Genomic DNA, 72,089 nt, shown 5'->3' with positions numbered 1-72,089 from the left:
TTTCTGCGACTTTAATTTTTTTACTTACTATGCCAAGCAGAAACCGTCAAGTATCCTGTGGACACTGGTGCGCCTAACAGGACAGCAGAAGGAACAAAGAAGATGATGATTGAGACTGCTGAAGCTGGACGACCGGTTCAGGGGGCAAAAGGCGTTACACCATTCAATAGCCTCGAGGACTTTATTATAATCTGAGGCTTCACCCCAGATTATATGCATCGTGTGTTTCTAGGTGTTGCACAGCAGATGACACAGGACTGGCTCTCTGACGTAGGGGAGCATTACTACATTGGGTCACCGCAAACAATGGTGCCCAGAGATGAGAATTTGTGCTCCATAGAGCCGCATAGTTGTGTGCCGTGACTTCCGCGCTCAGTTTCTCGGAAGTATTGGAAAGCTTCAGAGTGGCAACAATGGCTCTTGTATTTCTCATTGCCGTGTTTGGAAGCCATGCTTCCACGGCAATATTTTGAAACAACTTGCTTTACTTGTGAAGGGTAGATATTTCCCTTCTTCTGTAGGACACAGTGTCCCTCAGCGACATATCTGTGAGCACAGCCTGTTTGGTAAAGTTCGTGGTTGACTTGCAGTTTCTCTAAGGGGGAAAAAATGGCGAATCTTGCACTAAGCACTAAGCCAAGCAAACCTTGAAACGGCGAAACTGAACGAATCGTCCAGTTTCGCTAATCTGGTTGCTACTAGGTTGTTTCTAGGCCTTAGCTAGGTGGTGAGGGTTGTTTGTAGGTTGCTTCTAGGTCGTTGCCAGGCTTTACTTTGGCTAGGTTATGCTAGGTTGTTTCTACGTTGATGCTCAGCGCAGAGATGTTCGAGTTCATCCACACACAGTCATAGACACGACACGGATGTCAAAACTCCCGAGACAGGAACTCGCGCTGATACCAAGCGTTCGCACCTCTCATATAGTCACAGACACGACATGGATGTCGACCGTGAGACAAACAGGCGCTGAAAACAAGCGTTCGCACCTCATAGATCTACGGGCACGTCGTCGTTGGCGTAGGCCTTCCATTGCTTCGGGCCATTCTTGCAGCCGCCGTTGCCTTTCCCGTTCCCTGGTGTTGGGCTAACCGTTGCCCTCTTTCTTTTTAGCGAACCAGTGGTGAGTAGTGGGATTTACCCAATTTCAGTGACACATCCCCTGTTTATGATGATGACAGTTTTCTGATAGACCGCAGAAATTTCTGTGGCACATACCCGTTCATTAGGTTGACTGTTGTCTTCTTCATTTTAGTGGACAAGTGGTGAGTAGTGGGATGTACCCAATTTCTGTGGCGCGTACCTGATAGGCCACATAGGGCAGGCCGCACAGGATGGGCCGCACAAATTACGGCTGCCTAAACAGCTTGGCTGTTAAAACATGACTTTCAATGTGCATCACATGTTGCACATTGCTCAGAGTGCTTTGCACCAGGGGCCACTTTGGGAACATTCCTGCTTTACACTTGAGTCCAATATTCGTCAACTTAAGTGGCTGGTCGCATCAGAAAAAGGTGCCCTGCTGCAGATTGTAGAGCACCTCATGATGGCCAGCAACTTAAGGAGTCTGAAGGCTTCACCTAGCCCTCGCAATGTGAAGTATTCACAAAGTTTCGCCCATCAAGTAGTAAAGGTGCTTTACTCCTCAGAAAGTCCCAAGCTGTGTCGGACCAAGCGCTTCACCTCATGCAGGATAATGTTGGCAGCGTCATTAGTGGCAGTGTTGTGGAACATGACCGAGTTATTGTATTTTCAGGTAGTAGGATTCACAGCGAGCAGTATTTAAGGCCAAACAAGAGTGACAGCACTGCATTACAAACACATTTGGGAACGTGCCTAAAATTCAAGCACGTTGTTTCTTTCATGGATTTGACAGGGAATATAAGGATTTTCGCACTTTCAAACAAATTCTTGTCCCGCCATGCATTTGGCATTGAGCACATTATGAAATCCGATGTTACTAATTCCCAACACCTATATGTCGAGCTCTTTACCAGAGTTGTCCCGTGCAACTTTATAGAGTTCAATGGAAAGTTTTTTTTTAAGAATTGAGAATTTCTTTGAAAATGCTTTCTGGTGGTTTTAGTAGCATAATAAGAGTAACTGTACTCTAACTGAACCGTGAATGCTACTTTCATCTCCTCTTTCTCTGTTCCATGTGCAAATGACCACCTCTCATAAACTGCTTGCAATTTATGTTTTTGACCAGCTGCATTGATTTTTGTCTTGAGCATGAAATATGCACGTTTTATGTAAGGTTACTCCTCATAACTTGATTTGAAGTGTTGTTTTGCTTGGAGTTCAATGTTACAGAGCGACCTGAGCCATCAAGGAACCATAGCCTTAGTGAAGGGGCCGCCTTAATTTTCACCACATGGGTCTCTTTAACGGGCATTCACAATGCACAATATCTGCATTCTTGCATTTCATGTCCATCTAACCCGCGTTCCATAGGCTCAGCAGTAGAGCGATCTCAACACTCAGCCTCTGCTGTGGCGGGAATAGCCCCGCTGTGCCATTGGATTAATTCCTGGCCACTACAGCCATATCATAGAGGAGGAAAACCGTAAAAATATCTGCACATTTTGTCGGTGCACTTTGAAGAGCACCAGGCGATCTAAATTAATCTGGAATCCAATTCTTCCAAGTGTTTCTTGTTATTACATGCTTTAAATTTTTTGAGTGTCTGCCTTGTTTTTCTGTGGGTACATATATCACTGTATATCACTGTGTTTGGAAAATTCAATTTTATTTGCTTTTAATTGCAGCTGAGCAGAGCAATTGGTGCGCCACAAGTTGTGTGCAGGTATCATGACCATACATGTTTCTGCTATGACTCGTATGTTCTGGTCATGGAATAGCAGTGTGCGTTTTCACCACATAGCGCAATGTAACTTAATGGGGTGCTATGCAGGATGGCCCGAGCTTCTCGGGAACACGAGTTTGCTCCGAGCTCGCGCTACGGCGGTCATGATAGGAAGACAGTGCGAAGCGCGCGATAGCAGCGTTGATAAAAACGGCTACAAGAATGAGCATGGCGCCACACGCATGTGCGGCATTCGCGGCGGCTTTCAAAAGAACACCGCGTGCGAAAGCCTCATCGCCGCCACTCAGTCAACATTTTATTAGTGCAGAGACGTCAGCGTGAGTGCCACGCTATCTTTTTGCTAACTGAACATCGCGCCTCCCACCGGCGTGTTCGTGGGCGTTTGTCCTCTTTTAGGCAAGTTTTTTTGTTCCACCTGCAGCGTGGAAATTTCCACTCTCGAAGGTAACAAGGGCGCACAGGCAGCACTCCCGTGCAGCTCGTTTCGCTTCTCTCGAATGTTACAGGTAAATAAATGGACAGGTGCACTGCTACTTACATTACACGTCCGAAGATTTTTCTGCAGTAACTAATCAGCAGAAGCAATGGCTCCACATACAAGTAAATACTAACATTTTTCGCCGCAAATGCCACCAGGGGCGCTTGATTCATGGCTATGAGTAGTACGTTGCGAGCGCGATGAAATTGAATGAGAGACATCGTAGCCACGTGCATAGTCAGTGCCATTAAGTTCACAGAGGAATCGTGCCGCTCGCTGGCGTTGCGGCGTCAGCACTACTCCTCGGCAAGAGCGAACGCGGTCGGCGGCCCGATCTTCGCCGCGGGCGTCGGTCAATCAAACTGATTGACGCGCGAACTAGGGTACAAACTCGTTGATTCTGAAAAGGCTCCAGTTCAACTCGTGACTGCCACAGCGCCGCTGTGGCTGCCAAGCGTTTCATGCGGTGGACGCTAAGCAGCAGCTTCTTTGCATACAAAATAAATTGGTCAGCTCGCACTACTTGTGCAAGGCTGGAGCCATTGGAGGAGCTTGTGATCACCTAGCTGCCAGCTTTTTTACGTGGCTCGTCTCAGTCTGCTTCGGAGTGAAGACCACGTTCGGGCTCACTGTTGACGGTATTAATTAGCTAGGTCTTATTGAACATGACCTTGAATAGTTATGTACTAATTGGTAATGTTTTAATCAACACAACAATATTTACCCGCGTTTAGTTAACAATGCCTTAATTAGTATGTCCCTAATCAATATGGTCATAATTAGCTCTGTCTTAGCTTTCCACGGCTTCATTAGCATCGTCTTAGTAAGATGTGGCTTAATTAGCTTGGTCTTATCATGGCTTGGCTTAATTAGATCGGTCATAGCATGTCCTGACTTCTAGGTATACCGCCCAGAGACCGCACGTGCTCCGGGAGCGAGCAGACGATTAATAAGAGGACGAAAAGGGAGCGCGCCGGCCGATCGACGCGCTAAAACGTACAGGCCGACCATGATGGTTACACACGTGGCCCCGGCGATTAGCTCCGGCCGCGGTGTTGTAAGGCGCTCGGCCGGAGCTGATTTCAGAGGCCGCGGTGCTCATTATTCTAAAGGATACTTAGTGCATGCGTTAAACGCTTGAAAAGGAATTTAAACAGCCCATAACCTCTAAAAAAAAGTCACAGTTTCGCCGCAACGGCGAAGCAATGAATGCGTTAGCAACAAATTGGAATGTAACACGAAGAACGGAAAGCAGCTCGAAATTTCCAGCGCGTCGCTCAAGCGAAAAGGACGCACAAAAAGAACACACACAGGACGAGCGCGAACTATCATGCGTGACAGCTCGACACTTGAAGCGCACTGCTCAAGCATAAAGCAGGACGCACGAAACGAATGAACAGGCACACACAGGACAAGCGCGAACTAACTGTCACAATTGTTGCTTATTTCTGTTTGAACAGCGCGCTCCTTTCGCAAACGCGGCCGCTGCACCGAGCGAAGCGACCTTCGTACGCCCTGTGACTTCAGCGCGGACATTGTGGGGAAAGCACAAGACATACAACCCCCCGCTCCAAACCCCCCCGCCCGCCCCCTTCTTTCCTCGAGATAAGTGCACGATGGCGACCACGCCCTGTAGGGCGAAGAGGAACGGCGTTCCGCGGCAGCTACTACCGCGCGAGCAGACAGCGGAAGCGCAAGGTTCTCCCTGCGCAAATATCGCGCTCCTCGCGCCATCTCTCTGGTAATGAAGAAGCGCTTATAAGCGTTTGCCGTCTCCGAGTACTGCGGTAAAGGGTGTGTATAAAACGCTCGCCGTTAGCCACCTTAAAGGGATACTGAACAAAAATTTGAAAAAGCTACGAAAACACTTACATTCGACTCGGACGACACGACTGTTCCTGTACGCAGCGTTTATTTCACGTAATTTCGAGCAGTTGGCCGTATTTTTAGTGGATTGTGAGAGCGCGGCGGCTGCATGCCACTGCGCTTGTCGGCGGACGTGACGTCGAGTGCTCCAGCAAGAGGGGGGCAACCGGCACGCTCTCTCCTGCCCTGCCACTTCCCTTTCTCCACCTCTCCTCTCAAGAACCGAGGGTGGCTGGTGTGGCGCTGAGCCTTGTCCTCTTTTCCCCACATAGGAAACAAAATAGCGCTTATTCCTCAAAAACCGCCACAACTATCGAGAGTGTCGCGAGAGCGCAAAGATGCAAGGTGCGAGTGACAGTGGTCCCACGAGCGGTCATTGCGACTCCGAGTTCGACAGGCCTCCAAAACGGATGCGCCAAATACAACCATATGCGTGTGACCGTTCTGCTGTGTCAAGCGACAGCAAGAACGACGAGCCAGACGAGCCGTCATAGCCCAACGTGGGTCGGTAGCCGGGACCAGCAATTTACACAGTAACTCATAATCACTATCCTCGAAGTGTTCGGAGCACAAAAAGTCACGCGTTGAAGGCACCCACGTTGGCTGCGATGGGCGCGCAGCGCAAATCCATATCTTTCGAAGCTTCGGCTCTGTTGGAAAGGTATGACAGGGCACACCCTAGCGCAGAACAGCGTTGAGGCATTCTGCGTTGTGTCAGGTGCTTCACCGTTCACATTACGTAGCAGCACACAACACAGACGGCAAATTCGTAGACATGGGCGCAAGCTCCGCTTGAGAAAACAAATATACGGCCGAGAGCGCGGCAATGGCGTCGTTGGCTGCCGGTTGAGAACACGCACGGAGAACACCTTCCCGACCGTGAAAACACGTTTTGAGAGACGCGCGGCGGAGGGTGGCGGCTTGCGATGTCGATTGGTGAGCGATTTTGCTGCGAGCACGGTTGGCGAGTCACTATCCGCAGAGTTTCGCGTCACTTCCTCTCTAGTTCGCGTCGCGGCCGCTAGACGCGCCAATTCGCGAAAAATGCAATAAATTCATTATTTTCTGCTAGTCTCTGGCTGAAATGAAGGTTGTTTCAACAAATTTCAGCACCCAATCTTTCAATTGAGTCATTTATCTCGGCGGCGAAAATTTTATTCAGTATCCCTTTAAGTATCTGCCTTTGGTAGCCTAGTGGTTAGCGCCTCGCGCTGCGGTCTGAGAGGTCGCTGGTTCGATTCCGCGCTTCGGAAGCTTTTTTCGGAATTATTTTTCTTTGCGACTTATATATATATATATATATATATATATATATATATATATATATATATATATATATATATATACGCAGCACGACGGCAGCGACGGCGACGGCAAACACCAGGCGAGACTGTCCATATAATTGCTATCGCAATAATATCGTTAGTAAACGTTTCTGACACTTTTATTGCAAGGGTGCACTTCTGCACTCAGTGGAACGACAAATGAAAGATGCCTCTGGTTTGAAGACACCACCCAACTTTGTCGACCGGCCTTCACGTGACGGCGTGTTCCATCGTAACCAATGGAACGCAGCGCGCGCTGAGGGATGGATTTGACCTTTTCGTACTGTTAGCTCGTTCAAAATGGGGTGTCGCCAGAGCTTGGGAAGATTCCGAGTTTCGCCAAACTCGGGCTATCCTCCGTAGCAACCCTGTTGTGGTTATTTTCAAATGTATGTTAAAAAAATTGGCCGCGTATCTGCGTGCTTCGCTGCAAATGTCGTCTAAAGACGATAGAAGAGGCGCTGCGTGAGATATGGACGCCATCTGGCAATACGTCGGGACACATGAGTGCTGTGTTGCGGGCTGGTAGTTCCGACGCAGCGGCAGGCGAAGACCGGCGGTGACCAACGCGACCGGTGGGGACGCCGGCTAGCCCGAACACGCCGTTTGGCGCGATGCGCCGAAGGAGAAGAAACGTCCGCACTCAACGAGTACTCTCCACAAACTCTCTTACTTACACGTCGCCTGGGTAAAACAGGAATGCCAGAGTGGCGCCCCCCGACATTCGTACAATGCAATACTGAACGGAAACCGAAACACAACATGAGCTTGTGCAGAGGGCACGGAGGAAGACAAGTTTCGGCGCAGTCGCATTTTCAGCGCACCTAAAGAAACTAGGGTTGTAACATTGTAGGGCGAGTAGGGCCAGAAGGACCGTCACGACGAAAACCTGCCTCCTCAGTCGTATTCGCCTGGAACGTTGGTGTGGCTTCGCGTTCCCTCCTCCGCTCCTGGCCTTTCCACAAAGCTACTGCCTAAGTACGAAGGCCCCTACCGCGTCCTACGTCAAGCATTCCGAGTTAACTATATGATTGAGCCTGTTCAATCATCTACGGACCGCCGTCGTCGCGGCCGCGAGACTGTTCACGTGGATCGACTGAAGCCGCATTATGACCCACCAGTTGTACCTGTTCCTTAGGTCGCCAGGATGGCTCCTTTTCCGCGGGGGAGTGATTTGTAACATCGTAGGGCGCAGACAAGAACGCCTGCGAAAGAAGAAGACGAAGACGGTTGTTGTTGGCGCTCGCGCTTGCTCGGCTTGGACCGCTGATCGCTTCAGCTGTGGCAGTCTTTTAATAAACGCGTTACTGTCTCAACGTTAAACGCATACCATCAAGGTCTTTAAAATTGCGTATCTATGTATTTTCTATTAAAGGTACACACCACCTAATACTTACGTAATGATGTTACGCCTCAGACATGCGTAATATTTACTTTTTGATCGACAACGTTCACAAGTATGAACAGCCGTACCAGTTCAAGATGGGTGGGCGGTAAGCAAGTGGTTCAACTTTGGCCGGTTGGCTGAATCGGGTGACGTGCCGACAAACAGAAAGACAGACAGAAAAACAGACCAAAATTTCTGCGTTTAAGTTCCCCAAGAAAGACTATCGTCTTTTAAAAGTAGTTCTTATTGCGATAGCAATTATGTGGACAGCCTCGGGTGGTTTTTGCCGCCGCCGTCATGCACCGTATATATATATAAGTCCCAAAGAACAATAATTCATAAAAATGCGTCCGAAGCGCGGAATCGAACCAGCGACATCTCTCTCCGCAGCGCGTGGGGCTAAACACTACGCCACAAAGCGCAGATCCTTCAGGTCGCTAACGGCGAGTGTTATATACACACCCTTTACCGCTGGCAGGACTCCGAGACGGCAGGCGCTTATAAGCGTTTCTTCATTACCAGCGACATGGAGCGAGGAGCGCAACGGGCGCATTTAAATGTCGTCAGCCAGCTCGCTCGCTCGCTTCTTCTAATACTTGCGCAGGGAGAACCTTGCCCTTCGGCTGTCTGCTCGTGCGATAGTTGCTGCCGGGGGGCAGATGTTTTTGCAGCGTAGCAGCGCGTCCATCACGGGTCGCTTTTCTTGCTATCGCATTCATTGTTTCGCCTTTGCGGCGAAACTGTGACTATTTCTTAGTTCCAAGCTGCCAAAAATCACTTTTTTTTCTCTCCAGCCGTTCACAAACCTCTATACAGCAGATGCTTCTGAAGGTCACTAGTAATAATATAATTGGAAGGGTTTAACATGCCAAAACCACAATGTGATTATGAGACGCACCATAGTTGAGGGCTTCGGACATTTCGACCACCTGGTGTTCTTTAATGGGCACTTAAATAAAGCCACGTGGGCCTCTACATGGCATTTATTAGATGCGAAGTATCTTATGGCGAAGTTCAATCCGGTGGTGGTGGTGTTGTGCGGCGTGACCACCCTTACTGCGCATGCGCATACCCTCTCCCCTCCCCCTCTCCACATTCCCTCTCCCCTCCCCTCTCCACTTTCTCTCTCCCCTCCCCCTCTCCACTTCCCCTCTCCCCTACCCCTTTCCACTCTTCCTCTGAAACACGGGCTAGACATGCCGAAATTCTCTCGCGCAACGCCGCGATGAGCACCAGCGCATGCACGTCCCCTCCCCCTCTCTCTCCTCTCCTATGCTGCCCCCCTCTCGCACGCCTGCCGACCGCGTTGCCACTCGCCCTGTGAGAATTAACAGCCAGGTTAGAGGGAAGACAAGACGCGCGTAGCGTTCCTCTTCGCGTTCCACGACGCGAGGTCGGTAGCATGCCCAAAGAACGCCAACGGAACGCGATCGTGCAAGTGCTCCGGCTTCGCATCGCCTCAGCTTTAGCCCAGCTTTAGCCTGGCCTCTGGATGTAAAGATTTCGTATAAAAATGGAGACTGCATGCCCTGATGTAGAGGGTACTAGATAGGGGTAGTGGGGTGAGGGCGAGCTCTCCGGTGAGGCCAATTGCATCGAAGACGGAAGATGGCGCCACTGCGACTTTCACCTGGGCGCCGCAAGCGCGCTGGGCCGGCCGCCTACCAACCTATTGATGCGCCTGCGCTCTTATCCAGTCTTTGAAGTGATTCCGCGTACTTTTTAACAATTCAGTCTGCAAAAACTGCTTATTGCATTTAAAAACAAGCAGGTACATTTTATTTACAACAGGATACATCGGCAACAAATGCACGTGAGCGAGTTGAAGGGTCATGAATTTCCGCACAATTTTCATCTCAGTAGTCCTGCTCAGTTTAAGGTGCTTGGCCCTCTGACGCTTAGTGCTCTCAGCACTGTTCAGGCCTTTAACCAAAAAAGTGCAGGCGCGTAATAACATTAAAAGAAGCAACTTTGAGTCTAATTTCCTCACTGTGAATTGTGGCGAAAATGTTTGAGGCCCGTGTACTCAGATTTAGGTGCACGTTAAAGACCCCAGGTGGTCGAAATTTCTGAAGCCCTCCACTACGGCGTCTCTCATAATGATATCGTGGTTTTGGGACGTTAAACCCCACATATTATTATTATTCACTGTGAATTGTGAAGCCGACGGTGTTGGAAGGAAGAGAGTTCTTGCTCACAAGGGCCACAACATCGGATATGCTGTTTGTGTGAAGCTCGCTGACACTAAAACATTCTGTGAATAGGTCCTCAAGTGTAGAGATGAAAATGTAAAGCTCCTTTGATCGATATAGAAGACCGCCTGCTCTGTGAACCCTGACGGGAGCCGATTCTCTGCTGCCTCACTTGGATTTACAAGAAGGTCCCTGCATGATGAACAGCCAAACTTCAAAACACATTTTCTGGCTACATAACCTGCCATGTAGTAGACCAGTCGTGAGTCACTCTTTTCCACAACTAAAGACAAGTGTTGACTGCAAGGAGCTGGGGTTGAAACCAAACATTTCTGTGCATCATACAACTTGCCTTGCACGAGCAGGTCATCGATTTTCTTTGGTGTGTCCTGTCGTGCGTATTAAGCAGTGAACTGACGATGTCGGGAGTTGCATTGGCACCACTAAAACTTCTGGCAATATTGTATACAATGAAAAGCAGTTCACAGTGATCAGAAACTTGCTCTGGCGACGGGTGAGCGTTGCAGCCACTGGACTGTCGAACAATACCGAAGTGGTGCTCTATGCATGGGGTCTGTACTGAGACGCGAAATCAATATGTACTTGAATCCAAGTGATTCTGTAAGGTATTGAAGTAATGAGAGAGTGCTGGCAATGGTGACTCTCAGTCCTGTCACCGTGGAGTCACTTAGAAATCCCGTCTTTCCAGGGCTGCAGGCTTCCCATTTGCCCAGGTAATCGAGAAAGTTAACTATAGGTCTGCAACAGTGGGGGAAGCAGGCCTTCGCGATAACGCTAAGAATATTGAACGAAGAAACGGCGCTAGAACAGCACGAAGACGAGGACACAAACACGGCGCTGACTAACAACCATATTTTATTGCGTTTGCACGTCAGTATACACCGGGAAAAACACAATCAGTGTTGCCAAGCTGCGCTGACAAGCTGCGCTGACAAAACAGTCTCCACTTATCTGGATGCAAAAAGCCTCAAAGATTTCACGTTGGCGTTGCTCTACATAAGTGCCTAGAACTTCACAATCTTTAAAAACTGGTTCGCAATCACATTTCCTACAGTGATCTACCAGATGACTGCTCACGGTCCCCGATGTGTATACTGATTGTGTTTTCCCCTGTATATACTGACGTGCAAACGCAATAGAATATGGCTGTTAGTCAGCGCCGTGTTTGTGTCCTCTCGTCTTAGTCCTGTTCTAGCGCTGTTTCTTCGTTCAAAATTCAGTGTGTACCAACCAGCCCAATTCAAGACGCTAACGCGAAGACGTTCAGCAGAACATGTCGAGGCGCGCCAAACATTCCAAATGACCGCGCCCGGCATGCGCGCCGCCAGTGCCAGGTGAAAGGCACAGCAACGCCACCACGCGGCTGGTTAAAATTTCCGTACTTTGAGCTTCACTGCGCGCCATTGCCGCCAGCTCTCCCTCGCCCCACTACCCCTATCTAGTACACTCTACCCTGATGTACAGTACAAGGTTTAATATGCAAAGGGGTGGTCAAATGTTCCCAGGCAACGCTGCCATAGGATTACATGGGTAGCGGCCTGGGAACTTTTGAGCACCCCTATACATTTGAACACAGTTCTTGTGTTCAGGGTGCGGACGGGTCCTTAAGACCCTTGTATTTAAAAAGAACACATTCAAGGCCCTTGAAAGTCCTGCAATTTCTTTCTGTCCTTGAAAACCCTTGTATTTCGGCAGCAGTCTACAGATTCGGCAAACTTTCCATTTCAGCAGCAATACGCCGGCGCAATTGCACACGCCCCCTGTTTTTCAGGACTTTCACGAAAATATGAAACACTGTTAACAAAGTGATAGACAACTACTGCGGCTTAGGTGCGAGCTCCGTCCCGGTGTTGGACTCTTTCCTTCATACCTTTTCCAATCGTTGATTGCGGAGGCTCAGCATTTCTATCAATCAGTCTTGCTCTCCAGAGACTATGCAGACCAATAAGAAAGATTAGGTCATAGGGTATTGTCCTGTCCTTTGTCACATCAAGGTACCTAGTGTTTACAGGGTTGATTTCCAAGTCTTTTTTTTTTCAGTGTTCGCAGCAGAACATCCCGAAAGAAGGCTGCATCACAACAATCAATAAAACAATGATCTCCGGCTTTTCGCACAATCTGCAATTTACGTCCCAGGGAACAGAGTCCTTTAGTGCTTTGCCATGTTTTCACAGGAGGAGTACCTGCATGTGTGCATCTTAAAAAAGAAACTCTGTTCCCGCGGGGACACGCACGTGCATTTTGTTAACTCGAGTTAGTACATTAGAAAACTTACGATTTCCAAATGTAGCCCAATATAGTGGGATCGGAAAGCCTACATCAATAACACTCTTCACCAACTCCTTTCGGCTGGTGCTAAAAAAACATATTCCAGGAACAAGTCATTCAATTCCGCGGGATATATGAACGTTCTAGTGATGCTCTAGACTGGTTAACTGTGTTTGATTTGTGTTTAAATATGCCTGATTATTAATTTTTGTAATATCACTCTAAGTGCAACGGTTTCCTTCCCTGAAATAAAGAAAAAAATGACGCATGGCGTAACTGTCTGAGGCAACACGCTGCGGAGCCAGGGGTCGCAGGTTCGAATCCCCGTTCGAGCGCTTCGGAAACTTTTTCTTGTGAGTTATTAAATGCGAAGCATTTCTTAGCGAACCTCAGGCACTTTGAGCGTTTCTATCTACGTATCAATCTATCTATCTATCTATCTAGCCGCCTACGTCTGGGCGCTCTCCCGGTCGTCTCCATAGGTTGCAATATACCAAAATTTGCATAGCATAGGATGAGTGTATGACGAACACGATTCACTGGTGATGACATGAATGACGCAAAATACCTGTCGTGTACGTCATGAAACCCTTTCTCTCAGTCACGTGTGGCACATACCCGCATACCAGAGTTCATGTTATGCGGGTATGTGCACAGGTGATAACAGTCTCAATCAATGCAGTAACCGCGAACATATACATTGACATGGAAGGAAAGTAATAATAATAGTAATTGTTGAGGTTTTACGTCCCAAAATCACGATATGATTGTGGGAGACGCCGTAGTGAAGGGCTCCGGAAATTTTGACCATCTGGTATTCTTTAACGTGCACTGACATCGCACAGTACACGGGCCTCTAGCATTTCGCCTCCATCAAAATACGACTGCCGTGGCCGGAATCGAACCCGCGACCTTCGGGTCAGCAGCCGAGCACCGTAACCACCATGCCACAGCGGCCGACGAAAGGAAAGTTATGGAGCTGAAGACAGAGCACTCCTGGAAGACACTGAGCTACCACCCACACGTCCACGTAGTCCGCAACGTCGACCACGTGGATTACGCAAAAACTGGGGTAAATGCTTCCCACAATAACTCTGCAGAGAAGACCATGTCCCTCATGATTACCTGTGACTTCAGCATTGATTTATCAAAACCCATCAACGCCCATGGTTCTTAGACGGCATGAGAGACGGCTTGAATGTGGACAGGGCATCATAAGACCTCGGTGGCACGTCCAGGGCAGGAGGCAACATAGATCATTTCTTCTTAAAAGCCACCCGTGGTTTCCACCAGCTCTACTATACCTCGAACTTCACTACACTTAGACCGCTCGTAGCCGCGATCACGAACGGATCCGATAACAAGTGCTGTCCGGCTGCTGGTGCTCACTGATCACGGTGATCACGACCTTATTCAAGAACTGCCAAGAACCCCTTCCACACATGCACATGGGTTCATGAAACGTGCGTGCGTTCTCCGTCATAACGGATAAGTATAAGCATAACAACTGTAACGCAACTCTAACAACTGCAACTGTGACTTTAACGTACGTGCAGTGCTTTGTATATATTTAGGGAAACTTTTCTGAATAAAGCTTAGTTGCGAGTAGCGCCTGTCCTGTGCATCTCTGTTCCTTCATTGTCCTATTCGAATTCGCGCTATCCTGTATTGAAGGGTATAAGCACTTCATATCAGCTTACTGCGTCTGGTGTTGGTAACACCTATGTTGCGGTTGCATCGTTAAGCCCCGTAAACAACTGGTAATCAGTGGCGCACCGACGGGGGGGGTTTCGGGGGTTGTAACCCCCCCCCCTGAGGCCAATCAACCCCCCCCCCCCCCCGTAACTGCCCCGCTGTCCTTCTCACCGGTAGTCCAAGGTTCATATCCAGAGGTGTCCTGAGGTCGACTTTTCCTGACTAGCTCTAGAAATGTGTTGTATTCACTCATCTACTCCTAAATTGAGGAGTGCTCTATGGCGTGCTCTATGGCTCTGCGTTCCTAAATTTCCAGGGAAGCAGCTTTCCAATAATGATATCTGGGGTTTAACGTCCCAAAACCACGATATGATTATGAGAGACGCCGTAGTGAAGGGCTCCTGAAATTTTGAACCCCTGGGGTTATTTAACGTGCACCTAAATCTAAATACACGGGCCTCAATCATATTTTCGCCTCCATCGAAAATGCAGCTGCCGCGGCCGGGATTCGATCCCGCGACCTTCGGGTCAGCAGTCGAGCGCCATAACTTATCACTAGACCACCGTAGCGGGGCGCAGCTTTCCAAGAAAAAGTATGCTTTCACGGGTTGTCAGTCTGGCCCCTTTTTTATTTTCTTGCCCCTTTGATTACTACAATAGAGCATATGCCACGGCAAATATAAGAATGGAACACATCGAGGGACGAGCTCTCATTTCACTCCAGCCGCAACCAAAAATATTTCTCAGATACGTCTAAACGACTGTTTTTCGATCGTCAAGAGATCCTACGTCATAATTTTTCTCTCTCATATAAATTTCATTGAACGAGAATTCAATTCGCCCTTAAAACATAAGACTCTCGGCCGTGTTTGGATGTTCCCGTAGCCTGAAAATAAAACTCTGCAAAAACACCTACACAAGTCGATATCTTCGGTTTTCTTCAGACCCCCCCAAAAAGTGGAAAATATTAGTCTTAGACATTAATACGAAGAGCCGGAACATACTGCAGCGCACAACGTGAAAAAACAAAAGAAAAACAGATGATATATTCAAGAAACTCACCAAGAACAGCTACGGAAAGTCATTTATTCAGAAAGCAGTTCACTTCCAAAAACACGACGCAAGCTGATAAATCCAGCAACACCCCCCCCCCCCCTTTTCCAATCAACACCACCACAGAAATGCATCAGTCTCTACTATCCGAGTAGTGATCGAAACCATCGCTCCCAATGACCGGCCACCGAAAGAGAATATTCAAGACACCAGCTGAACCGAGAACCTGAAAGAAAGGCGGGAACCAATTTTGCAAGAGATCGCAACTCATAGCCGAAGATTCCGAGGACGCGGACCGCCGAATCAATTTTCCTGAAACAACAGTTTTCGCAGTTGAAACCAACTACAGGAAATGAATCCTGACATATGTTAACGACCCAAACAACGTGAACCGCGCTCAATGCAACCTACCCCTTGTGTACAGTACACAAAAAAAGAAAGAAAAAAAAAGAGAGAGAGAGAGAGGCATCTGCGTACCCACTTCGACGCGTCCGTCTAAAAAGCTCCCCACCCCCTTCACTGTTCAACTCATGCCTTCCGGTCAAGCCCTTGCACTGCTCTGTTCTTTTGCCGACAAGCACCGCCGCCGCCTGAAGCACCCTTCCATACCCGCCGAACAAGAACAGAAGCCCTATTCATGTGTTTTCCTTCCTCAAACTCCGAAGAGGGAACCGTATGGTTTCGGGACAATGCTCACTCAAATTTTAAAGATAAGAAGGCGTCGGCGGCATCTGATCCATCCGCCAAGCTTCGACGCACGTGTTTTCGATTTTCTTCGGGGCTGCTGGTGAATGGTATCGTCTGTCGCTTAATGGCTGCGACGGAGTTGTCGCGCATTTTTTTTTCTGAACCTCGTTGACAGCGGACGAACGAGACGTGTTAGTGCGGCGAGAAGAAAGGCCACCTCGCAAGCGGCTCGTTCATCAAAGCGACCGCGAACCCACGGAGGCTGTTTCTGAGCAAGCCTTCGAGCAACTAGTGCGTGCGTCGCCAGCCATTGTCGCAGCATCGCACGCACACAGTCATGGGCGTCCGGAGGGAGGTGCAAGGGGGGGCGGCTGCCTCGCCCTGGAATTTCGGATAATATCTTTCTATGCAGTAGCAATAAGCTGCACACGTTTGTTAGCACACAAAAGGTCCGCATATCCGTGTGAAACGGCCTTCAGGATTGCCAGCCAACTTTGCACGTTATTACATATTACTGACTAACCTTGCCGGTCAAGTCACAGTAGTGACACCTCCCCCCCCCCCCCCATGGATGCACCCCCCTGGGAAAATTTCTGCGGACACCCTTGCACACAGTGACTCTAAGCATGCTCACGGCCGGTCTGGAGGCGCGCGCCGGCCGTGGCATGCCATGCGGAGTCTCGCCGTCACAAAGATGGGAGGAGCAAGAAGCCGTGGCAGAAGAAGTAAATGTTTTTAACGACGTCTGCCAAGAAAAAAAGAACCTTGGGAAAGTGCGGAAGGTCTGTTGGGGCGGCATGTTTTCTTTTTCTCAGTAAACGTCTCTCGCCCTCTCTTTTTACCACTTCTTTTTTGCATGTACATCGGACGGAAACTACAAAGTTTGATGTGCACACATGCGTGCACGTTCAGTTTGCTTGCTAGAACTTGTTGCTGTGTTTGCTGCGTGAATCTGAAGCCCTCTCTCGAAGCGCCGGTCGAACGAGGCTATGGTCGAACACATCCTCACCTACTACCCAAAAAGGATTTCGTGTTCATATTCAAGCGAAGCAGCAACAACACCGGAATGCCCGATTACGTCCATAGAGGAACCGGTCTCAGCAGATATCGTCGTCTCATGCGTCCATTAACCAGTCAATTTTTACTAAGGATGGTTCAGCCGCCGAACCTATATGCGCCGGAGTGACCTGGGAATCTACGCTGGAAAGTCAGTAAGTGCGGCTCTAATGCAGTTTATCCGTGGGCTGAGAATTGTACTGTACGTGTGCTGCATTGAACTGTACATGCTATTTACAATCAATACTATGTAGTTTATAAGTAATATTTATGGTGCGCTTTGAAATTTATGCGGGATTGTTCGTATGGCATTTTCTTATTACACTGGTAGTGCAAATACACGGGACACAAGAAACGCACACGAAAACACACACACAGCGCTGGGTGTCTTCATGTGCCTTTCTTGCGTCCTGTTTGTATGCGCTACCTACCATAGTAATAAAGTTTTATCATTGCGCGACCGTCAGCCAGCCGACATGTCGGTTCAATTTGTAGTTTATTTTCTACGTGCATTGCTCCACTGAACGGTTTTTTGGCCTTGTCAAGTTATTTCAAGACCTTTCTGTAAAACGCTGAATAATCATCATCATAATTCATGTTATTATTATTATTATTATTATTATTATTATTATTATTATTTGGTATTTTATTTGTTGTCGCATTACTCCAGCTGAAGCAAGGAAATGTCATATTATGCAATGTGCTTGCCCCCCCCGCACTCCTGTAATCTTGTCAGAAGTTCAACCCCCCTCCCCCTGAGAGAAATCCTGAGTGCGCTAATGCTGGTAATATAACACATGTGCGGCTCTTCAAAATATGTGTGTGCGTATACCATTTGCACATTTCTCTAGCGTCATTACGTAACGTTTCGCTCAATGTGAAAAATTGCGACACAGTCACCTTCCTGCGCATGCTTCGCATAACATCGATTCCCACGGTACGTGGGATCTGCTGATTTTTTTATTTGCGGCTTTTATTTATATATACATATATCTACATATACGGGACATGACGGCGACGGCAAAAATCCTCCGAGAGTGTCCATACAATTACTGTCGCAAGAAAACGGACGCTACACCGAAAGCTGACTCCTCACTTGTCTTCTGTTGCACATACGCAGTCCTAGTGGCTACACTTTTCTGCGAAACGACATCCGTCCGCTACCCCAGTATACGGTACGCGTAGAGTGTGGTTTCGACAAGCGGTTTTTTTAAAAGAAAGTCTCACACCTGCACAGCTTTCAGCGTCATGACATATTGATGTTCGACGAGATTCAGGTACGCAAAGAACTCAAGGTGAACTCCAAGACGATGACATACGCTGGCCTTTGTGACTTTAGTGGCAATACATCAACTACCGACGAAAGCGCAGATCATGCATGGAGCTAGTGTTCGCTTTTCGTTCTTTCGGTAACCAGCACGCTCAACCTCTCACTGTGTTTGCAAGCTAAAGACCTACGAAGGGAAAATGCTAGCACAGCATGTCCTTAAGGTGATTCTGCTGCTAGAAGAAGCAGTATTTGTGGATGCGATCGTCTGCGACGGCGCTGCTACGAAGAGGGACTTGTGGAAACAGTTTTCCGTAAGTGGACGCCTGGAGCACACAAATAACTATACATCCATTCGATGAAAGGTGTAATGCTTATGTATTTTTTTATGTCCCGCGCCTGATTAAGTGTATCAGACATCGCTTATTGCATGCACAAAAAGAATTGAAAATCAATGGACAACGTGTTGAGTGGTCGCAAAACGACCATAGGCATGCGAAGGTTTCCCTTTCAGGGGGGGGGGGGGCGATGGTTCGTCGCAGCGCCCCCGCCTTCCAGTTATGTCAATGTACGCGTATGGCGCTAACACTGCGCCCCCCCCCCCGAGTCGCAGCGCCCCCTCCCTATTATGTCAGTGTGTGGGGCTGACTTTGCGCCCCCCCCCCTCTTAGGTTAATAGGGGGGCGCCCCCCCCCTGTCCCGTTCGTGCGCACGTCTATGACTATGAGATTGTATGTTGCAGACACAAAGCACCCGGGTAACTTGAGAGCTTGCCCGAAGCTGACCTTTTCTTACATGAAGCCTTCGCATACGGAAACAATGCGAGTGCTAGCTACGCAACTTTTCAGTAGAAGCGTTGCTAGCGGCCTTGCATTTTATTCGAAAAAGGTAGTATCAGGCCTCGAGAATATCAAAGGCACAATTGACTTTACATTGCGCGTGAATGGTATGTTCGATGCACTGATGCAAATTTTTCACTATGTTTTGGTGTACTATCGCAGAAATGTTACCAACCATATTGACTTTGTATGTATACCCCCCTGCAGTAATACCACTACGGCGTTTCAGGAACTATGTAAATAAATAAATAAATAAATAAATAAATAAATAAATAGATTGTAGAGAAGCATTGGAACGCTCTAATGGGTCGTCCTCTCAAGCGCCTCCTAGTGGGTCACCCTCTTCGCCTATTCTCGGAGAGCACGCCCCTCGTGCTCGTGCTCGTGAGAGTCTGCGAGTCTGCGCTCTGTCGTTGTACATCGTCGCCGTCAATCTCGCCGTCAATAAACGTCTTAACAAAATAAATAAATAAACAGCACGGAAGGCGTCAGACTCGGGTCAAAGGACCTCCGAGTTTTGGCATCAGCGCTGCATTATTGGCTCACTTCCTCGGAGACAGGGGTCAAATCGTCCAAAATCAGTGCCGACTGTTTCCTGACGGAGTTAACAGCCGAGGTGCACGTGCTTGAGCTGACGCAGTGCTTACTGAATCAGTCAGTGCGGGTATTCGTACGTGCTGACAGCAAAGTTCAAGCAAGATGTCTTGCATTAATTTTTCGTCGTATACGTCAAGTAGGGGAACAAAATGGCCACCCTTCAATGCCGACGTTTCTTCAACTCTACAGCATGTTGTGCATACACAGTTTCATGAATTTGCCAACATTTGGTAATTGTCTAATCGAATGGTCCGAGGACACATCCATGCTAACCTAAAGATTTTACGTCGGCATTCGTACATAAAAAAACCTCCCGCGGAAAGCCGACTTCAACGTTTGAAAACAAAACTGTATGGATGGGCTCATCTCGAACAATGTGGCCAAGCCTTTACAAGCCTTTGTTTTGGCTGTGCTGTGCCGACCCCGTTTGGGACTCGGGGCCTTGTATCACCGCCTTGTGAACATCGCCTTTGTATTAAACGTGACATTTTATTGGTGGAGGTGCGGGGTAATCCAGACCCCTTCCAGTAGCAGGAACGCGAGCCAGAAACCGGAGCTTACGCCAGTACACCGTGCTAGCCGGAGAATTCGGGGACTGGCCCCCGAGATTGTGCCCCGCTGTACAACTTCAACGTCGACAGGTATGGAGGACACTCCTGCTCTCACCCCTGCTGCTGCAGATGCACCTGCACCTATTTCGTGTACTTCCTTCAATAAACTGAGTTATGAGTTCGCGCCCGTTTGTCTTCTCACCTTTCGTTTTCGTCTATTGTGTGCGCGCCGAAATGTTTCCAATAATGTCCTCAAACCAACTAGCCCAGCTCTCCAGATTACTATTAAATTAAGATATAGATGTGAAGAAAGTGAAGTGGACGAAGTGATAACTTGCCACCGGCAGGGATCGAACCTGCGACCTTCGAATAACGCGTACGACGTTCTACCACTGAGCTACGACGACTGTCATCCTCCCGTCCACTTTATGGGGTAGATATGTGCTTTTAAACCTAGATGTGTTAGTCAGCGCCGATCGCAGCCATGGCGGCGAGTGTGGAACACTCTTTTTCTGCCTGTTGGCGTCACGTTGCACGTGATCTTTTTACGAGCTGGCAGCTGACCAATAATCCCTCGCCTACTACATGAAGGCATCAAGTCTGCCAGAACGATCCTAAATATGTAATCTTGCACAATGGCGTGCAAGAGCGGCCTCAGCGCCTCACCGAGTTTGGTGAAATAAAATGAGCCGCTATAGGCTGAACTCGATCGTTAGCTGCAAGATTTGTGGTGGCTTGGTGCATCCCTCTAAGTCAATTTTTTCCTTGACTGTCCACAGAGACAGTTTCAAAAAAACTCAGAGAAACGGAATGTCTACGAGCTGACAGTTGGCAACGTTGCATAATGCACACATTTTTGTTTACATGCCCAAATCACAAGGAAACAATTCTGGCTAATTTGCTTTACCATTACGTAACATTGCGAATGCGCCAGTATGCAAAAAGAAAAAATCGAAAAGCGCAGCTAGGAGAAGACCAAAACAATAAGGAAGATATATCTATTGGTTCGCAACAAAAGGCGTACGAGATGATGTGTTCATCTGCTTCAATTGAGTGTAATGTAACTGAATGTAATTAAGTAGAAGTGAATGTACAATTGAGTGTAATTCAGCTGAGTGTGATGTAACTGAGTGCAATTAGGTATCGTTTGAATATAGTGTTCATTTGTGTGCAATTACGTGTAATTCAGCACAAGTGAATGTACATAAAATTCAGCGCGATTGGGTGTAATTGCAATGTAAAATTACTCATTTGTACACTGTAACTGTCGAAAACTATTCAATTTCTTTCATTGTCTGATTGTGTTCGCAAGTTGATTGCAAATAAAACTGTTTTCCTTATATTCTGCAGACTTCCCAGGTGAAAATGTGTAACTGGGAATCCAACTGGTTTCAAATGGTGTTAACTGGGATTAAATGGTCCCAGTTGCGGGCCAACTGGCCCCACTTGGAAACCAACTGGTCCCAGTTGATTCCAGTTGCAACTGGTTCCAGTTAGCAGCTGGTCCCAGTTACAACTCAACTGGTTCCAGTTGATTCCAATTGCAACTGGTTCCAGTTAGCAGCTGGTCCCAGTTACAACTCAACTGGCCACCAACGGGAACCATGACCAGTTGAACTGGAGGCAGCTGGTCCCAGTTGGAAACCATATCCAGTTATATTGGAAGCAAATGGTCCCAATTGTACGCTACTAACGTTGGGGTTAAACATAATGGGGTTAAAACGCTAGTAGCGTTGTTTTAACCCCATTACAATAATATAAACAGTCTTATCTGACCTGATATATATTTTTTTAAATCGTGTATTATCGTCGATTATTCCGCTGCGCAAATGCGCAGCACGGTGCACTCAAACGTACGCTTGCTTCAGCATCAGTATTGCTGTGATCAGCTTTTGTCAATCTTTTTACGTCCATCGCGGGTACCCCCAGGCGAAGCGGGCCCGATTGACATCGGGGTGTTAATATTGCCGTTGTCTCACTGAGAGCATGCCTGCTCGATTGGCTTGTGTGCAGCACAGCGATTACTTCCGTACGTACGACAAAGAAAAATCGAGCAAAGCCGAGAGCTACCACTTGCGAGACTGCCGCCGACATGCTGCAGCCCTGCAGCGGCTACGATGCTGCCGACACAAACGCACGCCACACTCTCTCTGCTCTCTCCCCAACTGCCTCGACAGCCGTCACATCAGTTTCGTATCTCATACGTTCAAACAAATGAAGCAGTAAAGTAATGAAACAAAGATTGCACATAAAATAAACTGAAAAGAATTATTTCATGCCAATTCCGCACTATTTAATGGAAGGAAAGAAGCTCGATAATAAAGGCAGAAAATTTAGAAACACAGCCATACTAGTTTCGTACGCCACATGTGTACGAGGGCTAGCTGCCGAGTGGTGGAAGTGTTCTATGTGGTGGTGGTCCGTGGAAGCGGTGCTTAGTTGTGTTGTTTTTCAAAAGGAACGTGCAGTCATGGCGTGCGTAATTTAGGTTTTGTCGAATTTGTGTTCGACAGTTTCAGCTCTGGAAGTCTTTATGGGTGAACGCCGGACAAGTGTTTTTTTTCCTGTGACAACACGGATATGTGGATCCATTGTGTGCGGAATGCTGTGCAAGCCTGCGCCTTGTCGGCAATGCAGCCGTTTGAAGGTAACTATCACTTATGCTTCGAGTGCTAGTTGTTCACTATCCTAGAGAACATCTAGATATAATGCAATGCAAAGTGTTTTGAGTGTTCAGACGATGGAACGCCGCATTGTAAACAAGTTCTTTCGGCACTGCTCTGTAATATGTTTGCTTAGGGGTTTGTGCGGAGTGCATGCTAATTTTCTGCCATTTGTTTTGGAGCATCACAGAAAACGAGTGCCGTGCAATAGTATTTTGAACGGCATGCTAAATAACTATAAAGTATACTCGTGCAAATTTGTAGCTCCGTCCGCGACTTTTAAAGAGAGCGCAAAGGGGCCCGTATTTTGCACTGCAAATGGATATTCCCGAACCTGTTGCATCTGTAGGTACATACATTCGAGTGGAAACAAAGATGCTTTCGATCGCCTTACTGCCCGTAGTTCTTATGTTTTTGCCGCTGAGGTAAGCGACTTAAAAAAATCGGATTACATCCGACATGACCTCTGGAATAGTGTTCGTAGTGTGAATTTTTAGAAGGCTGGTCTGCTGTGTATATTAAATTGATATGGCTATTCTGAGACATGCATGTAACATATATGTTACCTCTTATTTTGCAGCAACGCTCTCCCATTGGTCACGGATACGTGAATCTCACGGAAAAAATTCAGGATTGCCGCCAAACACTAAAAAATTTGAGTGCTGTGTAATGTTTGTAAAATAAACATTTGATGGAGTATCCAAGGTTGTTTTTTTTTATCTTGCACTGGAGCCCCAGGAATTAAATAGCCACATCAGGTTTAATTTTTAATGGGACCAGCTTCAGACAGTAGTTCCTAATGGGACACCATTTGTAACGGGCAACTGGCTCTTATTGAGATCTCAGTAAGAGCCACTGGCCCCCGCTGGGACCCACTGCCAACTGGTCCCAATTACAACTGGAAATAACTGGGACCAGATCAAGTGGTTTATGCCAGGATTCCCAGTGGGGACCAGTTGGGGTGCCAACTGGGACCAGGTCAAGTGGTTTATGGTCAAATTCACAGTTGGGACCAGTTGCCAGTGGGTCCCAGTTGGGAATTCGGTCCCAATTGGTCCCAACTGGGAATTTGACCATAAACCAGTTGAACTGGTCCCAGTTGGGGCCAGTTGTTTCCAGTTGCAATATTTTCACCTGGGTTCTGTTCGTAGGGAGCTGGACTGCGCGCAGTTAAATTTCGTTGCAGCCAGAATATCATAAATTAACGACGTCCACAAGCCGAATTCTACATACAGTAAAGTGAAAACAAAATATTTTTTACTCTGTACACTCTCCGGTAGGAATTTTCACGCTTCCTAAAACAAAATACACGCGCGTCCCTTGCGATCGGCACAGCCGAGATTACCCGCGCTGATTAGAAAAATTTAAGCTCCATAGAGCCTAGTACACTTACTTTTGTGGGCTAAGCTGGCAGACAGCCACTACAAGCTATTCAAAACACAAACAACGTTTTAAGGCTAGAAAAATAGCTATAATAAGCGGCATTTACAGCACAGCAAAAGCTTGCGATGCGCGTCTTTCAGCCCACTAGAGTCACTGGAAAAATTTTCCAGTGACTCTACAGCCCACTAGAGTCACTGTATATGCTAGGTATATGCATATACAGTAACTCTACAGCCCACGAACGCGTCCTGACACCTGGCGAGGAGTAATTGAAACACAGGAGGTTCGGCCAGTTCGGCGACGTTGCTTAGGCATCTCTGCTTTTGGGCTACTACGGAGTTTGGCTGGTTTGGCGGTTTGAGGTTCGCGCCATCTGGTAACCCAACCACCCACCTACAGTGTTCTAGAAGTTTATAGTGCGCTCACTGAGCGGCGGAGCGTGACGCACTTCATGTCGCCGCCGACAGGCGGCGCGGCTCACAGCGTCACCTGAAACTTTCAGCGGGTTGCAGGGCGCGGATAGCGCGCGTTGTTGTTTTGCGCGCAAGAAAAGTCAATCATACGGTGCGCAACTCACGGAAGTTCTTTTGATGCAAGTTTTCTGTGTGTTGTGGAATGAGTTACTGTCGTTGTGACTGATTTACGGAGGGCGAGCGATGTTTTAAGCGGCTATTGCATAAATGAATGCTCCTCCACGCAGCCGCTGCAATAACAGGGTGTGTAGTTGGGGGCGTTCGTTTTTTTTTTTTTTTCCTGCTGATCGATACGATTTTCAATGCACTTTCGCCACTGTACCTATCATAGCGACTTCACTCCCGCCTTTCGAGCCCCACTATGCCGAATATAAACAACGCCTCATTTTAAAAAATTTTTCGGCGTATATATGATCTAGCTGGTCTGTGTAACTAATCCACTTAATGTTCTTTTTTTTTTTTTCGCGAATCAATAATGGGCGGAATCACTCGGCTTCGTAATAAATGTATCCGCACCGTACGCTTAAAAAATTTTTTATTTACAGACGTAGATCGTACAATTAAGGCTACCAAAACTGCAGTGGACTCGTATACCCAATAAAAAAAATATTTATACATAGTTAATATGAGTACATAACAAGTAACATGTATCACGTGCGTACACATTTTTATTGCACCTTGGAATTGCACCAGCGCGGATAAAACAGGACACGAAGAAACACTCGACAGTGTCACGCACTGACATACTGATTTTATGTACACAAAACACTGCCTATGTATGCGCAAATGTTTGCCATATCACAATATGAATTATCAATGCCGAAAATGTCACTCGTGGTCGAGCAATAAACAGATGTAACAAACGTGTATGAAGATCTGCTAGTCGACTACGAAAATGAAAAATAAAGGACAGCAAGAAACGCCGGCGATGTTTGCAGTCGACAGCCGACGACAACGTCGATCTACCAGGAACTGGGGCATCTCAAAGAGAGCCCAATCCCTGTGGACCTCCCCTGCTTCCTAATGAGAGCTACTTCAGCCCCCTCAACATCTCCTTTTTCTGTACGTCACTATCCAGCCCGTTTCATCCGTCAGTATAGTTCTGTGCTTAGGACTTCGGTAGCGAGACAAGCAGCCACATACCAGCGTTCTTTATTATTTTTTTAGAAGTACCCCTAACCCCCCCCCCCTTTTTTTTTACTAAAGCACGAGTATGGTTTTGTTGTCACCACCCTCGCGCGTTTTCTTGCTTTTATTGCTGTCATACTTGACTCTGCGGTCACTCCTAGCTTCGTTGGGTCCAGCTGTTTTTTGTTGGCAAACGCTGCCCCAGAAATTTATCTGCACGCACGCTGCATGCTCTATGTGCACGACCGCCGGAGGCTGTAAAAAAGCGCGTCCCTTCCTTCCAGATGCAGCGGCGGGCCGTCTTTGAGACAGTTGCGATTTGCGGATAGACACAGATGCCGATCCTTCAGAAAAACAAGCATATATAAGTGCACTAAAGCGGCGCGCGTGATGCCGACAAAGGTCCTTCAAATGAATGAATGGCGTGAACATGCGCTGCAGGGCACACACTAATGGAAGCAGCAGGTTCAGCTACTTGAGTCAGTATAAAAAAAAAAAAAGAATAAAACGCTCGAACCCCTCCCCTTCTCTTTTTTTTGTGATCTCTTCTTGTGTCATTGTGGTGGCCCTCACCCCGCCACCAACCTCGCGTTTGTTGATACCCCCGTAACTACAGCCTAACCAGCGTATCCCCCACCGACCAAGGGGACGCGCTTTACAGCCCGCGAGAGTTTTCAGGAGAAACTGGCGGCAGCGCCCCTGGCGGGCGCTCAAGCTGTCGACGCGGAGAGGACCGCGGCGGCGCGGCGCAGGGATACGGCAGTGAGCCCACTGCCCCATTCTAGTACACTGTACACCCACCCAACCCTGCAAGCGGGTGTTTTGCAAGCTTGTTGTCTCTCTGCGCGGCGATCGGTCGTGCTCACGTCTCTGAACCTGTGAGTTGTGTCACTGGTTGTGTACAATCGCGCAAGTGCGGACATTCGGAACAAGCGCTTGTTCTCCTCCAGTGCGATGTCGGACTCTGAGCAAGGCGACCAGGCGGCGAGCTCTTCCACGAGACATCCTCGGCTGGTCTATCCGTGCGACCACTCCGATGACTCCCCCGACGACATCGTAAGCTTCATCATCTTTCTTTTAAATGTGAAGCACTTCTTAGCGCACTGTGAGCGTATCTACCAAGCCGCCCACGACCTCTTAGCGCGCGCTCTGCAAGCTCAAAGGTTAGTTTTTTGCCAAATCGTCATAGCTTCTCCCCGTGTGTATTACTAGTTAAAATTGCTGGGTGAGTTCAGTATTCAGGAGTTCCTCTCGAAGGTGCGGCATTCGCACGAGCGCATATACGCAAACAGTGGTAGCACACGTGTGCCGGCCAAGAGCTGCCTGCGCACGCGAGCTAGCGATGCAGAACGTCAAATTCTGAAAGTGCGCTCAGCGTCCTAATCAGTGCCACTTTGGGCTGAGAAATCTTGCCATAATGTGCTAATCAGTGCCATAATCTGCTGAGAAATCTTGCAGCTTTTTTTTTTTTTTTTTCAGGGGAAAGCCACGGTTTAAAACTTTTACGGCTTGCCTCATTTGCACAATATCATGGCTGGCCTTCATCCCGGCTTCCTCTAATCGTGCAGGACGAAACATCCAGTGTGGGAAGCGCGTCAACGGCGGACAACACATCGCGCAGCGACACTCCCACAAACTTGGGTCGCAGGGGTCGCCGTCGCAAAAGCAAGTCGAAGCGCTGCAAGCTGGTCTACAAGTGTTCCACTTTCGTCAAGGTGAGAACTGCAGCGATGTGGAGGACGTATGCTTAACGAACGATGTGCTGAGAACTCGTGGGGAAGATGTGTCGAATGCTGTGTCAAATGCGAAAAGTTTCTTTGTCATCCTTCATGAAAAACAAGCCATCAATGTTCTGGAGAGCCATTGGCCCGTCAAATCAGAGCTCTTATTCATTTATTATTTCTGATCAACCATGCTGTGATAATCTTACTATCAGTGAAGCCTTTAATGACTATTCTGAATCAATGTTTACCTCTGATAATGGACATTTCGCACTGTTTCTTCATCATTGCCTCTGCCTAGTATGGTAATGGCTACAGCTGGTGTATGTAACCTTATACTCAAAGCAGGCCCGTAGCAAGAGGGGGGTGGGGGGGCTAGGGGCGTGACTCATTGTCAATACTATGAAAAGTACTAGTCAAGACAATATACCAGATATGTTTTAGCATGATAGTGTTCAACAGCTCGTTTCGCAGAAATTCCGGTGTTGGTGTTGCTGGTGTCAGCGTCGTTGGTTGTGAGCGAAAAATTAGTGTTGGCCATGAGCTAAAAGTTGCGAAAAATGCTAATAATAAATAAAAATGATGGCTCCAAGTCGGAATTGAAGCGAGGCCTTCTGCGTGGCAAGCAGGCTATTGCTCATGATAGTGACTATTTTATGTAACCTGCAAATTCATCGATATGGTGTGTTTGTCTGCTATGGAGGTTTTAAGTGGTGAACTGGTGCAGTTTACAAAAAGACAATTTCTGTTTTGTGTTGTGAGTTTGTAAGCTTTGACCTTTCAGTTTTCTTTTTTCGAAGACCACGAATTTCTTTGAGTCTTCCGGGATATTTTTGTGAGAACCAGCACACCTGAAATCAAAGTTATTCTTCGTAGAGTCGCTAGAATTAACCTTTCTCGTGTGAAATGTAACAAATTTTATTGAAATTGCTCGAGTGGTTGGCTCAAGCAGTGATTTCTGCATTTGACATGTAATACAGTTGTCATATCAGAGAGGATTCAGCAATTTGATGAGCCAACTTATGCACTGATCACTTGTGTACCCAGGAAGACCATGGCCAGCCTCTCTTTGGCGTCCAGTTTAACCCACACCTCAAAGGCGGCCTGTACATCTTTGCTGCAGTTGGCAGCAACAGGGTAACTACTGCACTGTGCCTTGAGCATTGTTCATGTTGTGCATTGTTTCTGTATTCATAACATTGCCTGTATTGTATCCTCTAAAATGTGTTGTTCACACCACCAGATATGTTTAAAATGTGCCAAAAGACTGTAATATTTACATACATTGTTTCAGGAGTAATGTGATGATATCGACATGGTTGTCCTATCTGTTCTTGTCTTCTTATGTAGTCATGTTTTCTTGCTCTTCAGTGCCATGATGAAACTATACAGTTATTTTAAGCAGTAACACTTCCAATTAATAAGCTTTCTTGAAGCTCTCTTCACATAATAAAGAACCGGCGAGTTCCCTTTGATGGAGCTTCGTACTAACAACTGTAGCTCTATAGTTAAGAGCAAACTTGCTTTGTGTGAGGTGCTCTTTTTTATTTTTTTTCCCCCACTGTAGTGAGCTTCTGTTCTTGGTATTCTTCATTAAGTTCTATTAAATTGTACACTCATTTTTCAGTAAAATTGCATTCAAGAAACTTTTGGGCGACTTCTAATATAATGTAATGTGATGGCAGCTTCTGGTGCCAATCCTGAAGGAAGAGCAGAGCTGGGCAACCTTCCTTGATTCTCTTTGTTTTCTCTTTCTGTCTGTTTCTTGTATCTCTTTTTGTATCTGTTTCTTTCTATTCTTTTCTTTCTCACTCTCTTTCTCTTTCTTGCTCTTTTTAAATTTCTTTCTCTCTCCGTTTTTCTGTCTTCTTATCTTTTTATGTCTTTATTCCCTGTATTTCTCTTATTTTTCTCTTCCTCTTTCTATCGCTTTCTCTCTCTCTTGTTCTCTTTTTTCTCTCTATTTCTTGTCTCTTTCTTGCTCTCTCTCTTTTTCACATGTTCGTTTCTGTTTGACACTCGCCTCTGCTCTACACGGTAGTACGGCTTGCCCAATTCCTGTGGCACATACCCACCTGAGGAGCTTTGCACGACGGAGCACAAGTTACTGATAACTTAAACAGTTCCGCTGTAAAGAGAACAAAGAGAGTGCGTGCTGGTTCATGAAGAGGGCGCGTGTTGGTTTGATTATAGTTTTTTTACGATGAAGCACACGTTACCGACAGCTTAAACAGCTTTGCTGTTAAAAAGCTCAGAATATACAAAGCATAGTTTCTGCAGACTTTTTAAGCGAGGGGATTATGTACATTGCAGAGATCGAGCTGTTCTTACAGACCTAAGAAAAAAAACAATAAAACGCAGTCACACTTTCAAACTAGTGCTAAAAGTAATGTACAAGGCAAAAGGTAATGTCCAGCTGAGGTTTTCTGACTGAAACAAACACTAAGGAGCTAGAAAATGTCTATAGAGATGATCGGATTGTTAGTTGAAAGGGAGTTCGAAGTGATTGGAACTGCAAAAATTTTAGTTAACTTCATAGATTTTAAAAGAATACTGAACAAAACTTTTACCGCGGAGATTTTCAGCCCAATGGAAAGCTTCTGTGTGGAAACTGGTTGACACAACTTTGTTTTCAGGCAGAAACTAGCGGAAAATAATCAATTTAATGTTTCTTTCACAAACTGCTGCATGTAGTGGACGTCCAGTGAACTAGTAGAGATTACCTTTAACTCACCGGAAACTGGTGTGCCAAATTGCCAGCCATCGGCCCCGTCTATCAACCGGCTTCTCTTGGTGGGCTAGCTCCGCTCCCTTTGTGATCCCTAGAACCATTACGAACAGCACTGGCAGCAAGCAGCGCTCTTGGGTGGGGCTCGTCTCAGCGCCTTTGTAGAAGGGGGAGAGTGCGATGTAAAGGAGATGTGGAGATTGCAGGACATGAAAGCGCACACCAGCTGGCCACCTCTGTTGCTGCTGTTTCCACTGCCGGCACGCTTGACATCACAACCGTTGATGCACTCACAGACCTCCAAAAATACAGCCACCTGTTCATAAATATATGTGAAATAAACACTGTTTATCGGAACAGTCGCATCTTCCGAGTCAGATATTTATGTTTTTGTCATTTTTTCATATTTTTGTTCAGTATCCCTTCAAAACTGTGTGATGGCTGCAGCTGTTCTTTGAAACTGCTTCTGTTTCCTGTCTCTAAGGTGACCCTGTACGAGTGCCTGGAGAATGGAGGCATCAAGCTGCTGCAGTCGTACTGTGATCCTGATGTATCCTTTGCCGCATTGGTCTCTTATGAAATACAATTGTGGTCCTTTCTATTACATACTCTGTCCAATGACAGCTTGCTAAGTGTCAGCAGGACGGACTGCTGGTCGAGTTGGTAAGTCAGCTTGAAACAGTGGCTCCTGAAAAGGATGGTTACACCAGAAAGAGAAACACCGGCATTGCCAACCCCAAAGGGGTCTTTTACAGGAGTGGAAACAGATACAAGTTTACAAGAAAGCATACAGCGTTTTGCTACAAGTCGAGCAAGAAATGACCAGGCACTATTTATGAAGTGACATTCAGCACAGAGACGCAAGTGCATCTATATTGTGCACATTGGAAATATAAATCAAGAAAAGAAAAACGGCAAGGCAGTACAGTTGATCACAAGTCAAAATGTGTACACTTATATTGCGCACATCAAAAGAAAAAAATGCGTGCTGTGGCGCTTTCCTGTCAGAGAAGCTAAGTCACTCTAAAACACTGATGTGGTAAAAGCACTGATGGAGAAAGCTATGACGACAGAAATTGGTAGTTCATTCCATTCTTTAATTGCCCTTGGAGAAAAACTGAACTAGAATGTATCATTTCGTGTGACTGGCGGCTGTATGTACAAACTGGACCTGTGTGTAGAGTGCTGATCTGGAAAAATGGCAAATAATTGAAATAAGTTCATTTTGACCTGGTTATGAATACATAATGAGAAATAAAAATTTTAATCAATCATCATTCCTAGTCTTTAGTTCTGAAGCGGGAAGGTTTGCACGGTTACATAGTTCAGAAGCCGAGTGCATGCGCTGATATTTTTAAAATATAAATCTGGAAGCCATCCCTTGAACTCTGTGTCCAATTTATAACGGTTAGTAGCGGTGTGGAGGTGCCATATTATCTTAGCATATTCAATTATTGGCCAGACCAGCATTTTGTACACCAGACATTTCACCTCAGGAGTTGTGTTGTATAACGTGAAATACCTATCAAGTGCCCCCCTCTCCTAATCTGAGAAATTTGAGTTTTCGCTCACTACCGAAGCCCTCCCCCCCCTCGCTTCCACTCCCACTCTGCCGACTCGTCCAATGCCTGTCGGTTCTACGACACCTTTTTGTCACCTAAAAGTTAGCTGCGCCCCTCATCTCGCCGATGTCACAGTGTGCCGCAAGACGTCTTGCGCTTTTTTGGCTACTGCAGGGAAATAAAATGACATGTGAAATAATCGAAGCTTTCGATGTCAAGAGATTCGCTTGTGTAAATGAGCGATCTGTAGCACTGACAAGTAATCCACTTTTTAGAGTGCCGCACGATTTTCTTTTTCTGAATAGAATATTTTGTGCATCTTGGTAGTATAATTTGATATTTTTGTATGCCCTTACACATGTTCACATTAGTGAGCCTGTATTTCCACATCTAACATCCTTCACAACTATAAACTGAGTTAAAGTGAATGGTTTGACGATAATTCGTCTGGTTTGGGAGGAGGCATTATGAAAACAGGAAAGCATGAGAAACGCCGACCAAAATGAAGAGGTTTCAAAACTTTACAAGAAGGCTTTACAAGTTGAGAGTCAGTGCTTGTTCTGTGTATCCTTTTCTTCGTCCCATCCATATGTGCACTGTTTTTGCCCATTAAGGAGGCTTCCATATGGAACCTGAAACTACACTCAAACCTCGATATACAAACACGGATATAACGAATTATTGGTTATAACGAAGTAAATAAAGAATAGTCTTGTCATAGATACAGTGTTACCAATAAACGTTTATAACGAATTTTCGGATATAACGAAGTCATTTTTGTGGCAGACGTGACTTTGTTATGATGTGGTTTGAGTGTAGTTAACATTTCTAAACATTTCCATTTTGGTCGGCATTCCTTGCTTTCTTTTTCTTTTTTTCTTTTTTTTTCATTATAAGCTGCGTTGCAAGTCAGTGCTAGTCATTCCTCTTGCCTCATGTGTTTGTTTAATATGTGCATGCTGCCACTTCATAATAACCTCCTACGAGCATGCTCAGCTTTCAGTATTTCACTAACATGTTGCTTTGAAGAGGAGGCCTTTTGTCCTTGACCTTTTGTAACCTCTCAGCCTGAAGAAAACTTCTACACCTGTGCCTGGTCATATGATGACATCACAGGACATCCGCTGCTCGCGGTTGCGGGTTCACGTGGCGTCATTCGCATTATCAGCCCAGCTGCCATGAAGTGCATTAAGGTTGGTTCATCATTTACACTGCATAATTGTCGCTGCAGGACGAGAAGGTGGAAGGACGTATTAAAATATGTCTTGGTCACTGCATTTACTCGCGTAATGATTGCACTTTTTATTTAAAAACTGACACAGATGTGGGTAAAGTTTTCCTGGAGATTGTGAAAATTAAAAGAGCTTGCAAATTGGTGTATTTACAATGTTTGCCATTACCATAACAAGATAAACCAAGTTTAACAATGCCTAACTGTGTAATAAAGGCACGCACTTAGAAGTAGCTAACCCAACTAAGCGCGCTCACAAACTTAGTACGGTTTGCATAAATTAGGGAAGGCATTATGCGGCCTGGCACTTATGCGGAGCTTTCCAGCCCCCCTTCCGCTTTGCGAGTGGAGAACCCTACACACACCTATATAATCGTCACTAGTGTAGCTGCTGTCTTTGGCATCGTGTTTGCTGTGCGATCACTACACGAAGGAAAAAATTACATTCCAAAAATTTAAGGGCGTGATCATTATGCGAGTAAATATACTATTTATATTTTTACTTTGACTACACTGAGAGTAAATATTGAGTTAAATTATATTGCTAAATTATTTTTTGTATATAGTTTGCGTATACCGCCATTCATGCAAGTTTCTTAGTGCATGATGTAGCATAATGCAAATGCCAATGTGTTGAAGGTTTGACTTGTGGGGAATTTGTTTTGGTTGATATCAAATCTTGCATTGTTTGCTCAAAGGTGGTATATAGCTACAACCAGGAAATGCTTAAAGGGGCCCTGCAACACTTTTTGAACATGATCAGAAAATGCTGCCGATCAGTAGTTGCGGCTCCTGCGAACATGTGAGCCAAACATTGTAGTGCAGCACACGGCGTGGAATTTCGAATTAAATTTCAATGTCAGCTAGATATTGCTCTCTTTTCTCTCGGCAAATGATGCCAAAAGCACAAAAATCACGGCTATTGGCTGATTCGAGCATCGTGAAATGCATAGTTACTGTGGCCGCCGCGGGATGCCACAATGTGCCCATATGGCACTCTATAGTGCTAGAATTACACACACTGTAGAATGTGCTTTTTACATTTTCCTGTGCTGCCCTCTGTCGTATTGGTGGGGTTTTTGTAGGGGCCGGGACAATGGCCAGAACAAAAGCCTCCGAGATCGTAAGGCGTTAGGTGACTCTTCTGCTAGGAAAAGGGCAGATGTGCCGTGGCATTGTGAAAAAGGTGATTACCCCAGCATGCTCGCAATCACACTGAAAGTAAGCTGCGCATTCCAAGAAAAAAAATAAAACAAAGTGCTCAAGGTTATGACGCGCACTGATGAATGGATGTAGCTTCTTGCTCTCTTGTCATCCCTTCCTGCATAGGTTTCCCCATGCTCGCTGGGAGAAAGGGAGAGAGAAAGCACCCAGAGTGTGTGACAAATTCCTGTAACTGCGCTTGTACTTCACACATTTTCAAAACTTTTTGCGGTGGTCGATTCATGAGGCAGTGAATTCCTTTAATGAGGTCATTTCATGTTTATGATTCACGACAAAAATTGCCAATGGAGTTGAACCCTAGAAAAATTCAGCAGATCCCACGTAGCATGGTAGTCGGTTTTATGTGAAGCATGCAGCGGGAAGGTGACTGTGATGTAAATTTGTAGCGTTAGCTACACTGGCCTAGCCGAGCCAGTTTCGCGTGGATCCTCAAGAGCCGTGCTGCGCATGCGCAAGGATCAGTGATGTCATGCACCGGAGCCGGCAGCTCCCACATACTCCGCCGCCGCCGGTGTGTGCTTCTCAGAGGAGTGACGTCGTAGCCTTGGAAGATGTATTGGCGCTGGCACGCGCGCTGCTATTCGCCTTCGCTGTGCAGTCGCCGTCTGACACTGCGCTGGAGCCGCTTGATAGCGCCTCTGACTGGCATTTGCAGCTGCGTAACGCCATGGAGAAGGAGAGTGCAAATGTTGCTCAACGGCGCAGAAGAGTGGAGAAACTTGACTCATCGGATCCCTAAGTAGTTGCCTGGCAAAATAAATATACATGTGCCACATAATACGTATAGCGTGTGTGTGTCATTGGAGCAGCAGTAAGCATGATAATCAAGCTAATCCTAGACAATCAGGAAAGCTAAGAATATAATTAGCTGAACCTTTGCTAACGCTACGTTATCCTGGCATAGCCGAACTAAGCCACTGCAACATTTTTTTTATATTGAGCGAAACGTTATGAAACGACGCTAAAAATATGTGCAAATGGCATACACACACACATATGTTGAAGAGTCGCACATGTCTTATATAACCAGTTGTTTATAGTTGCGTAACGATGCCAACAGCAACATGGATATTAACAACACCAGACGCAGTAAGCTGATATGTAGTGCTTATACTTGTCCGTTATGATGGAGAGCACATGCACGTTTCACGAACTCGTATGCATGTGTGGAAGGAGTTCTTGAGAGTTCTCAGGTAGATGGCAGCAAGCGGAATGTCTTTGTTATTGTAATTGATGTGTGCAACGCAGACCTCACCGATTGTGCTGCTTGTCTGTGTGTGTTCTGTGGCTGGTGGCCAGCGAAGTGGGATGCAGCCTATGTTGAAGTTGCACATCGCCGTGTTCTTATATGTGCCCACACCTCCGCACCTGCAATGAAGCCACTTGCTGTGGACAACACAGTAGGCTCATCGCTCCAGGTTTCAGAAAGTGCTAACACGCCAGTTTCTGTGAGCAGAACGTCCTTTTCGAGGTCGTGCACGTGTGCGAGCACAAACTGTACGTTGAGAGCGGCGAGCCTGAGGTGATTTTGTGTTTGTGGCATCGAATGAAGGTCCAAGACAATGTCTAGAGGCTTGTTGCTAGCCGGGTTATGTCGTGGACAGACTGTCTGTTGATACAGCCGGCGACATGTTGGAACCTGAAGTCAAATTTGCGTTGGTGAGGTATAAGCCGTTGAGGCTGGTAGCCCTGGAAAGTGCTACATAGACTAACTTCTGTGGTTGGCGCTTATCGTATCCGTAGACTACCTGGACTTATGTGGCCCTTTGTGACTTATATATAGTTATGGCGTTTGCTTGTGCAAGGGGAAACTGTGTCCTCTTACACGAGATATTTTTCTGGCATATATCGTGGTTATGGGAGTTCGCATTACTACGGGCGCCCATTTCAATTCCATTGAGGGGTGTGTGTGCGGTAGTGATGTGCTTTGACCTGGCTGGGGCGACAATCCCTACCGTGGAAGTTGGAAATTCAAGCCACGGTCGCTCGCACAAGGTTGCCATGTTCGTCACGCTCAATGTACCACAAGGTGCCCATGTTTCCATTAATGAGGGCGTCGCTTATGTCGATGTTGGCCGTGACGTACGGCTTGCCAATACTCAGGCAAATTGAGGCCGGCAGGCCACCCATGTCGCTTGCATTCATCTTGGCCACCTTGGTCAGGGCATCCCTGTGTATCAGCTCGTTCTTATAGCCAGTTATGTTATTGCATGCAGGATGACATAACACGTGTGCAGCGTCGAGGCAACATGCGTTATAGCGGTCGGCGTCCACATTGCTGTAGTATAGCCGTATGCCGTCAGGGCACTTAGCAGTGGCTTCTTCACGTGTCACAAAGCGGCTCTCAATCAATCTGGTATCATACTCGGTCAGCATGAGGCCATGACCTAGCCTCATAAGAAATGAAGAGAACACTGCGTCATTTTGGCGAACCACATGGACGAGTGAATGGCAGTCGAGCGTCTTCCAGGGGAGTTCTGCTTTCTGCTCCCTCACTTGCCTTGCATTTCAACGTGTACTTTCGCAGTTACTGCGTTGATTGAGACTGCGAATCACTTATGGTACATACCCGTATAACATGAACTGTGGTATACAGGTATGTGCCACACGTGACTGATAAAAAGGGTTTCATGATGTATGCGACAGGCGTTTTGCGTTATTCATGTCATGACCAGTGGATCGTGTTCATCATACACTGATCCCCTGCTATGCCAATTTCGGTATATTACAAGTTACGGAGACTACCAGGAGAGCGCCGAGACGTAGGCGGCTAGATGGATAGATAGATAGGCAGATAGATACGAGATAGAAACAGCCAAAGTGCCTGAGGTTTGCTAAGAAATGCTTCACATTGCAAACCGTTTTTATGCCAGTTACACGAAAGACCAAGGCTCTCTTTTTTGGTTACGTCATACATGACGAACTGTTCTGCCGAGTGTCAGAATATCAATACCAAGGTGTCCACATCACAGATAGTTTTAACTGGCATGGTACCTGAGCAACAGTGCAAACGATGGGACCAAGGAATAGAAGACGCATACGACGCTGTTTTTTTTACTTCCAATGAGCTTATTGGAAGAAAGAATTTGCTTTTTTAATCCAGATAACTAGCATATGCATATGCCGACTGTCAAAAACAACACTAGTAAGTACACAAAAAGTATAAAAATTTTGTCTCATACACGCACATGCGAGAAATGCCAACATTATCCCTGATTGAGCAGACCTATCTTTTTAATAGACAAGGCAACAGAAGGCTGACAAACACAGTTGATTCCTTTTCTTGAAATGTGAAAGGCTTCTGCCACTTCTCTGTGCAGGCATCTTTACGAACAAGCAGAATGCCCATATCAACAAAGAATGGTGTGCTGCCATATTGAGAGCAGTGGTAATGAATTCTGGTGCTCTAGCAGTCATTAGCATGCCTGCCTGTCTGTCCTCCATACGCGTGGCTACATGACAAAGGGTTCTGGTTTGAAGTGGGACCACCACAGAGATTATACATATCTGTGACAAGTCCTTGGCCCCTGACCTGAGGGTCGTGGGATCGAATCCCACGACCTTCGAGTCATTTCGATGGAGGTGAAATGCTCGAGGCTCGTGTATCTAGATTTAGGCGCACTTTAAAGAACACCACATGGTGAAAATTTCCGGAGCCCTCCACCGCAGTTTGGCTCATAATCGCATTGTGGTTTTGGGATGTAAAACCCCAATAATTATTAATAGTATTGTTATTATGTGAAAATTCCTGTGATAAGTCATGATAAAAAACTTTCGATGCTTTTTTATAGGCTTAGCGACGCAACACCTGAAGTAAAACTTTTAGTGTGCCGTTCAACCTGCCTAAACGAACTTCCACACAACGAATTCCTCGATATTATGAAGCTTTTTGTTCCCCACGGTTACTCCATATGCATATTCTGCGATTGTGTGTCAATGACAGAGTGTGAAAGAGCATCATATGCACGGTGTGCACATAGCCCCAGTGACAGCGCACGCTCGTGCGTGCGCGTGCAAGTGCATGTTTGTACACGCTCATGCAAAGTGCACCCTCCTGCGTGCTTGTATGACCACGTGATGTAAACAGCCAGCCGCAAGTTCAAAATGGCTTCCAAGGGGCCGGCAGTGATTCTTATCGGCCATTGGCGCAATCAAACTACCTGTGCTGCAAGACAAAATACACAGCCTTTACAACAACACTTTCCGCAAGGTCCACATTTGTCTTAAGCCTGCTGAAAAGACTGGAATTAACAGAAGGCGCAACAGCAGCGAGTCGGCGTGCCCCAGCATATCTCGCTTTCGCATAATTGAACAAATCCACCACTGCCGGCATGTCCACTTGTGTAGCTTCTGCTGGTTTATCCTCTGGAACAGCAGCTTGAAAAGTGAAAACTATTTCTCTTCCGCGTCCTGCATGCATAACTTGACTTCTGCACAAAATAATTTCTTTAGTTTCTTACCGAAATGGACGGGAGGTGGGTAAAGGTTTCGGAATCACAAAGAGTTACTAAATGCTGTAATGGTGTTTTACAGCATGCTGATTATAAACCAAAGGGTGTAAGCTTACGCTTTTCAAACTCCCATATTGCTCTTCCCTTTAAGATGGGAGGTAACTGCAATGATATGCTTTTCTTCATTTTTGAATGGGGGGAGGGGTAACATTGTGTTGATCTTTGTAGTGTGCGCAATAAACAAACCAATTCTGTAGACACCACTGCACATATATATGCAGTGTATTAACTGCTTATTGAACTTTGTATCAGCCGAAGAAAATAACAGTACTTAATGTAAGGCCCTGAACTGAACACTGTAATGCTCTTCAAGGTTTTGTCTTTGTGTTCTCTTTGGTGCAGCACTACATTGGCCATGGGAATGCCATCAACGAGCTCAAATTTCATCCCCATGACGTCAACCTTCTGTTATCAGTCAGTAAAGGTGAGTGACCTTCGTAACTGATGATGAGGCTGCACATATCACAAAAGGAAGTTTTTAGAGACAGATGCTGTTGCTGCTTCTGCAGATGGGCTTCACCTCTAATTTTAGATGAAGTGAATGTGATGCAATAGTGCAAGGGCTGTTTAAAACGCAGCAGACCCTCAGGCAATGGCGTAAATCAAGAAAAATCACAAGGGGGACACACATCTTGCCATGGCAGCCAGTTCGTCTTTATAAATGTAGGTTTTATTTTTAAAATGTTCATGGGTTCATACCTCGCATAATTGCATTGTGCTATTGAGTATTCTCGGAAACTGGTGAAATGGAAGTTCCAATTTAAAAACTGTTACATAGCTAAGAGGTATTGAACCAAGGTACATACTAGAAAATAAACAGGCGCCAGAAAAGTTGAATCAGAAATATTCTGTACAATATGGGTGATGCATACCTGCCAACTCTCCCGAATTGTCCGGGAGACTCCCGAATTTTGACCTAATCTCCCGATTGTACGAATGCTATCTCGAATCTCCTGAACAGCAGAAAACTTTTGCGTCTGTCTGTCTTGGCCCCCGTTCCACGCATACTTTGGGCAGGAAGCATTCATGTGAGTTCTTCGAGAGTGTCTGCGTTAATGCGACGTGTTGTCAACTTGAAACCTATAACAACGCCCACAACTTCAGATCGCCAACTGCCAATGACGATCGGTTGGTTCGGTGGAAGGGGAGCGTGCACGCCACGGCGGCGGCGCCGATCGAGGTGGCTGCGTGAGCGCGGAAATGTGTTGCGGGCGACCTCCGCAAGGATCGCTAGCTACCACCACTGAAAACATCTTTCATGAGCGTGGCAGGCAGGAATCTTTCTAGAGGAGGCGTTGTTTGAAGCACGACCGGGTTTGAAGGAAGTTCAAGCGCAATTTGTACGCTAGGCCTATGCCGCCTGCCTAAGCGTCAGTTGTGTTCGTTATGTAGTTAGGGGGGGGGGGGTGCGTGTTTCCCCGAGTTCAGTTGGGAGGTATATGGCGGTGTTAAAAGCAAAGAAGAAGTACTTGCATGTGTTTCTGGACTCATACACAGCTAAGCTTCCGTGCTTTGCGACTTCACGGAAAGGTGACAAGTACGGATTTTGTACCACGTGCGCCTGTGATGTAGGCATTTCGCACGGCGGCAAGGCCGACATAAAGGTGCACATCACTTCACAGAAGCAACAGAACTGCGTTCGTGCTGACGAAGGGCAGGGCAACATCGGAAGTTTCTTCCAAAAGAGCTGCGAAGACAGTGCGATCCACGCAGAATGCCTATTCACGTGATTTCTTGTAGAACACAACTTGCCACTAAGCGTTAGTGATCTCGCAGGACCGTTTTGTCGGAAAATGGAACCAGGTCCCCTCACAAGTAAAGAAGTTTGGTTCCCTCCGCTACAAAAACAAGAAGTAGAGTTTCTCATGATGAAAGAACACAGCAGCTCAAAATAAACATCCTTACCCCTGTCTGATGTCAGTCTTTAGTCTCAGTAATTTCTGATATGCAAAAAAAAAACTCCCCCCCCCCTTCCCCGTCGCAGTCTCCTGAATTTTTATGCCGCTAGGTTGCCAGGTATGGTGATGACCACCTAGGTGATCAAAATGTGCGTTCAACTAGCATAGCCCTTAAGTTTCCTAGATTTTGACATTTTCAGAGGGTCCACAAATGAGAGTGCAGTTCCTGCATGCATTGACAAACTCTGGCAACTTTGTGTGGTCTACAATGTCTTGATGAACATGTGCCAGAGACATGCAGTTCAGTTGTTCGTCCCCCATCAGAGTACGCAGCCCTGTCTTCAGTCTTCTTGGGGCACTAAGTAGCACAATCGTTGTCGAGCAATCGGACTCGTACCTCATTGTCAGTGGGTTCCACCAAATCTTTGATATAAGTAAATAACGGTAGGTGGTTGGGGACTCTTCATTTACTTTGCATTTTAACACCCAGCATAATGAACATTTTTGGCACGTCAGAAGTAACCCACAGCATTTCAAAAAGCTCATGCTTTAGAGTGCCTTTTTAAATGAAAAGGAATTTTCCCTTTTGTACTTAGTTTCTGCTCTTGGGAAGGGCTTATGAGGCACACCTTAGTTCAGGGCACCGAAGACATTGACCATCTGGTGTTCTTGAACGTGCACTGACATCGCACAATTTTGCAAGGTCTTCAGACTTCAGGGTTAATTTTACAGAGTGCGCTACACCTAACTGTCAAGGAGTGTGAGATTTGAAAGATTAAAAAAGAATATTAAAGCCAGTTCTACACCTGTGAAATCTGAGTAAACAGTGGAGCTGACAAGCAAGCGCCGCCACCTGGCGAATGCAGATTGAGTTCTTTCTTCTATCTTTCTTTATCTCTTTCTATATTGCCCTCTTTCCTCCTTTCCCTCCTCCTAGCCCTTACATTACTCTTTCCCACGACTTGCTATGCTATACTGTTCATGGTTATGCTATGGTGTACACTCTTACCTCCTCCTTTTCCTCCTTTCCTCACCCTCCGTTCCCTTTCCCACATCCTTTCTACACTATGGCATGTCTATGGCATGACTGGCCTTGGGAGAGTGCCGTTAAAGGAACCTCCCAAACTCTCATCCGGCAATGCAACTCTATACCTGGCGACAACTTTCTGTGGCAGCACAGTCAAAGCTACGTGGGCGGAGCTTCTGCACATGTGTTACTACGCCAAGTAGTCCGTTCGCGGGCGATTTCGGTTTTGGTTTCGCGAGCGCATACATGTGCGTTTCCATACGAGTATTCATGGCTCATGATGTATTTGGGAATTTATGCAGATAGTTTATTCACAGATATAGTCGAAATATATCACATGACCTGATATACTTAAGCATGCAGCACAAATACGTGGAATCGTTGCTGAGCTCTTCTGCAAATCATATTATATAACGCTAATGTGCTAGCGGTTCAAGTCCACGTGCAAAGCGAGGACCATTTAGTATTGTTTACATTTATTGTTTGGGAAAGCGATAGAATATTTTGTATTGCGAAGGAACGCAGGAATCAGCTTTATTAAAGCGGTAGGTTTTACTTTTCAACAAAAAAAGAAAAGCGACGGCCCAGCAGTAACTGCGCAATTGGAAATCTTACGCAAAGGTAACAAGCCATTTTCTGAGTTTAGGTGCACACAAGGTCGACATCGTCGTTTTCCTACATTTGGAGACGCTATAACTTTCTGGAGACGCTCGCGTTATTTTGTTAGGCGACGCGAAGGCATCGAAAGGCAGCAGATATCTTGGCCACGACCAGTCAGGAGCGGGCGTCTCACGTGTGCGATTATACAAACGGGTGAAACGCGTTCCTTACTCCCGTGGTCAAGGATGCTTTTTTTGGAAATTGAAAATCACGCTGTCAGTCGCATAATAGTCATGAACGCGTCCGTTGCCGAGGCAAAGCTGTGCATGGGTGATTTTGTCACCGTAAATCGCTCTCATTCAAAACGCCAAAACGCCTCCCGCCGTAGACGCCGACGGGCACGGTGTTAGACGCAATGTACGGTGCGACTGTATCAGTAATAGTAGGCAACCGAAATACCGACCATGTATGCAATGCATTTTATGAAATGGGCCACTTATTTTACGTACTGTTTCCAATCGCAGTTTTGCTTTCAAGCGGCTCTTCTTGCTGAAGACTTGCAGGTCGCCGTCGTCAACGTCAAGGAAGCTATCGCGATGAGAGGCCCACTTGCCATGGTGGTATCACTTGCACACTTCTTTCTCGGCGATAGTATGGGCAAATCAACAAAATAATTCACAACGCAACGCTGTCTTCGTTTCTTTCTGGTCGATGAACACAGATCACCTAACGAACACGCGCTTATGCTCACTTGCAAGCTTCGATGTGCACCTGTTGCAGCCGAGCGACGCCATCGTTGTTGAGTGGGGACGGAAAACGTGACACGGACACCAGAAAACCTGAAACTCGAAAGAGAAAAAATCGCAAATCCTTTACGGGATTATCATTCTTACTTTCAATGCAAGCAATCTTGAACGTAATACCTATTTCTTTTCTTTTTATGTTTTCTTTTATGCTACGTATTCTACAAAAGCTAGCGTTCGCAGACTACATACAGAAGGGGAGTAAAAAAGTGCGTGGTTCGGTTGCGTAGCCTTGGCTGTGCTGCCACAGAAAGTTGTCGCCAGGTATAGTGCAATTTACCATCATAATAAACCTGCATGGTATATATCGTGCACTGACCTTCCGCACATAGTCAGGCCTTTCCCATTGAAGGTATGCTGGAAAAATATCAGCAATAAACGAAGAGCAGGTTTATAAGCACACACTTTCCTAGAACGACGGACATTACGTGCGTGTCCTTTCTTTCAGACCACACACTGCGGCTGTGGAATGTGAAGACTGACCAGTGCATAGCCGTGTTTGGTGGGGTCGAGGGTCACCGGGATGAAGTCCTCAGTGCGGTGTGTGAACCTTTTCTATCTGCATTGTTTGGCTTGCCTCGTAAGTTTCTTTAGTTTCCCATCCATCCTTCAAAACCCATGGTGTCAGTGCTGTTTTAAAATAACGTTCACTGCATAGAAATCTCAAATGCCGGTATGTGCGTGTCATCATCATCACCACATGGCATCATGTGTCGCTGTTGCACCCGACATCTCACAAGCCTCGAACAATGAATCATGCATAGAATGTGCTCTGCTGCCACTCCCTGCTTCACCTTCACCCAAATAAATGCGAGGACATGCCAAGTTTCTCGGATATCCACGACAGCAGTTACTCTACTGACACTTGTAATCATATTCGTAGCGCAAAAAACCAGACGCATACACAAGTAAGGAACACAAACACAGGACGGGCGTTAGCGCCCGTCCTGATCGTGATCGTGGCCTGATCATGATTAAATGTGACCATGTAGCAGCACCTGATCTGGATCTAGCCTAATCTGGATCGACCCTGATTACAATCAAAAGTTCCCGTGTGACACCGGTATTATATCCGTGCCACATGGGCGTTTGGAAGGCCTTCCAACCAATAGTCTATTCACTTAGTGGTCAAGCACGAGCTGCTACACTGGACGTTTCGAAGGCCGTCGAGTCAACTGAACACCCCACAACTCTATAGAAACTTTGAGCAACGGAAGTGGAAACAGCACGAACGTGCGCTCTCGTTCTCAGTGTGCTTGTACTCCTGATTAGAAAAAAAGAAATTTAACCAGTATGCTTTCAAAGCAGTTATGTGAGCATTGTGAATTATTTAATGAAGTGTTTTTCCACTTGAAATGCGTGAACTGCACATATCTCGACAACAGCAACATGCTTACCTTCATTGTGCCATCTTGCCATATATCACTTGCCACAGTTTCACTGCTCAACAACTTAAGGGGAGACGTGGGTCTTGAAAAAAGTTTTTTTATTACTTAGGTTAGCTGAATGAAAGTTGGTACACTTATTCAGATTTTTCTGCAGATTCCAAATCTTCCAAGTAGATTTTTATTATCTGCATTAGAACAAAAGATATGAGATTTCTGAGAGCATATTTCTTACGGTACTTTTTGGCAACATTGCTTTGTCAAACACAAGAACAAAGTATGTGGCAAGACTGCCAGAGAGCTCATCTAGCCGATGATGCTAATTTTATTGTTTTCATCAAACTTCAAATGCAAAATAAATGCACGCAAATATGTGCGAAAAATTTTTGCTTCACACACTTTATGATTATTGAGAGTTATCATTTGGTAAACAATATTATAAGAAAATAAATAGCATCATCGGCTAGATCAGCTTTCTGGCATTCTTGCCACATACTTTGCTTTTGTGTTTGACGAAAAGAAGTTGCCAAAAATCCCCGTAAGAAATATGCTAGAAAACGTTGTAGAAACAGCATATCTTTTGTTCTAATGCAGCTATGAAAAATCTACTCACAGATTTGGAATCTGCAGAAAAAACTGAATAAGTGTATTAAATTTTATTCTGTTCACCCAATTATTAAAAACGCACTTTTCAAGACCCACGTCTCCCCTTAAAAACTAAATATGTATTCACAACTACGAATAAACAATTTATTGAAATGTTTAAACAAGAACCACTGACATATTTGTGCTTTTAAGTGAACTTATATTTTGAGCTACCATTACTGGTAGCTCGTATTTCAAGGGTAGCACGGCATAACTGCACCTAAATGTCGGTCATTTATGTTTCCGGAAATCGCAGAGTAAAACTGTCAATATTTTTGTATGTTGTCTCCATAGGAGAGCACGTAAACGATAGAAACACAGCGGCCTCCATGATTGCTGCAAGAAATCCCGGACGTTGCTGTCAACACTAGATGGTGTGTCACACGTGGTAGTAGCTCTGAACATGCTTATAAAGCACGAGCCACTGGTTTACAGGCCTACAAGCAAAGCGGGCAAGCCATTCATATGTGCGAGTGTACTTGACCAGCACTGTACAAGCGTGATTGCTAAACTTTGGTCATACATAGCAGTATACTTGGAAACACTGGGTTGAGCTCTGTGCAAGTGCTCATAAAGTGCAAATGCTCCTATTAGTGGAGATCATACTTTGCCTATCATGTGGCAATTCCTCTGTGTAGCAGGGATTTCCAATGAACAAGGAATATGGCAGTGTGCTTGACCGAGTTGGTTGGTGCATAATGCAAGGGAATGTCCTGTGGAAAGCATAAAACGGCAGGAAGGGGAAGATGGAAGCTTCCGATGAAAAAGTCCGTAAACAGTGGGTGGGTGCTCGAGCCGACGTTTCGACAAGTAGACTTGTCTTCTTCAAGGCTGGAACTTGTCGAAACGTCGGCTCGACCACCCACCCACTGTTTACAGATTTTTTCATTGCGGAAAACATGAAAGAAGAGTTGATCATTGTGCAGTGGTTAGTCTGTGATGGAAGTGTCCGCAGGTGGTCGTGGTGCAGAAATTGATGTAGTAGACCAGGAGTCTCAAACTCACTTCAGCTAGCATGCCGGCAGTCACGAAACTTAATCCCGCAAGGGCTGAGATAGTAAAGAAGGTAGGAGTGGCGGGGGCTGGGGGAGGGGGTGGGGTTGTAGTTTCTACAAAATGTCGGCTAACATTCACAGGGAAAGGCGGCGTTTCGCTTGTGTCATATATGGGTCATTTCTGAAAGAGATTTAGCCTCAGGATTCGAAGGCATATTGATACCAACATCCAGAATGACTGATCTATGGGATTTTGAAATATTGTCACATGGTCGTGACATTGTAAAAGACAGCAGTCCGCATGTTCAAGGCAAAACTCTTTATTCATGTGAACTTGTGCCAAGGAAATGAAAAGTTCAAGCACAAGCGATACACGCTGTACACTGATAGCGGCAAGCACTGTCGTTGTTCGTCAGTAATCTGATTAGCAGTAAAGCACGTTGGCATTTTATGCCTGTGGCATTGAAGATTCCAGCGTTATCGTTGGGGGCTGCATTAGTTCCAGAATAAAGTCTGCTGTTCTCGTTGCGGGCTCAGGCTTATCAGAAGATTCTAAAATAATCAGGAAGGTTCATAGACACACGGGCACAGTTTGCGCAAGGTAGTGGTTATACGTGCAACGGACTGGTTACATAAAAAAATATAAAGAAGCGCGCTTGGCAATATACAGCTTTTGTTTCATAATTATGCTTCAACACAAGGTGATCGCATGGGGTGCCTCATGAAAAAAATGCTTCAGACCAGTCATATCTTCGTAGGTCATAAACATACTCATTTAAAATTTTTTTTTAAATATGGGATGAAGACAGTCATGTGCAGGTTGGGCTAGTGAAAGGTGCATGGCCGCATGTTTGCGCTTCCTATTGTCTACAGTATGTTTGAACTGGTTCATGGTGCTAAGTAACATCATAAGGGAGGAAAAATTTTCAGAGGAAGAAGCAGGAACAGTTGGACATTGAGAAAAAGAAGAGAACTGCTGCTCTTGTAGGAGAGCTTTGATTGAAGACGTAATAACTCATGAAAGATGCCCCATATCAAGGCTCTGCTGCAGCAGGAAATTGAGTCTTTGCAACAGTAAAATCAGTGCCAATTCAAATAAACTAGCTGTTCTGTTTGTATATACACAGGAGTTATTGTGTCTTTTAATACTGTGTTTTAATTGTGAAAGAATCCATTTAGCCAAGGGAACATAATAAACCAGTACGGTCTGCAGTTTATGCATGTGCGCCGTCTTATTTTCTTTTTACTACTCGAGGACTTACTTCAAGTTTTCCAAGCAGGATTACCGATTTGGCATACATCAGCGAAAACCTTAAAAAGTCAGGGAATTTGCAAAAATCAAATTTTTAGACACCCTGAATGTGAATAGCGCAATTCGAGGACCTCTTGGCATGCATTGTCGTGGCTGTGTGTGCAACCCTATTTTCAGTAGATGCAAGATTTTAACTCACTATAACTCAACTCTTACAATGAAAATCATTGAGGCAGCCACCATATCACATGTGGGTGAGATTTTCAATAGCTGCCCCTCAGCAGCATTGTGTGAAAAAGGGCAGACCTTCCTAAATAAAAATGCCAGAGTGATACCGACATGAGAAGAATGTGTGCTCAGGTGGGATGTTGTTTTTTCTTTGTCAGGTGTCCAGTATAAATAGCTGTGCAGTTGCAGAATATGCATTTTTTTTTTAAGTCATCGCTGCATTTGTCTACAGCGTGTACCTCCTTTTGTCCCTGTTGGTATCTGCACTGTTTATGTTGAGCCAACAAGCCAAGTTGAACACTACTCAACTTCGTTTCTTGTTGGATCCCTCGCTTTTCTATAAAAGTGTTTTGGCTTGGCTGCACATCCGGTGCTTTCAGATTTTATTAGCCAAGCTGAAATTGTATACTACAAACACAGAGGACGAGTGAAGAGGGCATGCTTTGGATATTGTTTTCAGGACTTTGACCTGTTGGGCCAAAAAATAATGTCTTGCGGCATGGACCATTCCCTGAAGCTCTGGAAGCTGGACACGGAACAGTTCCACAAAGCCATCCGGGAATCTCACGTCTACTGCCCCTCGAAGTCGCAAAGGTTTTTCCACATTGTGGCTTTGTTATTGCTTTCCTACACTGCATTATTTGTGTACACTCCCCAGCACCTAACAGCCATCTTATAGGGACGAAACAGAGCAATACAGTAAAAGCTCGTTAATTCGGATTTCTAGGGACCGGAAAAAATGTCTGAATTAACCGAATGTCCGAATTATCGAATGGCCGAAATAAACACAATAAATGCACGAGTTTTTTCAACATACCTTTACTTAACAAAGTAATCGCAGATGCTTGTCTGTTTTCGAGCAGAAATTCGCGCGGACACAATTTTTCTGAGCCCTTCAAGGTGCTCAGCAGCTCGCATGATATCTGCAGTAGAGGTGTGCACGGGCTCCGGGTAGCCCGAAAGCCCGAGCCCGACCCGGCCCGCGGGCCGGGCTCGGGCGGGCCGACGTATTTTTACCTCGAGCCCGGGCCGGGCTCGGGCTACTTGGAGTTTTATCGGGCCGGGCTCGGGCCCGGCGCAAAGCCCGACTCAAGCCCGAAATATAGAGAATGAGCGGGAATTGTTTTCCAGCACGCATACCTCGCCTTTTCCACGACCGCCCGTTACCGTTTTTCTTTTCCATTGCAGTTGTTAGCGAGTGGAGTGACAGTGGTGAGAATGTAGCATTTACAAAAGATGAGCTCTCCGATTATGTCTCTATGGAATCGCCCTCCTGTCCATCTGAAGTTTTAGTCTTCTGGAAGAACAAGCAGCAGAGATATCCCAAGCTTGCCAGGCTGGCAAAAAAGACATTAGCAATTCCGGCGACGAGTGCAAGCAGCGAACGTAACTTCAGTTCGGCGGGCTACATAATGCAAAAGCGCCGCACATCGTTGAAGCCGGAATTGTTGGACTACTAGCTGTTTTTGCACGACAATTTGGAATCTGTGGAATAGAGACTGTTCGTCGTGTGTCGTTTGATCATATTTGATATGCTCAATAAAATGCCAAAATGCCGGAAAACGATGTTTTGTTTTCGCAGCGAACCTTCAAAAAGCCGGGCCGGGTCGGGTCGGGTCGGGCCCGGGATTGGGTTTTCGTACGTCGGGCCGGGCCGGGCGGGCTCGCAGCCCTTTGCCGTCGGGCTCGGGCGGGCCTTCGACAAAGTCAGCGGGCCCGGGCCGGGCTCGGGCTCCGAAATACGGCCCGTGCACAGCTCTAATCTGCAGTACCGCAAAAGTTTCACCCGTCAACCACGCTTTTCGGTTGGCACGGTAATCCACGGGAAGATTGTTGATGTTCTTAAAGCAGCGTGGCTTTTGAACCTTTCCGATAACGAGAAGCGGCAAGCGCTCTGTTCCCGTCACGTTGGGGGATAAAAGTACGGTTACTCGTTCCTTGCTTCTTGCCGCCGATTGAAGGATCCCCTTTCATCACTCTTCATCACTTCTTGTCGGGAGAGCCCGTTAATCAGAGCACGCAAAATTTCTACTTTGGTGGTGAAGTCCTTGGCCTCGTACTTGCGCCGCTTCGCCGGCGTTGCCATCGGCGGAGAGTGCGGTCGCACGAGAAGTCAGCACAAAAGCACCAGCAACGATCAAGCTAAAGGAGCCGTACTGAAACGTTCATCGATAAATCGGCGATCAACGATGCAGCACACCAACGGGAACAAAGCAACAAAACCCACACTATAGTGCCTAGAATATACTTACTAGTGTGCCGACCGCGGGCGTCGCGGTGGCACGGAGAATGATGCCTTCCACCGGCGGCCACCAGACGGCGATAGCCGTAGGGACCATGCTATGCCGAGCGGCGTCTCTAGCCGACGCGCGCGCCTGTGAGAGACGCCGACGGGCTGTCCCAATGCAGTTTTGCGCAACGGAACGTTGGTTGAGGTGCAAAGCGTAATCGAAGGAATGTGATTTCGTAGCACTAACAAGCGATCATACGCACAGTTATCATTAATACGCTGCGCGATACCGGCTGTTTCTTCGGAAAATTCTATTATATGCGACACATGACTACAAATGCTAAATTCACGGCAATTTGCAGCTAATTACCTTACATTTACTAATGATCTGTTTATTTACCTAAGAACACATATTTTACTAATTATCCATTTAATCAGCTAACGACACATGTTTTACTAATTATCTATTTAATCACCTAACGACACATATTTTACTAATTATCTATGTAATCACCTAACGATGCTCAGTGTAGCAATTATTGAAGTGCTTCTCACAAACGACAGCCGTCGGAGTTAGTCTTCGATTTGTGCTCTTTATATTATTCTCCCACTCGGCTAAACCTAATTAAATCTCTGCGTCCACAGGAGCGCTGAATAATGAGAACCGCTCGTTGTTTCAGCGGTAGCCACTCGTACAATATGGGACAAAGCAGGTGCTGTCTTTACGCCTCCATTTCTGCGACCACATCGCGGTTCTGTGAACAGAAACAAGTGCGAAGCGCGCGCACAGAAAAGAAACCTAGCAATGACATGCGGAGACGCCATAAGGTATACTGGCTCGAAAGCGACAACGCCCCACAAGTTTACAGCAACGGAATATTTCTTAACTCCGTGATCACAACCGACTACGCTTACGAACGGGCACGGGCGCTACATGAGAAAAAAAGAAAAAAAAAACGCGGCCGTGGAATGGGCATCCGAAGCGCAATTCAGCGACGCGCGTGCAACGCGCACGCTTGGCTTGATCCGCTCGGTTAGCATGGTCCCTAAGAGTGTCGCCGTCTGGTGGCGTCCAGTGGAAGGCATCACCGTCGGTGCCAGCGTCTCACATTGGAAACCCTCGGCGGTCGGCACACTAGTAAGTATATTCTAGGCACTATACCCACACGCGAAAAAAAGGCGTTTAACCAGTCTCAATCCAAGCCAAGTCGATAATTGATGTCCATGGCGATGCTGCGTTTGAGCTTCACTTTTGTTCCGAATTGTTCTTTTTTCGTTTTCGAGCCTCGCCAGCGGGCCGAAAGTCGCCGAATTATCCGATTTGCGGTCAAATCTGTCCGAAATAACGAGCGCCCAGTCTCATAGAGTGATGCATATATTTACAGGGACCAGATGACGTGTCCGAATTAACCGATTTTCCGAATTAGCGAGAGTCGAATTAACGAGCTTTTACTGTATTGCTTTCTATGACAACAAGGATAGAAAGCAGCACAAAAGTTTGACAGAACACAAGACAAAGAAGGGATGGCAACAGTGCTGCCTTGCAACTGATTTTATTTTTTGGCTGGCACCGATAGCAGAGGCTGAAAGGTGTTTGCCAGAAGGAGTGGACGTTCTCGTGAAATGTAGACAGAAGAAATGTGTTGTACTAGTTAGACAGACAGACTTTTTTGAGAGCCAACTCAGTAACCCCGCTTCCCTCAGATAAGGGAAAGGTTTCTTAGGCCCGTATTCTGAAACGTTCCTTACCTCAGACCATTTCCTTACCTTACGTGAGGAGCCCTTCATCCCTCCTTATCTTAAGGAGCTCCTTGAGGGAGCCAGCGTATTCTAAAAGGTTCCTTCAACCTTCCTTTTCTAAGGGCCGCCTCAGTAAGGTAAGGCGCGTGTTTCACAAGTCTGGGATTGAGAGTACATGTGAAATACGGACTAAACGTCCATTTTCAAGCAAGAATAAGGAATATTTTTTAGGCATAACGATGAATGATAACGTGTACACTGCTATTGTGGGAAATACTGACTAAACGTCCGTTTTCAAGCAAGAATTAAGGAACATTTTTTGTGCATAATGATGAATGCGTACACTGCTTTTTCGCGACATGGGTGCACAGCCTTTTCCATTTACTTAACCTTCGCCTGTTGCAGAAGACAAAAACAGGATGGTCGAGCAACCTTGGAGCTCATTGCGTTCATTGATACATTTCAACGGCCTGTTATGTAGGAGCGAGTAATAAAGACCGTTTAAAGTATTGAAGACATGGGTGAAATTGATTTTCATAACCGAGCAGAGTTAAGCTTGTGAAATCTCCTCGCTTTGGTGCAAATTTGACTCGAATGTACTTATGTCCAAGTAAATTACGATTTTTACATTCGAAACAAGGGCGCGTCTATCGGGTCGTGCATCGCGCCTTCGTGGATTGACCTTTTTTTTTCCTAAACGAGAAAATCTTACAGCAGCGATTCCCAGAAACCCAAGTCCTGATAGTATTTAGATATATGTGCAGTATTTCTTAGTAGTCTTACAGTGTGGTGCCTGGGAGTTGCATTCCGAGTTGTCACAAATGGTCGGAATATTTGAAGAATGTCACCCGTCGTCATAACACGTATTCCCTTCTAGGATTCTGTCAGGTTCCTTGACCTTAGGCTCGATTTCACCCGTGATCATCTTTGCCGGACATATGAGCTAGGCTCGTACAAGCTCAACTCCGCACAGTAAGCTTGTCAAAAGGTTTATTGTTGCGACTTGCTTCTACAACGCATTAAAATAGTCATGCTGCCACAAAGTAGGCGCCAGCTTTCAGGCACAGGTCACTCGCCTGTATCACGACGGATTACTAATCTCAGTGGCTGAGATAATTCACAGAAAAGGAAAGGAGGGTTTTCTGGGCACACACTGTAGCGCATGCGGCTGCACCCCTGTGTTCGCTGAGACCAACGTGATTTCTCTTACCCGGACGACCGCACCTGTCTCATTGTGGAAGCAGCCCGCATGGCATGTGAAGAATGCCATTGTTAGCCTAATCCAAACAAGAACTGCCTTTCCTGGAAGACGGCAGCATGAACGGTGGGCGATGAGGGGGCCTACCGTTTCGCATTCCTTGAGTCTGTTCTTTTTTTTCTCTATTCCTGTAAAATGCCTTGTCCTCTTCGCGCTGCGCAATCTTAACGCCAAACGTTGACAGCCGTTCGGCCGCACGCTCAAAAACACGCCTGGCAAGCAATTTTCCAACAACGATGAGGATACAATTAGAGCGAGCTTGTGCAGAAGTGCAAGGCATCGATCGAAAATACGAAATCGGACACACTGTCGCTGACAAAGTACTGCAGAGAAGCGCCCTTTCAGTGCAAGTAGCAAGGTAAGAAGGCCTGAAGGTAGCCCTAGAGCTACCTTAACTTGAGGGAGCACCAAGGAGGGCCTCAGTGAGGGAACCTTAGTAAGGATCATTTCAGAATACGTGATAAGGCGTCCTCAAGCAGTTAAGGCCCCCTCACTGAGGTAAGGAGCGTTTCAGATTACGGGCCTTAGTCTTAAAGGGAAGCTGAAGTGACTTTAGAATTTGGTAAAACTTTGTTGTTAACAAGGACCAACATTATTGTCGACAATGGTGTAATTTTTTTCGCTGTTGTGGCAGCAGGAGCTTTAAAATACACGAAAGAAAAGTTTGTCTTTCTCTACCCATGCGAACGCACCGAAAGTGTAGGCATGAAAATGAACTAACCGGAACTGCGTCATTGTCGGTGGCTTTGGCAGAGCCGTGCAGTGCTGTCGTATCTCCAACTGCGGCCTCCGAGACTAGTTCTGGCTGCGCGGGTTAGTGGAACTGATCGGAAGATCATGTTTTAACAGTGCTGATGTTGCCGACGACGCGGCACACCGAAGATGACATCACGGCGTTCGCTCAGCATCTCAAGAAGCCCTGCGACTGCAGCCGCTGTTTTTTGCCAAGAAGTGCTATTTGCGTTCACTTCTGTGAACTCTTACATTGGTTTTAGAATTCAGCAGAGATCAAACTATGATTACGCACTCCAAAGTCGTTTTATTTTTAAAGTGCTTCAGCTTCCCTTTAAAGAAAAGCTTGTTTTAGTCAAAAGTAGAGGAAGCAGTCTGACCAGCTTGCACTTTCAGAGGAGTTCCCTGGAGAAAGTAAAAGCAGAGGCCAGGAAAGACTGGGCGTGCAGACATGGACACAAGAGGGAAGTCAGTGAGAGATTTCGTCATTTGTGGTGCCTTGACTTCTCTCTTGTGTCCATGTTTGCATGCCCAGCCTTTTAACATGGATACATACCAAGTAGCTCAGCTCTCTGTTATTTGAGGCCAAGAATTTATGTAATAAAATTGTCTCTGCATGGTTTGGTTAAATCCGTTGACAAAAGCAAGCTTTTGAGGTTGCATATGTTTTTCAGTGTGAAAACTCACAATGTAGATATACCGCTAAAAGTTATTGTCTCAAAAAGTGGTACCTGGCAAAAAAAGCGTATCCTTGTTCTTGCAGAAGACATTGAACCTGTGAAATGTAGATGACCCATCTTGCCACCTATAGCACACAAAAGGAACAAGGCACAGAGGTACGACGCGGACACAGCGCTGTGTTCACGTTGTACCTCTGTGTCTTGTTCCTTTTGTGTACTGTAGGTGTTAAGACGGAATACCAACATGACCAACCAAGCTCATAATCTTTCAAGTAGATGGCCCATCTTGTGCGAAAATATGATGAAGTTGTCATGCTTTTAGAGGAATGCAATGACAAAAGCTATCTGGCATGCTGTTTCGACGTAAAGGATCTTTGCTATTCTTTGCCACATCGTGAACTCACTGTAAAATGCCGAGCAACGCCCTTCAGCAAGTCGAAATTACCAGCAAGGTGAGGGGAGGAAAGGGGGCTTTCTCGGAACGGCACCAGAATTCAAGATGGTGTCAGCAAAGTTTTCCCTCCAGAAGAAAACGGAGTACATGTGGACCTCCTCAGAAGTACTCTCGCTCTTTTTCATGGCACAGCGCATTACAGCGACAGCTCACAAGCACAAGAAATGTAGTGACAATGTGGTCAGACCGCGTGAGGCATGGCATGGAAGCATCTCCGATAATGAGCCAGCGCAACTCCTCTAAGCAACAAACACAGATCTCGGAGGCCTTACTTTTACTAGTAAATATGTTGTCATAGGCACCATCTTGAAATTCAGATCTCGAAGGGCGTGCTTTTGCTCACTGGACCCTGAAAATCAGTCATGACTCATGAGTGTCTTGCACCAAGTTTAGGGTGCGATCATTATGTGGGGAGAGAAAGAAATCACATTTTGACGACAAATTTCAGGTGAAGGTGCCTTTTTCGCAGTGCCTTTGGTTGCCTAAGAAATCCTTCGCATTTAATACCGTTTAGCGGTGGCTGCTTTTGTGTAAGGCAGATGGGCCGCTGTGCTAACCAGAGATTAATGGAGCTTAAGAGACCAGTAACCAGAAACTCACCATCTAATCTTTTTTTACATTGTCAAAAGTGTAAATGCATGCCCAAGTTTGATGGACGCGCCGGCACAAGACTGAAAGAACCATATCTAATAGCCTGGCATATCGATAGGGGTGGAAGCAAGTGCATGAGCCAGCCATTAAATAACTTACATAAGGAATAAATCAAATGCCTGAACTGTCATCTTTCACTTGGATCACCATGTGTGCTGGATTGACAGGTGCCACTACCATGCCTGCGCTTGTGCAAATGAGTTTTTGTGGTTACTTTCTTTTCTGCCACTGTGCACTCTTTCGCTTGGTAGTTGATGTTCTCTTGTTCTCTTCCCTTCTATCTGTGTTGGCACGGCCTAATTCTTTTATCATGGGTTAACTATATTAATGCCTTTCTCTTTCATTCCCTTCATAGCAGACCATTTCCTACAGTGCGGCAACACTACCCCGACTTCACCACACGTGACATCCATCGAAACTACGTTGACTGCGTCCGTTGGCTGGGAAACTTTGTACTGTCAAAGGTAAGGAAGCTCTGAGTAGTAGAAGCAGCATGATGTTCATTACCATTGTTGCCGCCACAATCAGTGTGGGAAAAGTTCAGATAATATCCATATTGTGCAGCTGATCTAACAGAATTTAAGGGGCCATGACACAGTCACCCAACCATTTGTGGTTTTCAGCAAAAAATAGAAGTATAGAGTCCATTGTACCTATACACATATGAAAAAATGCATTGTACAAGAATATTTCAGTACAAAATTAGCCGTAGAACTCGCTGGCTATAAACCCCACCATTTTTCCATGGCGTGTGTGACGTCATGGTCTGCATGGAGCGGAGGCGTCGTCTCCTATGAAAGTTTCAGCCGCTGCAAGTCGTTCAATTTCAATGCCGAGCTGAAGAAGGCTGAAATGGCTCGATTGCACCAGGGAACCAGATTGTTTGCCAGAACGCACACTCGCACGGCAAGCAGCTTGTTACGTCACGGCTCGCAAATGTGCCAGTTTTGCCCGACTCTCAGGCCGCTTGCATCTTTATAAAAACATTCAATTATGAATTAAGTGCTCAACCAAATGCGGTGAAATTTTGCCAGCTTCTTCGTGAATGCATGACCATTAACTCACATAACACGGATTATGATAGAAAATTGAGTATCGTGGCCCCTTTAACAATTATTGTGTATTAACAGGGCTCATTTCATGCCAAACAACCTGGACATTGTGCTCGACCCTCTCTGATTCTGTTTTTAAAAATTGTGGACGATCATATTCATGCACTATTTTCCCTCGTGAAGTATTTTTGCATGAAAAAAGTTTTTTCTGTCCCTCACAGTGATTTGAATGTTGCCGTAACTGTCGAAACCTAGGTTGCCAAGCAACCCTCAAAAATGCAATACTGCACGGAATCTAATGAAAGCAACTCACAGTGAAGCCAAAGAAGGTATAGGGGACATTATTTGTAGTCTTTTAGTGTAGTAATTGTGACATATATGGAAAGGAATTAAAGAGGATAAAAAAATGAAAAACTTTGCCACTGGTAGGGACCAAACCTACGGATAACACTATTGTATTTACATCAGAAACATGAGTACAAGCGTAAGCGAAAACAACTTCAGTTAGCTTGACAGTTCTAAACCGTTAAAAAAAAAAACACACACACACACATCCCGTGAAGATGAAGGCATGAGACATAACTGACTAGTCGATTCATAGACAATGAAATAAAGGTGCTTTAAAATTATTTATGCTTACGTTCACAGGTGCATAAGCACCAACACATCCACTTGGACATCTTTCTTCCATCATGTCGGCCACACTTGGAGAAGCAATACTATCGTTTTTCTTCAAGCCAAAACCTTCTTTAACTCTGTAAAACCCACTGTATCATATATGATACATTAAAAATAATGCTTCAAAAGAGGTAATAAGCCCGTCAAAGCTTCATGGAAAAGCCATTATTGCATATTTAACATGTTTTAATGAAGTTACACTGAGTTATTCATTTAATCAAATTAATTAATGAATTTTAATTAAGAGTAATTAAGTTATGATCGAAGTAAAATTTCACCCTTTTTTTTCTTAAAATGAACTCTATAAGAAGAGTAAATATGGTGAGTGTTTTTTCACAATTTTTCTGAAGGCAGAACGCCTTTTGGGCATTACAGGGTTAAAGGCACATAGGCAAAGAGTACATTGTGGGGTGCATGCATTTCCTTTCAATTATGCACCTGCAACAGAAGCGAATGGGCCACGCCATGCCATAGTGCCTAGGATATACTGACTAGTGTGCTGCGGGCGCTGATGCCTTCTAATAGCTGCTGCACTGATCGCTAAGGTGTGACCGACGCATATGTGATGCTTTTACGGCATACACCCTTTGTCGGTAACTACAGTGGAACCTCGATTATACGTCCCACGGTATTGCAACGACCCGCATTTTACAACGAATTGGTTCGGTCCTGGCATAAGCCCTGTAGAAGAAAATGTATTAAAATACTCAGTTATACGATGCAATTTTACACCGACCCTGCATCGTACGACGGCTCTCCGATACCATCCGAGAAAAAAGATCACCTTTTCTTTACTCGAATCTAACACCGTCCAAATATTCGCGGGTGCAAAATAAAAAGCTTACGTGCCTCTGGGTTGATGATTAGAAAAAAATAGAGAGAGACAAGTACAGTGTGCCTTCTTACACTCTAATATAATTACTCTCCTGGCAGTTCATTTGCTTCTGTGATCCAGTTTTCCTGGTTTTAAGATTGCTTCTGGGTACGCCTCGATCGTGTTCGTATGCAGGGCCGTTACCTAGACAAGCTCTGTCTACACGGAGCAGCTAGTCGGCAAGCTTGTCTTTGAGATATGTATATTTTCATGTTTTTGGCCCGTGGAAACTTTTCCTGATCGACATATGGCTGAAGATCTCCCTTTGTTTGCTGTATTCGGTCACAGGCCTCGAGCATGCAAAAAGGATGCAATGAAGTTTTCTTCAACGTGCAAAATAACTTTCCCTTGACATGAGTGTTCATGATAACAGCGGCAGATCACCATTTGCACTTCACAAAGGAACAAATACAAAGCTCACAGCTCAGTTGTGCACGAGAGCATTCTATGCGAAATGGCAACAAAATGTGCTCCGTCACCATTATATGATGGTGATCACACCATACTTGGAGCTCTTCTGCCGGGAGGCTGTTGCCAACGCAGTTTCAGTTTCGTTTTTTGGTTTCGACATTTTTTCACGGGCATTCGGCACAAGGTGTTTTAGTGCAAGCAAGAGTGGTGTTTCTAGTTTTGTACAGTGGTAGCTTATTATGACTAGCATAATCACTTTTGCTTCCCTTTACATCACATCATAGTCGACGTTCACATGTGTTCATTTCTCATGTCTTTAGGTGTCTGCTTTCTAAAAGAAGCATCTACGATGCAGAATATGTTTGCTGATATTCGTGATAATGCTCACTATAGTGCTCAGTTGAAATTGTAGTGCTGCATCACGTGAGCTCTTGCACAAGTGGTTTTTTCTATGCAGTCATGCGAAAACTGCATTGTGTGCTGGAAGCCTGGGCTCCTGGAGCAGTTGGACGTTCGGCACACCGACACCAATGTGACTGTGCTGCACCGTTTTGAGTACCGCGAGTGCAACATCTGGTTCATGCGCTTCTCCATGGATTTTGAGCAGAAAGTAAGTGACCTTCTGGTACTTTCCAGTTTGACGGTTCACCCCATCACATTCTTTGTGATGTTCATGTAACACTTCTTTTCTCACAGATTCTTGCACTAGGAAACCAGGTGGGCAAGACGTATGTCTGGGACATTGATGTGGATGACCCAACGACTTGCAGGTCGGTTCTGGGATTAGCTCTAGGCTGCGCATCACTTGCACTCTGCTTTACTTCCATCTCACACACTCGGGCACTGCAAGAAACTGGATGAACTTTATATTTTTTATTGGTGCACTTTCCAGAGATGGGATCACGATGCTGCAAACAACAGATATGTGCCTATAGCGTCTTTCACTTGCGGCAGGATGCACCGTAGACAGAAATGTGGTTTCATGCCGTCTTGTTACATTTCTATGAGAGCCTGACTTTCTCAACTGTGTGGAGGCACTATCACCCCGTTAAAGTCGTTCTTGCTGCATGGCACGCGCGTCCTGCGGGTTAGACGCAGTTATCTTAAACATCCGCCGAGTGTGAGGTGGCGCTGTACTTACACGGTGTAAGGTTAGCGCATTGGTGCCAGCAGTGCCGCCTGGTGGGTGGCGTGCAGGGAACAGCAGAAAGTCTCTTTCGAGTTTGGCAGTATGTGTGGACGGACGCCTCTCGCGGTTGATCCATGGGGACGATGCCTCAGCTCGTTTCCTGCAGGCCCCTCGTGGTGAGTCGGGCATCGGCGACGCCGCATTCGCGGTACCTTGTGTGCGTTATGTTTGTGCGTTGCATTGGCATTTGCATCTGGTTATTTAGTACATTACTAGTTGTGTATTATATTCAGCAGGCGAGCTCGCTGTGGTGAAGAAGCGATAAGTAAATGTAAACGTGTTCGTTCGCTCGACTGCATGACTCTCCGATGTGCTCCATGAACACGGTGCTATTCAGACCCCATAACTGTTAGTAAATACACTGAAACCTTGATGTAATGAACACGGATATAATGATATATCGGTTATAACGAAGTAAATAAAGAATATACAGTCGATCACGGATATATCGAACCGACATATATCGAATTTTTGGCTATATCGAACTCGTAAATTATCCCCTTGAAAATCCTTTGTAAAACTATAGAAATTCGCTTGTCTATATCGAACGGTATTTTTACCCGCCATCGGATATATCGAACAACGTGCGAGCTGGAAGGCGCGCTTCGGCACTCGCTGAGCCCCGCGGCCTTCGTGGCACCGCGCCTCAGCCGACACCCGAAACGCTCGAAAAACGCGAGGGCAAGAGGGCTCGGACTGTGCTTCTGCTGGGCGTGTTCTCCAACTCGTGGAACGGATTTTTTTTTTTATTTTTCTCTCTTTCTTCTACGCTCTCCGCGTTACCGTCTGCTCGGAGAGCAGTAACGAAGGAGCTGGCGGCCTCCTCCTTTCAGTCATAGCGTAGTTTAGCGCAAAAAACAGGCAACACGCTATGACTGACTACGCTATGACTGACTACGCTATGACTGACTCGTTCCAACTCGCCCAACAAGCAACGTTGCTCCTCCTTTCGCCTTTTTTTTTTTTTTTTTTTTTGCTGTTTTGTGAGTTTTGATCAGCCAACCACAGCTCGCGCCTTCCGTACATCGCTGCTGCCCTCGCAGGCAGCCCGGGCACCCGGGTAGCGACTGATCACGAGCGCTTTGTTGGTGGAGTTCACCTCCGTGAGTTATCGCATACCACCGCAATCCTCTTTTGCGTGCGTGCTCCCCTGCGAGCTCAAGAACATCAAGCTGAAGTTTCTGCTGGCCAACACGACAGCGAAGCTGCAACTGCTCGACCAAGGCATCATCAAGTCCTTCAAGGTGGGCTGAAGGTTGACCTGCTTGGTGTCATTCAAATGGTCACGGGCACCTGGCGAGACGTGAAGACAGACACAGTGGCCGGCTGCTTCCGGAAGGCAGGCTTCGTGACGGCGGAACTTGTGGAAACCAGTGAAGACGGTGTTGCGAGCCTCGCTGACGAAGCTCGCAACAGCTGCTGTCGCAGGGACCCAGGATGCCCAGGCCGACAGCTTACGTGGCGACAAAGATCGTCTGGACGAGGCGGCGGCTACACGCGCGTACTCTGCCGCTGCAGCAGCGGCAGTGTTTGGCTCGATTCGCCGTTTTTGCGGTGACATGGAGTGAACCGGGCTGTCGCACCTGGACAGCCTCAATGAGATCGAGGCCAGCGTCCTCAGCTTCATTTCGAAGACGAAGAAGCAAGCCAAGATAAGCGATTTTTTTTCGCGCAAATAAAACATTCTGTTGCATAGTGTGTGTGGAATCACTAGTTGTCATTCTTGAATGCGCCGATTGTAGGTGATCGTCCACCACTGCTAGGGTCTCGAGGCCTGTATTTTTTTATGTCGAATTTTTCACATATCGAACTAATTCGCGATCTCCTTCCAGTTCGCTATATCCGTGTTCGACTGTACTTGCAATACGTACAGTGCTACAAGTATACGTTTGTAACGAATTCTCGGATATAACGAAGTTATTTTCGTGTCAGTGTAACTTTGTTATAATAAGGTTTCAGTGTACATACCTAGTGATGCAGTAATGCTTTACAGTAATGTTGCTTGCCTCACTTGTCAAGTTAAACCCTTTGCAACTTATGTCTTTATTACCTGCTCACTTATGGTACGCCAAGTGGGTACCAGGTTGCTATTTGCCAACTGTTACACTGTACGTTACGCAGAGCAAGTCTGGCACAGTTATGTGCACCCGAGGGATACTCCCTGTCGCCGTTGCCGGCGACAGGGAGTTCATGCTTATGCACCAGGGTTGCTGACACAATACGCAAGGCCGCTGACACCACACTCTTCCCCACTAGGTGACGTAGTCCTTGAGGTGGCTCGGCTGTTGCCTGGTGCGCTGAAGGTGGCCAAACTGTTCGTATAGTAGTTCCACTGGGTGTGATACAGGTGGTGGTGGTGAATGTTCCACTGGGCTTGAGGCAGGTGATCAGGGTGACTCGGCCACTGGTTCTTCCATAGTGTCAGTACCCACGGTTGGCGAAGTTCGTTTCTCTGAATGGTCATGAGGCTCTAGAAGCAGTGGCTTTTGGCCAACAGTCGCATTAGGTGGCACAATTGGTGGTTGATCAGAGTATTCATTGCATTCTCGGCTCATGATCTGATCAAGAGGATGCTTCCAAAGATGACTGTCTATGGTGCGAACCTTGCAGAGATGTCGCACACAACACCCAGCAGCCACTTATGGCCTTCAAGGTAATTCCGAATGAACACAGGCTCTTGGTACTGAAGGTGTTGCACCTTCTGGTTGCCTTGCTGCGACAGTTTTTCTTGCTTTTCCCTCATCTCCCCCAACACATCTGGGCGCAGGTCTCTTGCCTGTTGTTGAGTGTGGAAGAACAGGTTGGCTTAGCAGGAAACGAGCCAGTTTAGTGGTCATGTCTCTACTACTCATGTGTCCTAAGACCTGTTTCGTTGTCTACACCATGCGCTCAACCTGACCAACAAAAACGGTGGGTGGTAAGATGCCACTCTGACCTGTCGGATTTAGTTGTCTCACATGAAAGCTTCAAACTCCTCTGAACAGAATGCTGTTCCATTATACGAGACCACGGCATCTGGAACACCGCGTACTGCAAAGAATGCAAACAATTTGCGGCAAGAGACATTGATGACATGGATTTCAGAGGAAGCACTTCCAACCATTTGGAGTGTGTGTCGATCACTGGAAGGAAAACAGTTCCTTGAAATGGCCCTGCAGAGTTAATGTGGATCCTGGACCATGGATTCTTCACATACTCCCATGGATGCAACCTTGCACGCGGAGGTTCTGGCCTCGTCTCTTGGCAGAGCTGACAAGCTCAGCCCTTTTGCTCATTGTCCCCATCAATTCTTAGCCACCAGTCTGTGCTTGTTGCAAAGGCTTTCATGCACCCGATACCTGGATGCGTACTGTGCGGCAACTCGAGAAAATGACTTCTTGCTTGGTTTGGAATAACCATCCTGCTGCCCCACAGAAGACAGCCACGGTACTCAGAAAGTTCGTGCTGCTGACGAACAAATGGCTTGAAGTCCTCCTGGAGTTTTCCATGAGGCCAGCCATTGACCACCCAACATTGAACTCCAACAAAGGTTGGGCCACTTTGTATGCACTGGGCAATCTTGTGGGCATTCCAAGCAATTTTTGGTGCTGACTACAGCATTCACACTTCACCCAGCTTTTCACCAGTTGAGTGTGCATCTGTTGCTGCAGGTACACTCAAACCTCATTATAACAGTCACATCTGCCACGAAAATAACTTCGTTATATCCGTAAATTCGTTATAAATGTTTACTGGTCACACTGTATCTATGGCAAGACTGTTCTTCATTTACTTCGTTATAACCGATAATTCGTTATATCGAGGTCTGAGTGTAGTCGACTAACGGCATCTGCATTTCTGAGCCCTTGCACGGGCCTTCATAGTCATACGCAGTTCATAGTCATACACAGATAGCATTAGTGACCATTGTAACATCCTTGGCGAGAAAACCTGAGACATCGGTTTTGCGTGGTGCAATAATCCCAGTAGAGGCTTATGAAGTCACTATGCAAAAATGACGGCCATAGAACTTGCCAACTTCATGCCAAAGCCTATAGCCAAGGCCTCTCGGTACTTCTGTGTATAGTTCCTCTCTACTGCTGTCGTTGTTCAAGAGCCAGAGACTATTGATATCTCGTAGCCATTATCACCAACATGACTCAACACTGCCCCAAGCCCACACGGCGAAGCATCTCAGGCCAAAAGTATTGGCCTCTGGATACTGTAATGGATAAGGACAGTTGATGCTTGCAGCAGCAGCTTAGCTTGATGAAAGGCCTCTGCTTCTCTTTTTGTCCACTCATATCTGCTGTTTTTATCAAGCAACTTGTGCAAGGGTTCTAGTGTGTGTGCAGCTCTAGTGTGTGTACGACTGGTTTCAGATATCGGGGCCAGCTGGGCGAAGACGCCGTTTTCCCGGGATTGCAGACAAAGCATGCAGGGGTTGATCCCTGCTTCCACGTTCGGTCAGGTGCTCTGGCACAACACCACGTAACCATGAGCCGGCGTCGTGGACAAGTTCTCATGTTTTACAGCTGCGGCCAATTTTTTGCGACAGTCTTTGTTAAAAAAAAAACGACAAAAACTTATTCTGCCTTTTTTGTGCCCTCCTGCATAAGTAACCGCAGCGCAGCGCGTTGGTACACTGTTTTTTCTTCTTCGCAAGACGGCAAACAGCACACACAGCAGAAACGGCAGTAGGCAGAGTGACTTTTGCCTACTGCGCGAAACTAAGTGCCCGACGACAACGCCACCGCATTTTCATGACGTAGGGGCGGTGGAATAAGTCTGTAGTCCCCATAAATTTGTGTACTGCCATCCTTCTTGACTACCAGAACTATAGGTGTGGCCCATCCAGAATGCCGGACAGGCTCAAGAATACCTTGACCGATAAGCTTATTCAGGGCGTCGTCTATCCATGGAAGTAGAGTGAAGGTACCAGGCCAGGGCTTGAAAAATCTGAGCTGTGCATTGAGTTGCATTTCCACCCTTACTGGCGGCCCTTAGCTCTTCCCCAGACCAGGTTGAAAAACCTTCAAGTTCTTTCTTAGCATGGGCTCTGGCTCACCTTGCAGTGGTGGGAAACCTGCGCCAATTGCGCCAATCTGCGCCAAATGGCAATTGCTGGTCCACGCTGCTCCAAAAGGGTCTTTTTTGCCTAATTTGTGCCATTGCTGCGCCACAATGTGGTGTTAGGAACCGAAACTAATGTTTCGTGGACAGCGCGCTTCGTGAGTGGATGTACATCGTGGTCGCCATCTTGAGCTGCTGCATTTGTTAATGGCACTAGCGTCCCAGTCGTCGTGACAGCCGACGCAATCCAATTCAATATCAGTGGCAACGGTACAGCAGCACTAGCACCCCTATAGCTACCCTAGCAGCACTGCAACCGCGCCGCAACCTTCGCTTTCTGCAAGCGATGCGCACTCCTCGATGCTGATGCTCTAGCTGTCCTGGCAGAGGACGGAGGTGCGTTTGTGTTGTCGCCTAATAAAAGCTTGCAGTATGGTTACGACAGAGCTACGCTTGCTGTACCGTGCGCGTACGTTTATCTTAATGGCGTGAGTATAGCGTGGTTTCTGTGTGCACGATCCGCAACGATCAACTCCGCAACAGCGAGCTGCTTTCGTTTCTACAAAGCGGTGCGCGTGTGAGCGCGGTCCGGCACAACGAGCAGCAACGATCGGCGGCTAAATGCGTGCAGTAGGCTTAAAGCAGCGCGACGCGACAGACATGCCCGAGAAGTTAGGTGAATATACTTATTGCGACAGGGTTGTCAGCGATACGTCATACAGGCGCGGTCGTCGGTGGTCGCCACATCACATTCGTTCTTTCCCTATGCTTGCATCGCTGCAATCGCGCGGAAGTAGGAATCATTTATCGACCGATTTCCGCACTTTCGAAAAGACACACTGTGGCGTCAGCAAGTTCAGTGGCGCCGTAAACTTTTATTGCGTAAGACGTTATCGCGGCTCGCAGTGTAAATATATATATATACATATATATGTGTGTGTGTGTGTGTGTGTGTGTGTGTGTGTGTGTGTGTGTGTGTGTGTGTGTGTGTGTGTGTGTGTTCGCGCGTGTGTGTATCGGGTTTCCCAGCTAACTTGTACCAAGGGTTAAAAAATGCATTAGAGGCAGTTGAGTGAAATCATTTACATATTGCTGACAGCCACCTTGCGCACTACAGGTGTTTTTTTATTTTGTAAAAAATTGGTAATTAGGATTATTTAACTCAATTGCTAAATGTTGACTTTAGGCAAGAAGTGGGATTTGCAAAGTTCGAGAGCGTCTTCACAAAATTCCATTGCATTATTTGCGAGAAAGGAAGTCTCACGTGTACCATTTCTTCCGAGCTGCAAATAAGTCCGACAAATACGAAAAAAAAAGAACACGTGACTAGCGCTTTCGCGCGCCGCGATTGTGCTGCTCTCAGCCGTGGTTTGAGCGAACGAAATCAGCTGCGGCCGCGACTCGCCGGCTTCGTCACAGCTAGTTGCAGCGGTAGGCCGATAAGTTGGCGGTAGTTTCTTGGCCTGTGTCAGCCAGTTGGCGCGCGTGACGGTGCAAGTTTTAGCGAGCGCGGGCCAAGCAACAACCGCCAACTTATCGGCCTGCCGCTGCAACGGAGCCGGCGAGTCGCGGCCGCAGCTGATTTCGTTCGCTCAAACCACGGCTGAGAGCAGCACAATCGCGGCGCGCGAAAGCGCTATAGTCACGCTATGGTGGCTACCACGGCTGAGAGCAGCACGATCACGGTGCGCGAGTGCGCTAGTCGCGTGGATTTTTTTTTTTTGTATTTCGCGGGCTTTCTTTGCAGCTTGGCTAATTCTAGGTAGCTTGGCTAAATTCTAGGCAAAATTTTCTTCCTCTGTGTGTTTCATGAAAAGTCCGTGCCTGCTCCAAACACAGGGTTAGCTGCTCCAAAAGCAGATTTTGCCTGCTCCAATAGCTGCTCCAAAATGCTGGAAGGCATTCCCACCACTGACCTTGTTCATTCTCAGCTGATGAACCTTCAGTTAAATCACGGGAGCCTTGAACCAGTCCCGACATTGCAAGCTCATGCCTGCTCCCTTGACCACGACAAGACGTAGCTGCTCCTCCCTGCCCTTGTAGTTTACTTGAACTGTCACCAAGCCTAACACCTTCAGTTCTTGCTGGCTACACATACGAAGTTGCAGCTCACATGGTTGAAGCTTACACTTGGACACCCGCAGTCGCTGTAGAGTCCTGTCGTTGACAGCGAACGTACAGCTCCAAAATTTTAGCGCAGCAGTGCCTCTGGCAGCAGTTGCCCTCTTTACACACCCCCATGTATTCACAGGCAGCCCTCTCACAGTTTTCTAGTGGTGAATTCCGTTGGCGGATTCGGAGTGGCCGACGAACTCTGCGCTGGAGCACTCCACTCCAGCGGAGAGCAACCGAAAGAAATCTGCCAATGGAACACAAGCGCCTTCGCCAGAGCAAATGGTAGGGGGCGCTAGCGCACATCTGCTTCGCAAGTGCCCAGCATTGCTTGCGTTTCGTGCCGTTTTTGCCTTCACGGGCGCGAACAGAGAGAACGGGCGCTGTCGGACAGCGCATTGCATCGCGCATGCGGTATGCCACGCTTTGCGCACGCGCAGGGAGCTTGCGACTTCTGGTTGAATCCGCCACTTTTCGCAGAGTAGAGAGAGCTGTTCTGTGAAGTGAATCTGGCGCCGGAGCTGCTCCAGACCTGCCAATGAAACATACAGGGAGCACTCTCAGTCCGCCAATGGAACAGACTTGCTCCGAATGGAGCAGAAAAACTGCTACCGGAAGTGCTCCGAACTTGCATAGGAATTCACCATAGGTCACTCTAGTAAGAGGAAAGCAATAACATTTTGTGTATATTTGTGTTTACAACGTTGTTCATTGTGTGCCTTTAGAAGTTCGTGGTGACTGTCCATGATCACGTCGATAGCCATTACGGTTTTGTCTCCTGAGGTTGCTGTAAACAGTAGTTTCGTTTTACTTGTGATGCCATGGGTCCTTGCATTCATAACTGTGTGGTCTCTATCCTAAAATGCGTTGTTAGCGAGTGAAGTTTCATCCACAGCAATTGTGGCAAACAATAGTTTCGTCTTGATCCGGATATTTCAGAAATGCGTGGACACCATATGTGGTCCTGTTGATAGCAACCGTGGTTTCACCTGCAGCAGATGGATCGCACAGTAATCTTTTTTGCACTCAGTGCGATGCACTTGCAATCTCAGAAGTATGGCAGTAACTCTCAAGGATGAAAGGCAGTTCTACTGCCGGTTGCATGCTGGCATGAAGTTTGGTCATTACATTGCAATTGCTGGACCATTGCCGGCTAGCTCACTGCTGAAAAAAAAAAACCATGGCTGATCCCTCTGTCATAGGAATCGGTATAACACGAAAGTAAAACGTGTCTTCACAGACGCAGTTGAGCATTTGTTGTGTATTGTTTCGCCCCATGGGCGAAGGAATGAATGCTATGGCAACAAGTTGTAATGTCACGTGAAGAACGGCAAGCAGCTCGTAACTTGCAATGCGCTTCTCAAGCAGAAAGGACGCACGGAACGAACATACACAGGATGAGCGCGAACTAACAACTGTCACAGCTCAACAGTTAAAGCGCGCTGGTCAAATACGAAGGACGCACAAAACGAATGCACAAGTATACACAGGATAAGCGCGAACTGTCACAGTTGTAACTTGTTTGTGAGCAGCGCGCTCCTTTCACAAAAGCGGCCGCTGCAGTGAGCGAAGTGACCTTCGTGCTCTCTGTAACTTCAACGCAATCTTGCGGTGAGAGTGCAAGATGTACAAGATAAGTGCGCGCGCACGAGCGACCAAGCCCTGTTGAGGCGCATGCTCATCACAACGCGTGGGGCGAGGACCTTTAAAGCGCGTCCTTCAAGCCCTTAGCACCGTCTCGCTAGTGATAACGAAAACATGCTGATGTACCACCGATCTCTGAGTACCGCCACCGTCAAATGGTGTATATAAATAGCACACTGTTAGTATGACGAAGAATGTGCCGTCTGTGGCAGAGTCGTTTCGCGTTGCGCGCTGGGGATCGAGGGGTCATAAGTTCGACTCCCGGTGACGGAACTTTTTCTTCTAGTTTTTTCTTTGCCATATGTTAGTCTTTATATTTTACATCATATCCGTGACGGAAATGCGTCAGCGGAGCCGTGGTGGACCCCGGCATAAAACACTTTCGTGTTAAAATAATTGTATGTGTGTGTGATGGTGGTAGTAGGAATGGGAAGGCATAGGAATACGTACTGAATTTGCATATTCATTGAGTGTTAAAACTTTATGTTGCAGGCATTTCCTTACCTTTTTATTATACCCTCAGCAATTCAGACATTTTTTGTGGTCCTTTGAGATGAATTCATGATGTTCTCACTGTACCAGGATTTCTCAAACTTTCTGCTCTCGAAGTAACCTCCTCCTGCTTCAACCACAGAAGCCACCTTTAATTACAGTTGGCTTCCTTGTAGTATAAGAGGCATTTCCAGCACTTTAGCAAAATTTCATTTAAGTGCTGCAAAGTGCATGAAATGTCGCCATTCCAACTGTCCACTATGTGCACAGTCTGAACTGGGTTTTCTAACAAATGACAGTGCCTGTGTATTTTCAGTATGATAATGTTGTACTGGCATTATTGAAATAGGCATTCCCAGCCGGTTCCTGTATTTTGACAGTACCATCCATCATAGTGACGCTTACCGTCATAGCTTCTGGCTACTCTTTCAAAGAACCTGTGTTGCACCTTTCTGTCACCCTTTTTTTTTTTCCCCGTGTGCGAGCTTTCTCTTCTCCACCTCAACATTCGAGCTTTTGGGGAGTGAACAAGCCATACATGCTAAGGGAGGCAGTTCCTGCCCTGATGAAGACATTCATCCAGTTGTTGGCTCCAGCGGCATTCCCTGTTTGTCTCTCATGACATGTAGTCGGTATCAGGCAACAGGCTGGAAGTCAGTGTTTTTGGCGAGTGTTTATCTGGGCCAAATATTAACGGAGTTCACCCATGTAAAGGACATCCACGTGTTCTGTTATGTGGGTTTAAAGGGCGGAAGGGGCATGTTTGGCCAAAGAGCGCCATGACAAATAATGAGGCATTAACAGTGACCACTGATTTACTATTACAGGATCTCATGTGGCTGTAAATTGGCCTAAAAACACGCGCTACATGGAAGCGTAAAAGATGCATAAAATAATGACAGTGATATCTGAAGTGGTCTAAGAGTGTTGTATAAAATAGATGTGAAATGCTATAAAGATGCTAGAGTGTGGAAAGAGCACGAAGGCCTTCTCCAAGCTTTTGACCCCAAAAGCCGGGAGGCAAAAAGAACATCCACCAAAGAATAAGTAATGGTTGGGCACATACGGTACTCCTTTGCAACTTATGACTGGTAACTTACTACTGTCGCTAAAGCGTAATGTGTACAAGCATTGTAGCTTGCCTGTTGTACCGTATGGGGTAGAAACCTGGAGAGCAAACGGAAGTATTAAGTGGAGCGACAAAATTTAAAAATTTGCAGGCATAAAATGGAAGCGGCTCGTGCAGGACAGAGCGCAATCATTAAAGGGCCCTTTGTCCTGCAATGGACATGACAGGCTGACGATGATGAATTGGTTTGATGTATCCACAACTATTACCTTGGCAAGTTCAGGCTGCCATTGACACCATACTACCCACTTTTCAGGTCCACAGTGCTGACTCATCCCAAGTGCACAAGTCCTGTGCGGCAGACAAACCTCAACCGGGACGGCAGTATCCTGCTCTGCATCTGCGACGATGCCACCATCTGGCGTTGGGACCGTGTGACACGCTGACTTTGTTAATTACAGCTTGCTTATAGGCTACACTTAATGAATGTGATGGAATGTAATGGCTGGTTGGTTTCCTCTGTGATGTGCAGCTTACACAGACTGTTAAACATTGTGTATGTGAGAGTGCCAGGTGTGTCGGGCTCTTTCAACAGAACTGCTGGCCCATCCGTGCTGAATTTTTGCACAAGATGGCATATAGCAGTGAACGCATACCTTGGTGCTTCACTTGTATTCATGAAATGCGATAATGATGAAGGTGAAAGACACAGTACAACAGGACGGGTACTGAACGTCCAACTAGCATTTATTTCAAACAATCATCTATGTTATGCTCTGCATGCCACTATGTTATGCTCTGCATGCCAGGTACATCTGCGCGTATCATTGTACAAAACATTAATGAAAACCAAGTGATAATAAAGGCAAGGAAGGTATAGGGGTCGTTAATTGTACTGTTTTAAGTGTGTTCTAGTAGTTATGATATCGATGTGAAGGCCGGCAGTACACTGGCCTTATCCGAGGCCGATCCATGAGCCCATATCCAGAAAACTAAAAGCAGCAACCGATGGAGGTGCGGTTACTGTTCGTTGAAAAGGCAAACATCCTCCGCCACCGACGACAACGCTGCGACAAAAGAACACGTGGCCAGCCGTACGGAGCCATGAGGCCAATGCGTCGCCGCCGGAAGAAGAGCTGATGACACCACGTAGCAGCAGCGGAACGAGCTGACGAAGCCGTGATTCGACGCACAAGTTCGCTCACTGAAGAGTTCCATATTTCCAAGTCCTGCTGGAGCCTTCTTAAAGGGACACTAAAGGTAAATAACAATTTATGTCAGAGTGAAAGGTCAATGTGTGAGAACGTCTAAAACGTCAATAGTATCAACAGCAGTGCTCTAGTAATTGAGAAATTAACATAAATGTCGGACACGTTATGCGCCACGAGTGGGACATTTTGGAAATGATCCCAATGACGTCAGAGAGTCCAGAGTACAATTAACCACTACTAATCAAACTAGTCCCAATAAAAAAAGAACCTTCCGTGCATCACAAGACGTAATAAAATGCTGCTTGTTCGTTTCTGTTTGATTCGCGGAAAAAAAGAACCTCTTGGCGTTGACATAGGGAACGGCGCGAAGGGCTCAAAAGTTCCGTTTTCGCCGAGCTGTGCCTCTCAGTGGTGGTTTCGGTATCGCGTACTGCTGCGCGTGCTTGGCTCTCGCTATTTTTGCCCTGTCGATACTCAACTTCTACTGCTGCTGGCCAAGCCAAGCTCCGTTACAGTGAACTATACAGTTTCGAAGTGACCCGTGGCTGCCTCTTGGCAAGGCCGCTGTTGCGCAAGAAACCGTAGCTTCGGCGGCCGGGCAGTAAAGGCGGGCAACGTTGGGCACGGCAACTGCTACGTCAGAAGGTCCTTTCAGGCGGGTGATTTGAAGTGCGCTAGCGCAGTGCGGACCACTAAAACGTGACTTTCTTTCAAACTAAGTATTTCCTTGGCACAAAACAAGCACTACGAGGTTTCTGCAACGCTATTGCAACAATCAACGTCGACTTAATATTTGCCTTTAGTGTCCCTTTAACGGCCACGTGACATCGGGCACGTGACGCGCGCTTTATTGGGGATCTTAGATTTTCGGACTTCTGGCAGTTCGCTGGCAGCCAGAGATAGCCAGAGGGTCAGCCAGCTAGTTCCGGTCGGGACAGGAAACAGCGTCTTGGTCACGTGCGTGGGAAGCCCGAGACAACCCGAAGCTGCCCGAAGA

At 46.5% G+C, this 72,089-nt stretch overlaps 1 protein-coding gene across 3 annotated transcripts; it reads left to right on the top strand.

The window, feature by feature from the left end:
* Window positions 1–26,559: 26,559 nt before the first annotated feature.
* LOC119395795 (polycomb protein eed) lies at window positions 26,560–70,331 on the top strand. 3 transcript variants are annotated; one of them, XM_037662805.2, is made up of 12 exons: window positions 26,563–26,809; window positions 27,322–27,468; window positions 28,522–28,611; window positions 30,687–30,752; window positions 32,832–32,957; window positions 39,073–39,154; window positions 43,507–43,598; window positions 48,024–48,157; window positions 55,667–55,772; window positions 58,781–58,933; window positions 59,020–59,093; window positions 70,198–70,331. In XM_037662805.2, the coding sequence occupies exons 1-12, from the start codon at window positions 26,708–26,710 to the stop codon at window positions 70,325–70,327; spliced, it is 1,302 nt and encodes a 433-aa protein (XP_037518733.1). In that variant the 5' UTR covers window positions 26,563–26,707; the 3' UTR covers window positions 70,328–70,331. The 3 variants fall into 3 exon arrangements, with proteins under 3 accessions (XP_049272726.1, XP_037518733.1, XP_037518732.1); XM_037662804.2 differs by having other exon boundaries at window positions 55,664–55,772; XM_049416769.1 differs by lacking the exons at window positions 48,024–48,157; window positions 55,667–55,772 and having other exon boundaries at window positions 26,560–26,809.
* Window positions 70,332–72,089: the final 1,758 nt, after the last annotated feature.

This window comes from Rhipicephalus sanguineus, chromosome 6 (assembly GCF_013339695.2).
Source record: "Rhipicephalus sanguineus isolate Rsan-2018 chromosome 6, BIME_Rsan_1.4, whole genome shotgun sequence".
Classification (NCBI taxonomy): domain Eukaryota; kingdom Metazoa; phylum Arthropoda; class Arachnida; order Ixodida; family Ixodidae; genus Rhipicephalus; species Rhipicephalus sanguineus.
The sequence above is the reverse complement of the archived record's forward strand: the minus strand, read 5'-3'. Positions and strand labels throughout refer to the sequence as shown.

Bases quoted from the DNA above. Each gene is read 5' to 3' on its own strand.
- LOC119395795 (XM_037662804.2), top strand. From the start codon at position 26,708: ATGTCGGACTCTGAGCAAGGCGACCAGGCGGCGAGCTCTTCCACGAGA. The intron at 30,753-32,831 runs GTATCCTTTGCC...GTAACCTCTCAG, and splicing joins AGTCGTACTGTGATCCTGAT to CCTGAAGAAAACTTCTACAC. The intron at 59,094-70,197 runs GTCGGTTCTGGG...CCCACTTTTCAG, and splicing joins GATGACCCAACGACTTGCAG to GTCCACAGTGCTGACTCATC.